At 43.3% G+C, this 53,335-nt stretch overlaps 4 protein-coding genes across 8 annotated transcripts; 3 read left to right on the top strand and 1 right to left on the bottom strand.

The window, feature by feature from the left end:
- The first annotated feature begins 3,767 nt into the window (after nt 1–3,767).
- SNX21 (sorting nexin family member 21) lies at nt 3,768–13,257 on the top strand. Of its 4 annotated transcripts, none has more exons than XM_075846203.1 (4): nt 3,768–3,976; nt 10,399–10,585; nt 11,182–11,336; nt 12,212–13,257. In XM_075846203.1, exons 2-4 carry the CDS (start codon nt 10,399–10,401, stop codon nt 12,887–12,889), a joined length of 1,020 nt encoding a protein of 339 aa, XP_075702318.1. In that variant the 5' UTR covers nt 3,768–3,976; the 3' UTR covers nt 12,890–13,257. The 4 variants fall into 4 exon arrangements, with proteins under 4 accessions (XP_075702318.1, XP_075702317.1, XP_075702321.1 ...); XM_075846202.1 differs by having other exon boundaries at nt 3,960–4,042; XM_075846206.1 differs by having other exon boundaries at nt 3,960–4,042; nt 11,185–11,336.
- A 41-nt stretch (nt 13,258–13,298) lies between these two features.
- On the bottom strand, nt 13,299–25,218 carry ACOT8 (acyl-CoA thioesterase 8). The gene is made up of 6 exons (XM_075846208.1): nt 25,003–25,218; nt 24,128–24,264; nt 21,426–21,651; nt 20,327–20,484; nt 14,921–15,112; nt 13,299–13,565 (listed from the first exon to the last, which is right to left on the bottom strand). Exons 1-6 carry the CDS (start codon nt 25,122–25,124, stop codon nt 13,447–13,449), a joined length of 954 nt encoding a protein of 317 aa, XP_075702323.1. The 5' UTR covers nt 25,125–25,218; the 3' UTR covers nt 13,299–13,446.
- A 6-nt stretch (nt 25,219–25,224) lies between these two features.
- Nucleotides 25,225–29,881, top strand: ZSWIM3 (zinc finger SWIM-type containing 3). The gene is made up of 2 exons (XM_075846207.1): nt 25,225–26,078; nt 27,249–29,881. Exons 1-2 carry the CDS (start codon nt 25,924–25,926, stop codon nt 29,323–29,325), a joined length of 2,232 nt encoding a protein of 743 aa, XP_075702322.1. The 5' UTR covers nt 25,225–25,923; the 3' UTR covers nt 29,326–29,881.
- A 10,568-nt stretch (nt 29,882–40,449) lies between these two features.
- ZSWIM1 (zinc finger SWIM-type containing 1) lies at nt 40,450–51,571 on the top strand. Of its 2 annotated transcripts, XM_075846815.1 has the most exons (3): nt 40,450–40,567; nt 45,614–45,931; nt 49,843–51,571. In XM_075846815.1, exon 3 carries the CDS (start codon nt 49,888–49,890, stop codon nt 51,304–51,306), a length of 1,419 nt encoding a protein of 472 aa, XP_075702930.1. In that variant the 5' UTR covers nt 40,450–40,567; nt 45,614–45,931; nt 49,843–49,887; the 3' UTR covers nt 51,307–51,571. The 2 variants fall into 2 exon arrangements, with proteins under 2 accessions (XP_075702930.1, XP_075702931.1); XM_075846816.1 differs by lacking the exons at nt 40,450–40,567; nt 45,614–45,931 and adding an exon at nt 45,939–46,083.
- The last annotated feature ends 1,764 nt before the right edge of the window (nt 51,572–53,335 follow it).

The raw sequence follows: 53,335 nt of genomic DNA on the forward strand, positions 1-53,335 counted from the left end.
ATTTTCCATTATACCTACATTTAGGTACATTATACCCCTTACATTCCCATTATACCTACATTTAGGTACATTATACCCCTCACATTCCCATTATACCTACATTTAGATACATTATACCCCTTACATTCCCATTATACCCCTCACATTCCCATTATACCTACATTTAGACACATTATACCCCTCACATTCCCATTATACCTACATTTAGATACATTATACCCCTCACATTCCCATTATACCTACATTTAGGCACATTATACCCCTCACATTCCCATTATACCTACATTTAGATACATTATACCCCTTACATTCCCATTATACCTACATTTAGATACATTATACCCCTCACATTCCCATTATACCTACATTTAGATACATTATACCCCTCACATTTTCCATTATACCTACATTTAGACACATTATACCCCTTACATTCCCATTATACCTACATTCAGATACATTATACCCCTCACATTTTCCATTATACCTACATTTAGGTACATTATACCCCTCACATTCCCATTATACCTACATTTAGACACATTATACCCCTCACATTTTCCATTATACCTACATTTAGGTACATTATACCCCTCACATTCCCATTATACCTACATTTAGACACATTATACCCCTCACATTTTCCATTATACCTACATTTAGACACATTATACCCCTCACATTTTCCATTATACCTACATTTAGGTACATTATACCCCTCACATTCCCATTATACCTAAATTTAGGTACATTATACCCCTCACATTCCCATTATACCTACATTTAGATACATTATACCCCTCACATTCCCATTATACCTACATTTAGACACATTATACCCCTCACATTCCCATTATACCTACATTTAGGTACATTATACCCCTTACATTCCCATTATACCTACATTTAGATACATTATACCCCTCACATTCCCATTATACCTACATTTAGATACATTATACCCCTCACATTCCCATTATACCTACATTTAGATACATTATACCCCTTACATTCCCATTATACCTACATTTAGATACATTATACCCCTTACATTCCCATTATACCTACATTTAGATACATTATACCCCTCACATTTTCCATTATACCTACATTCCCATTATACCTACATTTAGATACATTATACCCCTCACATTCCCATTATACCTACATTTAGATACATTATACCCCTCACATTCCCATTATACATACATTTAGGTACATTATACCCCTCACATTCCCATTATACCTACATTTAGATACATTATACCCCTCACATTCCCATTATACCTAAATTTAGATACATTATACCCCTCACATTCCCATTATACCTACATTTAGATACATTATACCCCTCACATTCCCATTATACCTACATTTAGATACATTATACCCCTTACATTCCCATTATACCTACATTTAGATACATTATACGCCTCACATTTTCCATTATACCTACATTTAGATACATTATACCCCTCACATTCCCATTATACCTACATTTAGATACATTATACCCCTCACATTTTCCATTATACCTACATTTAGATACATTATACCCCTTACATTCCCATTATACCTACATTTAGATACATTATACCCCTCACATTTTCCATTATACCTACATTTAGGTACATTATACCCCTTACATTCCCATTATACCTACATTTAGATACATTATACCCCTCACATTCCCATTATACCTAAATTTAGATACATTATACCCCTCACATTCCCATTATACCTACATTTAGATACATTATACCCCTCACATTCCCATTATACCTATATTTAGATACATTATACCCCTTACATTCCCATTATACCTACATTTAGATACATTATACCCCTCACATTTTCCATTATACCTACATTTAGGTACATTATACCCCTTACATTCCCATTATACCTACATTTAGATACATTATACCCCTCACATTCCCATTATACCTAAATTTAGATACATTATACCCCTCACATTCCCATTATACCTACATTTAGATACATTATACCCCTCACATTCCCATTATACCTACATTTAGATACATTATACCCCTTACATTCCCATTATACCTACATTTAGATACATTATACCCCTCACATTCCCATTATACCTACATTTAGGCACATTATACCCCTCACATTCCCATTATACCTACATTTAGGTACATTATACCCCTTACATTCCAATTATACCTACATTTAGATACATTATACCCCTCACATTCCCATTATACCTACATTTAGGCACATTATACCCCTCACATTCCCATTATACCTACATTTAGGCACATTATACCCCTCACATTGCCATTATACCTACATTTAGATACATTATACCCCTCACATTTTCCATTATACCTACATTTAGGTACATTATACCACTCACATTCCCATTATACCTACATTTAGATACATTATACCCCTTACATTCCCATTATACCTACATTTAGATACATTATACCCCTTACATTCCCATTATACCTACATTTAGATACATTATACCCCTCACATTCCCATTATACCTGCATTAAGACACATTGTACCCCTCACATTATCCATATACCCTAATTTAGATACATTATAATCGTCACATTTTCAGAGCTCCTGGAATGAGAATCAATGCATTCATAGTGATCACCTTAAAGAGGCTCTGTCACCACATTATAAGTGGCCTATATTGTACATAATGTGATTGGTGCTGTAATGTAGATTACAGCGGTGTTTTTTATTTAGAAAATCAATAATTTTTGACGGAGTTATGACCTATTTTAGCTTTATGCTAATGAGTTTCTCAATGGACAACTGGGCGTGTTTTACTTTTTGGCCAAGTGGACGTTGTGGAGAGAAGTGTATGACGCTGACCAATCAGCGTCATACACTCCTCTCCATTCATTTACTGTGCAAATAGCGATATAGCTATATCGCTATGTGCAGCTACATACACACTCTATAACATTACTGCAGTGTCCTGACATTGAATAGACATTACCTCCAGCCAGGACGGGATGTGTATTCAGAATCCAGAAACGTTATAGTGTGTGTATGTTACTGCAAATAGCGATATAGCTTTATCGCTATGTGCTGTGAAAATGAATGGAGAGAAGTGTATGACGCTGATTGGTCACTGATTTCATACCTGAATTTCATGTATATTCATCTTGGGGTTTCTACAGGCACACAGAAAACAGCCACCGCTAGGGGGAGCTCACTGCCTACTGACTTATTATTGAGTAAGCTCCCTCTAGTGGTGGATGCAGGCAGATAGAATTTGGTGGAGTGCAAGGAAATGGTGGATTTGGAGCTCTGAATCAGATAGGATATATTATTTCCCAACTGCATGGCACTGGATGTGTTATTTTGGTACATTATTTTAGGCATTGTATGGCGGTATCATTTGGGCACTGTATGACGGAATTTGGGCAGTCCCCTACTATAATACTCAGCTGCAACCACGTGACTAAACCACACCTATTTTCTGCTGCTGTGCCTGATGCTACTGTAAAACCCTATAGGCGACCCTATGACTAAATATATTTTGGGACTGCTGGTTTTGGCACCAAATGTGTGTATAAGAATTATCACTAAGGGCAATGTGATACAAGTTTTATACGAGTATGACCTGCTACTACGCATAGCAGCAGAACAGGCATTTCTGGTCAGGCTGATGTTTGGGAATGAGCACTTTTTAATCGCAATAAATTGCGTAACTGATACTGCAGTAATTACGGTAATTATGTATGTACCGAAACAGCCCAATCCGTTGCTCAATACTATGTGGGAGCGTTCCATTACAGAGGAGGAGGGGTGTTACACTCCGCTCAGATTCTTACACCCCCGCCTGCCTGACAGTTTCAGAGTCCCCAGCTCCGTCCTGGCCGTGGTTATATTTAGACACAGCATTGTCGCCCCCCGGAGGGGTTAGTGGACGGCGGAAGCGGAAGTGCTGCAGAAACCCCAGTCCCACGGGAGCGGAAGTGTAAGTACGGTATATACGGGATTCCCAGTCTCGTAGTCTGTATAGAGGGGCAGCGGGGAGCGGCAGGTAGGTGGCGCTGTGTCGTGATGTATAGTGCTGCGCTGATTAGTGGGGATTATAGGGATTACTGCGGTGATGTTATCCTCTTAAAGGGATAGATTCTGGTTTATGCTATAAAAGTGTTTGGAATATTGCAGGTTTAGTGATTTCATTCTGATTGATGGGTCATCTGTCCTGATAGCTGACGTCTATCATAACAACCCCGTCCACTCATCATACAGACGCTATGTCATTGACAGGGAGAGTGCGGGTCCTTTAAAGAAAACCTGCCATCTGTTTTTAAACCCCCTAAAGTGGTCCCACCACACTCTACATAATGTAAAGCCCTTGTCTGGTGGGATCGTTACAAGACACCGCTCTGATACACACACTGTAACGATCCCACCACTGTAAGTAAAGAATGAATATTTCTACTTAATAGCAACAAGCAGAGAAATTATATTGGAAAATTGTATAACTTTTAATTATACAAAAAATAATTTGATAAAACCGAACAACCCCTTTAATGTATGTCTGTCCCCAGTAGCGCAGCATACCCTACAAAAATACGTTTTAAAATGTCCTTTGCTGTATGTAAATTGGATGTAAATTCTCCGCTGGGCGTCTCCTCCGCTCAGATGCGTCCAGCCGTTTCATTTCTAACCCTGATTGATGCGGATGACGTTCCTGCGGTGATCCGACACATGTGCATTCCAAACTCCCTGTTGTGGGCCGAGGCTTCGATTCCCAGTTTTTGCGGCAGAATTGCTGCTTTTCTGCTGCAAGAAATGCAACATTTAATTCAATGGGGAAAACCCGCAACGCATAAGCAGAGATTACGCAAATACAATTGACATGCTGCTGTGAAGGACGGTTTATTTGCTTATATTCTCTGTATTAAATTACATTATGAATTATCTACATAGTTCTGCTCGAGTCTCATAGAAATGTGTTATGTTTATGTGTTTATCGTGTGGTCTTCATACAACCCATTGTAGCGGGTTGGCTGAACGCCCAGACATAAAGTGCAACTATTTATCGTTATCGCAACAAACTGCCTCGTGAAAGAACAGTTAACACCACCCCATTGTATGCTTGTCTCCAGGGTTTACCTGATGTCAGCATTTTAATGAAGAATTAGAATTATGTACTTTAAATATTCTCATGGTCTGCTATTGGCTGAATAAGAAATATTGTCACATTGCCTCTGATTGGTTAACCTCAAGCCTACACCCCTTTTGAATGATATTATTGTAATTGAGTTTGGCAATAAACCCCCAGAGGAGTATTTTGAGCATACCAGCAGAGTCGGTGTTTTTTCTTCTCTCTTGATATATATCGGTATGAAATCTCCTGATTAGGATGCTGGATAAAGTACCTGGCGTGAGTGTCTGTTGGAACATTCGTCTAAATTTCGGTCTAATATATGTTGAGCCATTGACTTCTACGACACTGCGGAATAATATAATTATTTCTGAGCGTCTTTTCCGCTCATCATTTATGCAGCGTGTGGATAAGATTTGCTCAAATCTCATCCACTTTGCTGCTACTGTATTATGCTGTGGATTTTCTGCAATAAAATCCATTGCGCAAAACCCGCAGTATTTACGCTACGGGTAAGTTTACACTTAGGGTATGAACACACAGCGTAAACACTGCAGATTTTTCACAAAAGATTAATTGCGGAAAATTCGCAGCGTATTACAGTAGCAGCAGTGTGGGTGAGATTTCAATAAATCTCGTGCCCACACTGACAAAATAATGCAGCCGAAAAAACACACATAAGATGACCTGCGGTGCGGTTTCCTCAACCACGGCATGTAAATTAATGCAGAATTGCAGTTCTGTTGCGGCTTTTCCCCATTGAATTCAATGGGGTGCTTTAATCCGCAACAATGTGTTGTGACGTGTGGTGGAATCACAGCGATTCCACAGCAAAAAAAATCGCAAGTAATTAAAAAAAAAAATAATAATAAAGTTATACTTACCCAGAGTTCCCTACTTCCTCTCCAGTCTGGCCTCCAGGGATGATGTTTCATCCCATGTGACTGCTGCAGCGGTCACATGGCCTGCAAAGTCAGCCCAGGAGGTCGGACTACGTGCAGAGAAGAGGAAGGGGGTAACGTAGATCATTGTAGAAAATTGGCTCCCAATTTAAAAAGTCACTTTTTTTCCTTTAAGAATTCCCTTATGCCGGATTCACGAACACAGAGCGATTTGCTCTGTTTTTAATGGCATTTTTGTGAGAATTTTGTGGTGCTTTTTCTTAGTGCAGCCGGATGTTACATTAAAGTCTATAGTAAAATATATAATGCACTACACGCATGCATCCGTTTTGGTTTGTGGAGTTTTTGAGCCAATATTGTGTTTTTTTTCCAAATGCAGGGTATGGTGTTTTTTCAGGTGTTTTCCCCATAAGCTTCTCTGTAGGACTTCAAAAACGACAGAAAAAAACGCATGTACAAAATTAGGCCCCATGCACACGACCGTAAAAAACTTCTGTTTTTGCGGACCGCAACTGCGGGCCGCAAAAATGGACCCATTCACTTTCATTGAACGTGGACACCTTTCCGTAGCGCTACGGATGGGTGTCCGTGCTGTAGCACCGTGCCGGGAATTATGGAGCATGTCCTATTTTTCGTATTTTACGGGCTGTGCTCCTATACTTTGTATGGGAGCACGGCCTGAAAATGCGGGTGGCAGTCGGCGGCCGGCTGTGCCCGTGATTGCGGGCATGGTCGTATGAATGGGGCCTTACACATTAAAAAAAATGCCACCAAAAACATAAGAAAAAAAGCATGTTACATTTTTATTAGGCTTTATTTAGACGAACGGGAAAAACGTCCGTGCAACGCGCGTGATTTGCACGCGCGTTGCACGGACCTATATTAGTCTATGGGGCCGTGCAGACATGTCCGTGATTTTTACTCAGCGTGAGTCCGCTGAAAAAAAGTCACGACATGTCCGTTCTTTCGCCGTTTTGCGCGAATCACGCACCCATTGAAGTCAATGGGTGCGTGAAAACCATGCATGCCGCACAGAAGCACTTCCGTGCGAACTGCGTGATTCACGCAACAGCTGTCAAAAGGATGAATGTAAACAGAAAAGCACCACGTGCTTTTCTGTTTACAAACATCCAAATGGAGTGTCATAATGATGGCGACTGCGGGAAAAGCACGCAGCCGCGCATCATATGATACTGTCACACGGAGCTGTTAAGTGGTTTTTGCGTGCGCAAAAACGCCACGTTCGTGTGAATCCAGCCTTAAGCTGGTGTTTTTAGAAGCGTTTTTTTGATGCAGTTAAAAAAAAAAATTAAAAATAATAATTCTGTGTGAGAAGGAGGCGTAAAGGGAAACTCCAGCATCCACTAGCGGTTTCACATTATAATTAGAGCCCTTCAGATTCCCTAATGAATAATCATTAGATCCTCCTCCTTATATAAAGATCCCAGTGATGATGATGATGATGATGATGATGATGAAGTTACTGGGATTTCCTGCACTTGTGGTTTCCATGAACAATGTGATGTATTAGTCACATTGTATCTGTCCGCTCTCCTTCACTGATTGGACGCTATGTACATGGGGAATTATAACACCCAGCTGTCAGTTTCTTCATCCATTTCCAGGAGGAATAACAAACAAATGGCACAGCCCAGAGTCAAGGCTCCCACGTTATTTCATGATTTACTGACACAACTTGCAGGTATTCTTTTAGCGCTGTGTGTGATGTTTGGAGATGGGTCACTCTTCTGTACTGACATACAAACTGTTATCCTTTTATTTGTAAATATGCAATGTATATTGTATCTGATTGTAACTAGATCTCACTGTAGTTTATTATACATCGCTGCAGAAAATGTTGACAATTTATAAGTAAACATTTTTTCAGCATTATTGATGCAAGTAAAAAGTCGTGTGACAAGCCTGTTTAAAGTGTAGCTAAACGTTTGACAAACTTCTGACATGTCCGAGCACGGAGACCCCCACCAATCGTGTGAGTGCTCAGCCGCTTCGTGTCTGTTCAGCTTTTTCCGGAAAGCCGATGTATTAGAGTACAGGCTCATAGACTTTCTATTGAGTCTGTACACGGATACATTTATTTCTGGAAACAAACGAACAGACGCGAAGCGGCTTCAGCTGCTTCGTTCTAGCGTTTGGTGAGGGTCTCAGTGCTCGGACCCCCACCAATCCAAACTTCTGACATGTCACTATGACGTGTCAGAAGTTTGTCAAAGGTTTAGCTACCCTTTAACAATACTATGTAGCCTTTTCTTGGTTATGTGTTCTTAGGAAAACTTGGTGCCAACCAATATGGCTACCATTACAGCGCACACCGGGGTTGTTTCCCCGTTTTTTAGCGGCACATCTGTCTAGTTATGCAGCAGTACGAGATGGAAGCAGATTTGCTGTTAAGTCTAGGAAAGCTGGGTGACCACCATGCATGATGGCATCTATAGTTAAGAAATGGCCGATGACTCTATAACTTTTATTTATTGGTGGACAGGTTTTCGGTGAAGGACCTTCATTTGCATACATCAGGCACTTGAACTAGACTAGGAGTTCGGGGCGCTGGTCAGTGAATGCAATAGCACCTGCTCATTTACATTTAGAAAGGCCATCTAATAGATGCTCCTTCTTAAAGGGTTCTGGTGACAGACTGACTTTAATTCTGATTTTCTTTACTTGAGCGCTCACATATGTAGTAAAGATGTGTCTTTAGGGTAAGGCCACACGGAGCCAACAACCGCGCTGGCGCTATGTAGGCACGGGAGCGCCGGAGATAGCCAAATGCAGTGTTCGGCTTTTTCCGGCGCTGCCATAGAGAATGAATAGAGGGGAACTTGTTGTAACCTGCAAAATTGTGCGGCCATAAAGGGTGTATTAATTCATGGGCGCACGATTTTGCAGATAAAGGGACGGTTTACCCGCATTAACGTGCGGCCACTAACAGGCTGTTTGACAGCCGTACCGCACATGGTACCAGCGCGGTTGTTAGCCTCGTTGCGACCGTGTCAGGGCCGCTCCGTGTTGCCTTACCCTAATAATGTTATAAAAGGCTTATTAAAGTTCAGTTTGGTTAATGCAGACACAAATATAAGTAAGAACTAGTTTTGGATGGTTCCCCAAGGAGGGGGTTAGGCCCCATGCACACGACCATAAATTTAGTCCATAACTACTGACTCATTCATTTCTATGGCCGACGGACACCTTCCTGTATGTTTACGGGAAGGTATCTGTGCCATAGAAATCTTCTGTAAAAAAAAAAAAAATAGGACATACCGATCTTTTTTTGATTTTATGGACTGTGCTCCCATACTTTATAATTGGAGCACAGCCGCAAATGCGGACTGTCCACAGCCGTTTGTGCCTGTGATTATGGGCACGGTTGTGTGCATGGGGCCTTAGGAGCACCTTGACCATTTCAGGGATGCATCTGGGGGTATCATTACTAATGAATGCATATTTTACTTATCTTTTAGTTATTTAATATTCTGATTGGTGACCAGCGCCCAACTGTTGATACAACTGAATGATAGGTGTTGTATCAAATGACGCTCTAAAATGCTCTCCTGAATGCTAAACAATACAAGAAGGGGCTGAGGGAATGTGCTTCAGACTCCATCAGACCTAGAACTCTGTCTTGTTGTAGCAGATGGCCGTCCGACTTTTACAATTGTGAACACGGGGTGATCGGATTTGATAGCATTTGTCTATCGCCTAAGGCTTCGTTTACATCTGTGTCAGGGCTCTGTTCCGTCTGAGCTTTCCGTTTGGAACGGAGCCCTGACTGACACAAACTGAAACCGTAAGTGTCCGTTTCCGTCACCATTGATTTCAATTGCGACGGAACCGGTGCCCATGGTTTCCGTTTGTCTCCGATGTGCAAGGGTTCCGTCGTTTTGACCGGATGAATACCATAGTCTACTACGCTATTGCTTCCGGAAAAACGACGGGTCTGGTGTACAACAGAGACAAACGGGAACCACGGGAAACTGATCAGTCACCATTGAAATCAATGGTGATGGAAACCTCTGGTTTCCGTTCGTGTCTGTTCAGGGTCGAGTTCTGACGGTAAGTTCCAACGGAATGTCAGAATGGAACCCCAACGCAGATGTGGTTTGTTACAATGTAAGGCTCTGTTCACAACTGTTTATACAGTACAGAACTGCCTCCGCCACTGAATGTAAACAATGAAAGTTTCCATTCACTGACAACAGCGGAGATCGTGACAAACAGAGAAATTGAAATGAAAAGTAAATAAGTTTTATAACTTTGTTAGGGTTTAATTTACAGAAGACCGAACAACCTACATTTTATCACGGATTTTATGTAAAGTGGAATTATCATTGTAATAACTTTTGAAATCTCCTTTTATAGATGGCATCAAAGCTTCTTCGCCGCTTCCGTCCCTCTACACTGAGAAAGCAGAGAGGTCCTGGACCTCCAGAAGAACCCCCAGAAATTGCAGAGTTGGTGGATGACACTGAAGGACTATCTGTGCATCTGAGTGGGACCCTTAGTTTGAGTGAAGACAGTCTAGGCTCCGAGGAGAGTGATGGAACTGGTACGAAAATAAATGGATTCTGGCATTTCAAGGGGTGAAAACGTAGCAGTGTGGGGTGTGACTATTTTTGTATATGTGTGTCATGTTTATAATGTGTGTGTAGAATATGCTTTCCAGGCTTAGGCCTCGTTCACATCTGCGTTGGAGTCCCGTTCTGACGTTCTGTTGGAGCTTTCCGTCAGAGCGGGACCGTGAACAGACACAAACCGACAGACTGAAACCAGAGGTTTCCGTTTCCATCACCATTGATTTCAATGGTGATGGATCCAGTGCCCATGGTTTCAGTTTGTCTCTGTTGTGCACTGGACCCGTAGTTTTTCCGGAAGTAATAGAGTAGTCGACTACGCTATAGCTTCTGGCAAAACTACGGGTCCGGTGCATAACAGAGACAAACTGAAACCATGGGCACTGGATCAGTCACCATTGAAATCAATGATGGAACCTCTGGTTTCCGTCTGTGTCAGTTCAGGGTCCGCTCTGACGGAAAGCTCCCACTGAACGTCAGAACAGGACCCCAGCGCAGATGTAAACGAGGCCTTACATTGCCACATTTATGCACATGCCATCTGCTACACTTTATTGTACTTTTCTTCTAGAAGGTAGATGCATAGAAGAACTGAATACGCATTCCCTCTTAACACAGCAACTTCGAGAGATGTGGGCCAACACACAAGATCATAGTCTGCCTATCAGGCTGACGTTTGAGGTGACGGAGGCGAATGTGGTGAGGGACATCAACGCCAAGTATGTTGTAAGTGTTCTTACCTGTATGAGTATTCTACAATACAGAAGAGATTAGATATTGGGACCACCTATGTATAGCTCTTAATTTTGAACTTTGATTCTGGCTTTGCACATACAACAGGAGAAACAGTCCAAGTTTGTGAATAGTATTCTACAAGGGTGTTGTCTGCTTTGGACAATTGCTTTTTATTAGAAGGGTCTCCTGATAAGCTGATCATAGGATCTACTGCAGGTGGTACTCGGTGGAGGAATCCGGCACCAAGTGTTTGATTTGCCTGCAGCGCCACCATGGGGAAATGGAAGCATAACACATTTATACACATGAAATTAATGGGCTGTCCATCTAATGCACGGACGTGCTGTGTCCTCCACGGAAAGACACACTTTGTAGCTAATGGGAGGTCCTGAATGGAGGAATACCCTCTTAACATGTCTGATTGCTGAGAAGTCTAACCATCATCCTTGTAGGCTATTGGGTATGTTACTATATTCTCGTTCCCTTTCTTATTTTGCAGTAATTTTATGCAGACTTTTGCTTTTTGTAGCTCAGTCGCCCACATGGCCGGCACACAGGTCTACTACGTCACCCAACAGCTGTAGTTTTAGAGCCCCAGTCTGAACCAAATGGCATAGTTTGTCATTACTACTATTGCCAGGGTAGTCATTGGTGGGGATGAAAATCTAGACCTTTACAGTACTAAAGTCAGACTGGTAAAGTACTTCTCATAAACCTCTATAATCAAACTTCTGGGTATTTATCTCAGGGCAATGCAGATAGTCGGAAAAACAGAAACTTCCATCCCTAAAGAGAAATGTTCTGAGTTTGTCTGTTTTTGTACACAAAGTGTTGATTGTGTCCTTTCTATTGTACTTCTCTGCTAGATGTACACCATTTACCTTCTGCATTCAGGGCAGTATGACCCTTCACCCGCCTTTATCACCTGCCGATACTCCGATCTCGAACGCTTGAGAAAAAGCCTGCGTTCCCACTATCCTAAAGAAATGAGTTCTGTCTCCTTCCCTCACAAGCGCCTGCACAAGAACTTCACGGCGGAGACCATAGCAAAACGTAGTCGTGCCTTCGAACAATTCCTATGCTATGTGTCATCCGTGCCCGCGCTGAGACAGTCTCCAGCGTTCCTGGGATTTTTCTATTTACGTGACATGCAAAAGGCACAGAATCTTACATGCACAGGCTTATTTCAATTGGCATTACCCTTATGGATGAACTGTTGGCGGCTGCAGGAAAAGCTTTGTCCACTGGGTCCCTCTACTCATCGTCTGCTTGTACTTGCCGGACTAGTGGTTTGCCACCAAGAGATGGATTCGCTGGCAGACGCACAAGCATTCAGTGAACTGGCGGTTGTGCTATTTCAGGGGGCACAAGAGCAGAATGTGCCTTTTCTTATTTCTTTCCTACAAGCCAACATACAGTTATCGTGGAGAGTGGGAGTAGACAAGAGACGTTCTGAAGCTGCACTGCTAAGGCTGCAAGAAGCCGGACATGCTCCACACAATGCTCCCACACTGAAGGAGATTCTGATCCGAGAGACCTCGTAGAGGTGGGAGAGCTGATGGCCATATTATCCTTGGCTGACACCTCCAGTGCTGCGTATAGCCAGGAAGCACAAAGGAGGACAGACTGAAAATAATCCAGCATGGCCAATCCTATTTATTGTCCTGAGAATGGACAAAGTCTGTAGATTCAGAAGATGGACAAGGACCGCTTTACCATAAAGCAACTGAGGTTTTTGCACTACAAGCCTTTTTATGGGTCATGGGGCCACTTTGCAAGCCCATTAACTGAAAATCCCAAGTAGAGCATTAAGAGAAATATATGAGAACTAACCCTAATGGTAGCAGTTGGGGGTTAACCTTCCTCTGTATGTCATGGTGCCTTATTGCTGCATAAAGTGCATTATTTCAAGTGTGAGGGGGAGGGGGGGGGGGGGAATCAGATTCCAAAACATTTTCAATAATTAGAGCAGATTTATTAAAATATACATTTATTTACAATTAGACTATTTTTATGACGGACCGGCAGATGAAGAAGTGGATTACAGGTTAGGAATTACTTTATTGAAGGAATTAGAAGTTTGTATGGGTCAGCGGTGTATTCACAGTTTGCTATTAGAAGGATCCTGCTTTACACGGAAGACCCCCTCCTGCGCACATGTGACCGCCAGTACTCCATCTCTTCTCCATAAGCGTCCATGTACCAGTCCCCGGGAGTTGCCTGTTACAAGAGACATGTAAACGAGAACATTACTTTACTCTTAGGGTATGTTCACACGGCGGGGGTCCGTAACGGCTGAAATTACGGGGATGTTTCAGCCTGAAAACATCCCCGTAATTTCAGCCGTACCGGCATGTGCAGGCGCTTGAACGCCGCGTCAATTACGGCCGTAATTAGCGCTGCTATTCATTGGAGTCAATGAATAGCGGCTCCAACTACGGCCAAAGAAGTGACAGGTCACTTCTACGCGGGCGTCTATTTACGCGCCGTCATTTGACAGCGGCGCGTAAATATACGCCTCGTGTGAACAGACAAACGTCTGCCCATTGCTTTCAATGGGCAGATGTTTGTCAGCGCTATTGAGGCGCTATTTTCAGACGTAATTCGGGGCAAAAACGCCCGAATTACGTCCGTAAATAGGCCGTATGAACATACCCTTAAAGGCATTCGATAAAACCATTCATATTCATGTCCGTATTTCAAAATACTTCTGTAAAAGAGTTCTACGTCTGTGTGCTGCACCAGGGGGAAGCTTTATGCAAAGGAAAATTGGAGCAGTTGCCCATAGCAACCTAGCAGTCATTTTACACAGGACCTTTAACCCCCTGCACGACAGCTGTTAAGCAGAAGTATGAAGCGAGCGCAGTTTGGGCACGCGCCATACTCAGCGGGTGATGGCAGTGTTATACAGCCGACACCTCGCTGCAATGGGTGAAATCAAAAATCAATTTGCTTCCGCCTGTTTAACACCTTAAATGCCGTGGTCAATCGCAACCACCACATTTAAAATTGATAGAATCAGGGGGGTGACCCCCCCCCCCCTCCATTGCACCCACCCCCATGATGTGATCGGGGTGTCTATGGTTGCCATGGCAGCCTGGAGGCCTAATAAAGGCCCCAGGTCTTAATAAAAAAAAAAGTTATGGCTTCTGGAAGGTGGGGAGGAAAAAAACGAATATAAAACTCAAATTGGCTTGTTTTATTAAGGGGTTAAAACTAAAGTTAGGATTCCCTTTCAACCAGTCTTGATAAACTTCCCCCAATGTTTTCACCGAACATCCCTTAAAGAATGCAGATCGCGGCACAATCGTTCTTGGTACTGCTTCTTCCCCTTGTGATTTTTAAGGCCACGCGCACAGGATGTGTAGAACGTGTGGATTTGCTGCAGGGATTTTCCGGTGGCGAGTCTGCAGCGTAATACAGTACCAGCAAACTAAACGAGATTTACCATTTTCAGCATATAAATTGACCTGTGGTGCAGATTTTAAAATATATAATATGCTTAGTAGTATAGTGTATATATACTATGGCGTTTTTTCTTTTATCTTCTACATAACCTTCTCTACCCCACTCACCTGCCCAGTGGCTTTCACACTCGTAAAGCATCCATTCATCCGCCCTGAACTGTGCATGGAACCACATGGAGTGGTCAAGGGAGGCCATAAATTTCATCCGAAGCTGAAGATGGGGAAGCATTGCGGTTCCCAGAAAAGAGTAGTCTGAAATATAGGCAGCTACGCAGCAGTGTAACGTCATGTCACCAGGACCTAAGAAAAGTGACGGGGGTGTATTAACTATGGTGTATTCAAAATGTTTACTAGAATTTTTTTATTTTTTTTATATTAAATGAAATTCCATTACTTTTTACTGCATTTAAATAAGACATATAACATGAATAAAGCTTTTTATACACCTGATTCTGAAAGCAAATTGTATTGTGTGAATTCAATCTGTCACAGCCTCAGGGAAGCTCCACAAGGAAGGCACGGGTTACCTTAAAATGATGAGTGTGGGACTTACCATGTACTGTAAAATATTTTGTGAAAGGAACAAGAAAAACTGACACTGGAAGGCCCCATGCACAGGACTGTAAAATCACCCGTAATTACGTGCCCATTCATTTCAATGACCGACAGACACCTTGCCGTATGTCTACGGGAGGGTGTGCGTGCCGTAGAAACCTGCCCAAAAAAAAATAGGACATGTCCTATTTTATTTTACGGACCGTGTTCCTATACTTTATAATGGGAGCGCGGCCCGTAAAAACGGCCGGCCGTGCCCATAATTACAGGTCGTAACTATGGGCACGGTCGTGTGCATGAAGCCTTATACCTAGAGCATGGCCTGATGAGGGAGGGGGCCGGGGCGATGCAGGACTCATGGATTCTTTCATTTCCCCTTCAGCCCTGCACTAGGTATAATACAATCTTATTTTTGTGCCGCTGTTTCAGTCGGAGGATTAAATGCTCCATACCCTCACCATGTTAATGAGTGCCAGTGCTCCCTAATGTTGGGGGTGAGGGAGATTTACTAGTTTTATTTTGTGGTCCACAAAGCGTTACAGTAAAGTTCCATACATTGCTATTGGCAGTAGCAGTTGGCTCGCTTTCCCATCACTAGTCCTACGGTTACCACTGAGCCTTTCTGATAGCAGACAAGAAGTGTAACAAAGAAAACTTTGATTTGGCACTGCTTCATTAAAAAGAAAAAAAAAATCCAGGTGTGTGGTACTACAGCCCTTTAACCCCTTGAGGATGCAGCCTGTTTTAGCTTTAAAGGACCAGGTAGATTTCTTCAAATGTGACGTGTCACTTTATGTGGTAATAACTATGGAAAGCTTTTATTTATCCAAGTAATTCTACGATTGTTTTCTCGTCCCACATGGTTTCATTTTCACAATGGTTAAGAGAAAAAGATCCCCAAAATTTGTAAAGCAACTTCTCCCGAGTACGGCAATACCCCACATGTGCTCAAAAACGGCTGTTTGGGCACACGGCAGGGCTCAGAATGGCAGGAGCGCGGTTTGGCATGCAGATTTTGCTGGATTGTTTTTTGGGCGCCATGTCACATTTGCAGAGCCCCTGAGGTACAAGTACAGTAGAAGCCCCTGAGAAGTGACTCCAATAAGAAAATACATACCTCAGGGCATTTATTTAGGGGGTAGTGAACATTTGGTAGGTGAAAATGAAAAATTTAAACGATTTCCAAAACTATGTTGTATTAGCGTCCAATTTTTCACTTTTACAAGGGGTAACAGGAGAAAGGAAAACAATTTGTTACTCAATTTCTCCCGAGTACAGAAATACCCCATGTGTGGCCTTAACTGCTGTTTTGGCACAAGGCAGACCTCAGAAGTGAAGGAGCGCCATTTGGCGCACAGATTTTGCTGGATTGGTGTTCGGGTACAATGTCGGATTTGTAAAGCCCCTGAGGTACCAGAGTACAGTGGAAAACCCAGATGTGTCACCCCATTTTGGAAACTACAGCCCTCAAGGCATTTATTGTTTGCCTGGAAATATGGCAGGGCTCAGGAGTGAAAGGTCTAATTGGTGATTTTCACAGCATTGGCCCACAATTGCAAGGCTCTGAGGTCAAATAGCAATATAAACCTCCAAGAAGTGACCCCCATTTTGGAAACTCTACCCCCTCAAGGCATTTAAGGGGTGCAGTGAGTATTTTCACTCAATACTATTTTACTAGAAAATAATGCGCAGTGGATTTTCCACGGATATGCCATTTTAGTGTACAATATGTTGTGCCCAGCTTGCGCCACTGAAGACAAATACCTTATAAACTGTGAAGCGGTTTCTCCCTTGTATGGTGATGTCATATGTGGATGTAAACTGCTGTTTGGGTACGCTGTAGGGTTCAGAAGGAAGGGAGCGTCATTTGGCTTTTAGAGCGCTGATTTAGCTTGGTAATTCTGTTTGGCATTTTGCTGGTATTTCAGTTTATAATGAGGGGGCATGTGTAATCTGTGCGGAGTACATCAGGGTATAAGCGGGTATAATAATGGGGTAAATAAATAATTCATAGACATGTGACCAGCGTCGCACTGATAAATAGCACCTAATCTTGTCCCCCTTTTGAAACACACTGCATATTTTATGTCGCCATATTCTCAGACCAAACTTTTTTTTTTTTCGTTTTGTGATGGAGTGGTGTAAGGGCTTGTATTTTACGGGACAATCTGTCATATTTATTGGTACCATCTTGGGGTACACAAGTTTTTTTTCATTTTGTACTCTGAGTCGGTGACCAAAAAACAGCAATTCTGCTATTTTTTTTTTTTTTTTTCCAGGGTTCACCGTGCACTATAAATGACATTTAATTCTGCGGTAACAGATGTATGACTTTTTTTTTGTGTTTTAATGTATTTGCGCAATAAAATCACTTTTTTTTAAAAAAAAATTAAAAAAAACAAAACATTTAGTTTACCATATTCTAACTTTTTTATTTTTCCATCAAGAAAGCCATGGGATGGCTTGTTTTTTGTGGAACGAAGTGTAGTTTTTATTGGTACCATTTCGGTGTACATTTTTTGGAAGGTGAAGTGACTAAAAAAGTGATTCTGGTATTGTTTTTTTATTTTTACATCGTTCGCCGCTCGGGATAAATAATGTATCTTTATAGTTCAGGCCGTTACGGACGCGGCGACACTAATTATGCATAGTTTATTTTTTTTCTACTAATAAAGGACTTAATAAGGGAAAGGGAAGACTTCTTTTTTTTTTTTTTTATTACTTGAAACTTTTACTTTTATTCTTTTACAACAATTTTTGTAAGTTTTTTTTTTAGTCCCACTAGGGACTTGAAGGTTTAATTGTCCGATCGTTGGTATAATACACTGCAATACTTATGTATTGCAGGGTATTATATCTGTCAGTTTTACACTGCAGGACCTAATCGCCTTCCATAGATGGCACATACGGAGGCCTTTGTTAGGCACTTGGTTGCCATAGCAACCATCGGTGCGTCGCAGGGGTGCCTGTGGTGTTGTAACCTCTTCGATGTGGCGATCCCTATTGACTTTTTGATCACTTTTTATTTCATTTTTTTGGAGCGCTAAGGTGACAAAACCAGCAATTTGCGTGTTTTATATATATTTTTTTTTACGGCATTCACTGAGCGGGTTAAACAATGCTATATTCATATAGTTCAGACTTTTACGGACGCGGCGATACCAGTTATGTTAACTTATTTTTTTTAACATTCAATTAGGGCAAAAATGTGAAAAGGGTTGTTTTTTTTTAACTCTTAATACTTTCTTTTTTTGGAACATAAAAAAAACCACAACCTTATTTAACTGTTTTTCAGTCCCCCTATGAGACTTGAAGCAGCGATCGTTGGATCGCTTGCATGATGTACTGCAATACTAATGTATTGCAGTATATTGTCATTCTGACAGCCTCCTCTGAAGCCCTGCCGGAGGCAAAGTTTCAAAGGAGTACAAAGATGGCAGACCTGGGGGCCTTTATTATGCCCCCAGGCTGCCATAACAACCGTTAACAGCCGATCGTGCCGTGTGGGGGGGGGGGGGGTTATGGCTTTTTTCAGGGGTTGCCCCCCCCTGATTAAAACAATTTAATTGCCGTGGTCGCAATTGACCGCGGCATTTAAGGTGATCTTTGATTCCGCCCGTTGCAACGAGGTGTAACACAGCCGTCACCCGCTGCGAATGCAGTGAGCTCAGCCCGTGAGCTCGCTAAATACTTCCCCTTAACCCTTATACAGTTGCGTGATATTGCGTGAAGGGGTTAATCGTAATTAAGGTTACACGTTCAATTAAAAGTGATTTTGATTTAGGTCATAAGCGCCTAGTCCTACAACCAAGCCGCCCGAGAATATTTAGGGAACGGATATAAATCTCTGCCTATTACAGTAAAAAAAAACTTAAAAAACAAGGTCTGCACCATGGAGTTTTAAGTTTGTCTACTTCTTGGCACTTGCGAATGGTTATTGATTACTAGACGTGCTCTTAAGTGAAACACACTGTGCCAACTAAAAGGCTGGACGTGCAAAGTGCAGCTGTAATAAAATGCCAGCGTCCTACTGACCAACCTGCGAATTCTAAAACCTATAATTACACAAGTCCACAATCTGCCATGACCTCATATATACCGATTATCGGATTCCATCGCTGCACAAGGGTTCAAAGTCCCATCAGCAAAGACAAAGGCGGTTATTCCACTATTGTAATCTAATAGGTTATCTATGCAATGTCCTAATATACAAAATAATAGATCACATATGTACAATGGATGTTCCCGCACACCACACCCCAATGCTGGAGGGGTTGTGGCTCTAAAGCCACGCTGTTCCACATATTATGGGACTGCCCTCTTATTAGTGATTACTGGAAACACATATTTGACCTCCTTAAACTTTTTAAACTTCGGATCCCAATATCTCATTTAGCTTTACTTTTCCTTCAGATTGAGGTTGTCCCTCCGCAATGTAGAATATTAGTGTGTACAATTTTAGTTATGGCTAAACTAGTACTAACGAGATATCTGAGAAATACTAAGGCTCCACCAATAGATGAGCGGATATCACTGATGGATATGTCTTATGTATATGACAAGATTATTGCTTATGGTAATTTTACATATGATGCCTTTGCTTGGGTTCATAGCCCTTACTGCACTTCTACATGATAACGGTCTGTCTCCCCTGTATATTTTATGCCTTGACCTTTTATTCTTAACCACCTTGTCAACTAGACGTGTAGCGCTGGCTTCTGCTTTAGTTTTGTTTAGGTTTATACTACAGTTCATGTAGGTTTTCTTATATCCACAAGAACGATGCATCTAGGGTCATACTATGCGCACATTGTAACTGGAAAACACGTCAATACTTGATATATGGCTTGTACATACTTAGGACTATCTACGCTTTCTATTGTATGTTCATATTTTCTGTAAAAATTCAATAAAAATCATTGAAACAATAAGAGGCGACATATGGCCTGCTGACATTACCTATAAGTCCCTTAGCTCGCACCCAAAACATCTGCCGTGGCTCCTGTGGCATACGATGGAACATGTCCGGTGGGTTGATTGGTTTGATCTCAATGGGGACGTCCTGAGCCAAGATTTTATTCAGGCCTAGCCTGTGCTTCTCCACCAGTGAGGGGTCCCTATAGGAAGAGGAGATTGGACTGCTTAATAATTGTGCCCCATGTTAAATGACAATGAACATAAATGGAATTTAAGGCCTAATTCAGACACATTTTAAGTCCTGGATTCTAAGGTCTGTTGGTAGAGGAGGAGAGAGTCATCAATCTTTACCTTCGCAAGCGATGGTGTGGCTGTAAGCGCTCTCTACCACTCTCCTCCCCGTGTGTGCAGAGTGGATCTTGTGACGGTCTAGTCAAATGTATAGTGGCAGCACAGGTAACCATACATATATATATATATATATATATATATATATATATATATATATATATACATACACACGGGATTCCGACAAATTGTATGCCAAAAACCCTTTTGCATTATGTTTGCCTATTAAAATCTATGGACACGTCAGATTTTGTGACTGGTGTGGGGTTTACAAGGATTTCACTGCTGTGTCGATCCTGCACTCTTACATGTGATCTACAAAATTAGAGAGGCAGGAGAGACACAGCTCTGCCAGGTTTCCTTGTGAAAATGTAGGCCTCACATATCAAAGCTGTGATCCTCAATCATCAAAATTAAAACAAAATGTCCCCTACGTCATGCTGTCCTCGATGAGCTGCATGAATTAGTGACAGACACCTGATTTCTGTCACGTATGTGTAGAATTCGTCATGTAAACATGGAGCCTGGCGTATTCATGAGCTGCGGGACGCCCTGTCATTTGCAGCTGATTGACAGCTTTCTCCCGACTACTTTTTATATGGAGAAAGCCATCAATCAGCTGTGGTAGGTGGTTCATGAATATGCCGGACTCGCAACAAACTGTAATGTTAACCAAACGACACCATTATCCGCACAGAAATGTCGTATGGCAGAAATCAGAAAGAATAAAGTAGGCGACAGATTCGCTTCAAACATCCGATCCAACAGAGAGAAGAAAGAAAAGCCGGCTTACTTCAAGTATTTGTATATAAGCTCGTCACGGGTAAGGAGCTCTTCTGGGAGGGGAACTGTTGGCATAGTGAACTGGTGCTGTAGGGGGCTCTCCTGGGAGAGATGGAAGGAAGCTTGACATGTGAGGATTGGTACTCCATGTTGTATCGCCTTCACAGACCGCACACTGAAGCTTCGCCCATCTCGTGTCCTCTCCACTTGGTACAACACTGGAACCTTGGGGTCCCCTGGTGGTGGATATAATAAGAAATCTCAGTATTGTAGACCGAGGCATAGAAAAAAGGCACATGGCGGACTGGCTATGGATGTGAGGAGCAGCCGAAACAGAATATAAAAAGATGGCTGCGCCCTGGAACCATTTAGGTTGGCGTGGTACCATCTGTACATAACTGAAGAGCAGAGGTATCTGAGCATTCAGCAACATAGGAAACGTGGACCGGTTCATTTAACAACTTGGGTTTATATGACTTTTTGATTACTTTTTCTTTTTTGGAACGAACAAGGAACTGACATTTTGGCATGGTTTTCTAGGTATTTTTATGCCATTTACCATGCGGAATAAATGTCATAATTTTACAGGTCATTACAGATGTGGCGTTACCAATTTTGTATCGTTTTTTTTTTTATTATTTCATCTTTCCCATAATAAGGCATTTTGCAAGGATAAAAAAAAATTGTTTTTTTTATTTTTTACTTGGGTTTACTTTATATAAACTTTGGAAGTATTTTTTGGCCCACTATGTGACTTGAACATCCAATCCTTTGATCTGTAAAAGCTCTTTGGTGCTGCAGTCACTGTTGACATGTAAGCGGGACCTAAGGGTCAGTTCACACAGTGTTTGTTTTAGGCTGATTTTGAGCCAGAAACCGCATCTGATTCAGCGTCAAAAAACACTCCAAATCTCCCCCCATGGATTTCAATAGGAGGCAGAAGAGGTTTTTTTCCCCCCCTGGCAGCTTCTCACCGCTAGTGGGAAAAAAAGCATTATGCCCTCTCTTGGAGCAGTTTCCGCCTACGCAGCTCGATTCATTAGAAAAAAAACGAATAATAGTCGTGACAAAAAGTCCAAAAATTCTGTCGTTTTAAAATCTACCTCAAATCTTGAAGGAATTTTGAGGCAGGTTTTGTTTCTGCCTGACAAAAACCTCCATGTGAACTTACCCTAAAGTGTTAAACGGCCGCCAATGGCACAAAATCAACTACTCAGCCTTTGCCATGGCCGCACTTTTATAGCGCTGTGCAGGAAATACCCCCGCCGTGAAGTGCTTACGTTTTCTTAACACAGAGAAACAGAAAAATAGAATTTAGATTTGTGTCTGCTATTGCCTAACATTTATTTTGATTTATAAAATGGCCTATTTAGGGGAATCACGTTGAGACTAGCGATACAGTGGCGGACCTTGATAACATGAATATTGTCAGTTGCTGCAGAATAAAAAATAAAAAACACGTATGGGTGGTCATTAAGGGGTTACACAGGGACATACATGATGCCCTTGAAAAGTTACACCAGCAGGCGATGTCTCAGCTATCCTGATTAATTCAATGGCAAGTCTAAGGCCTCATGCACACAAACGTATTTTTTTTCCTCCCGTAAATACGGGTCCTTTGTCACACGTATTCGACCAGTATTTACGGACCAGTTTTCTCTGCACTAATCGGCAGCCCCTTCTCTCTATCAATGCTGGATAGAGAGAAAGGGCAGCCCTTTCGGGCAGAGTTTCCGCAGCGGAACGCAGCGATTGTAAGTAAAAGAAGTTCATACGTACCCCGGCCGTTGTCTTGGCGACGCGTCCCTCTTGACATCCAGTCCGACCTCCCTGGATGACGCGGCAGTCCATGTGACTGCTGCAGCCTGTGATTGGCTGCAGCGGTCACATGGGCTGAAACGTTATCCCAGGAGGAAGAAGCAGGCAGTTCTGGGTAAGTATTAACTTTTTTTTGTTACAGGCTTTTGAAGTAACTTAAGACATCTATATTGTGAGCGCCGCGCATGGTACTCACTGTCCAGGGTGCTGAAAGAGTTACTGCCGATCAGTGCAGCCCCTTCTCTCTGTCCCGCACTGATCGTTTAACTCTTTCAGCACCCTGGACAGTGACTATCTCCTGACGTCGCCTAGCAACGCTCCCGTAATTACGGGTGCACGCACGTAGCCAATTGCGGGAGCCCCATAGACTTCTATGGGCCTGCCTGTGCCGTAATTACAGCCTGAAATAGGACATGTTCTATATTTTTCAACGGCCCGGGTACCTTCCCGTAAGCAAACGGGAAGGTACCCGTGGCCAATAGAAGTCTATGGGCCCGTAATTACGGACGTTTTTACGTTCGTGTGCAGTCAGAGATGCTGCTGACATACAGGGCTCATCTCCTGCTGTACAGCCCCGTGTCCCATACATACATTTGGGAACTGTGGTTTAGGGGTCTGTACAGCAGGCATCAGAGGTGCCCCTATTTAAAGAAAATCTCCGTTACCAGCCTACATTGCAAGACAGGATAATAAATTAAAAGATCATATTACCAGCGAACCCTCTCTAAAAGAACACCTCTTTACCTAGAGGAGATTTTCTGTGACAGATGTTATGTTCCATCATACACTATGTATATTTGCCTTCTTTGAGAGGACCACCCAACTAGAAGACAATTCTTCAATGCAATGGTCGTCAGAGGTTTCACTGTATTACTAACAAGCTAAACGTCTTACCTGCTCGCACAAAGTAGCAGTGCAGGGAGTGAACGTACTCTCCATCACCCACAGAGCTAGAAGCGGCCACTAAAGCCTGCCCAACAATCTGACCACCAAATAGTCTCTGCGTGGTAGGCACCCAGTGATGAGAACCTCTGCAAAGAAACAAAAAAAAAAGTTTATTTTCACCCCAGAGACCTAAACATGAAAACTTTGAACTCAGCCTGCTAGTCCTAGCACAATATCCCCCCCCCCCCCCCCACCCGCGCTCAAACGTGAATGAACAACTTGTTCCAGAATTTTTAAGCTTGGCCATTCTCAGAACATGGTACAATTCCTTTAGAAGCATGGCACATCAAGTTCATCCGATTATCCTGCAATGATGATCCAGAGGAAGGCAGAGGCCAATTTTCCTTGTTTTAGGAAAAAAATTCCTTCCCGACTCCAATATGACAATCAGAATAAATCCCTGGATCAACAATCCATCTCCATTAACACATTCAGGACACAGCCTGTTTTGGCCTTAGGGACACAGCCAATTTTTTCAAATCTTACATGTACCCAAAACTGTACACAATATTCCAGGTTCTGGTCATGTGCATCTATGCCCCTTCTGATGCACTCCATGATCTTATTGGTGTACTATCTTTACACTACATTCTTGGTAGTCAGGACTTCTAGAACATGGCGCACACATCTGATACATCTAGCCTGTCACCTATCTACACTGTGTTGTCTCTATTAAAATGGCGTATAATGGAGCACTACAAGTCAAAAGCTAGACAGAAGACAAATGTCAGTGCGGATAATGCCTCACTCATTGACTGATACATGCTAGGAGTTGTACTGACTTTACCCACTACAGGTTGTGTCGCAGCTAATATGAGACGTACCTGTAAAGATCTTTATCCAACGGCTCCAAATTCAGGACGCTGGTGACCAACACACTCCTCAAATCCTGTTGCCCTTTCTCCTCTGGCTCCGGCATGTCATCCGGCTGTAGGGAAGCGGCCATCTTCCAAGTCACGTGATATAAGGATCACATGATAACGCGACAGTTTGGAAGCACAGCCTCCGAAACATCCCCGAGCTCATTCGCGATACAATAACCGGAAATGACGTAAGGCAGCAAAGAAAATTGACCAACGCTATTGGTTAGGACCCGCTGGATCGTTATTATTGGTTGCCTAGCGTGACTTTACACTTCCGCCTTGTAAACGAGCAAAGTAATTGCGACGTCGGATTTAATCGTTCTCTGATCACGTGCACACATTTTCCTTTTCGATTGGTTAAACTTTTAGCGACCTTTGTAACCGTGTGACTAATTGGTTAAGCTGAGTGGGCGGTGGCTGTGTCCCAGTATAAAAATGTTGTAAAATAGTACGCTAGTGGTCAAAATCGGTTCAGGGGAATAGACTGAGGATATAAGAGTCAGTGCAAGTGGCATGCGAACCACAGTTGCTCGCCCAAGGACGATACAAGTGGCAGGAACTTACTAGTCCACCCAGAGAAGACCCCGGAGCCAATGAGAGGTTCTTCCTCGTCAATTCCTGCGTGCTATATTCAGCATAGTGATGCAGCTGAAGTCAAGGAGTCCATAGAGCTCAAAGGCCAATTAAAAAAAATCGGACAGGCTATTTCCAGATGTATGGAAGGCATTAATAGAAGGCATCAAGGAACTAACTGGACGAATGAAGCCTGCTCAGGATACATATACTTATATTTAGTGCATCAATGACCATCTGACCTTGATCATTTATAAGGCGAAACCATAACCCTGAACAAACCCAGTACTACCGATCACTCCGATCACCATGCAGCGGGGAACGTGCTTCATCAACTATGAGGATTTCAAGGAGTGCCTTCGTGCACACAGAAAAGAAACCAAATCCATCTACAGCATCCATAGCAGTGTGTCTGTCCGGCACCACAATAGCAAGTTCAGCAGCGATATACGCCCAGACATCATGTAAGGACATTGATAGAAGCTTTTTTTTCCCCCCCTCAAATCCAAATGATTTTGTTACCTTTTGGGTATTCTGAATGGCTGAATAAATAAGCAGATTAATATAGCCATGTTTATTACCACCTAGCTTTCCCGGAAACAGGTCCAACGGAAAAAATGCTAAATAGGACCGGTGATGTCTTTTTCTTTATTTAGCACTTAAAGGGTTTGTCCCACCGTAGGTCCGTTTTCTAAAATCACCAGTAATCTGCCCTATGTTTAAAAATCATAAATTGCATTATACTATTATATTACCGTTCTAAAATGGCTCTTTCGCCGGCCTCCGTGTGTTCCTAACGCAGCACCTTATATATTCCGTCTTGTGACCACTGCATCCATACTGATGTAATAGTCCCTATGGATGTCATTAGTACGTGTGGAAGCCAGCTGCACGGGACCGCTGCAAAGTTTTAAAGGCATGCATACTGTAGATGTGCATGAGGCAGCTTTATGGAGTTTTACCTGTGTGCTCTCTCAGCCAATCACAAGAACAGACAGAACTTGGGTTGCGGCGCCCAGCTGCACAGACTCATTTACTAAAAGTGTAGCTAAACGTTCGACAAACTTCTGACATGTCAGAAGTTTGTATTGGTGGGGGTCCGAAGACTGAGACCCCCACTAATCACTAGAACGAAGCAGCTGAAGCACTCGTGTGAGCGTTCAGCCGCTTTGTGTCTGTTCGGCTTTTTCTGGAAATGAATGTATCGGTGTACGGGCTCAATACAAAGTCTACAGGCCTGTACTCCGATACATTTAATAAAGCCGAACAGAAACGAAGCAGCGGAGTTCTCACACGAGGGCTTCAGCTGCTTAGTTCTAGCAATTGGTGGGGGTCTCCGTGCTCGGGACCCCACAAATACAAACTTCTGACATGTCAGAAGTTTGTCGAACATTTAGCTACACTTGAAGCAGTCTATGCAGATGTAAGGAACCAACTCCAGTCTTCTCTTTGCTTCATATAAGCTGAGTGTTAAATGAAGGACGATAACTGGCACGTGTTCACAGTCTTCAACACCGCCAATTGGTGGGCCAATATTATTGGGTATAGATGACCCCTTCTCCCACTAGCTTTTTTTTATGTAAGGACAACTTTATATTCTGCATTGTAGTTATGTATTTATTTCTGATTTTCAGATTCACAGAGGTGAAGTTTTGTTGTTCCAAGCTTAAAGAAAACAATTGTAAAAGAAAGGCGCTAGATGGTGTCTGTCCAGCCTATTTCTTACTGGAATACGATATGGAACTAGATCGTTTGGTGGTTAAAGAAGAATGTTCAACTCACGTTCATTCTAAAGACACAAACCCACCTCAAGCATCTCTCGATCATCTACCTGAAAAGGGAGAACACTTGTCACCTGACTTGGAAGTACCATATAAGAAAGTTTGCAACAAAAGTCCAACTGTGTCTTCCGTGATAAAGAATGACCAGGAGAAAGTTCAACAAGACACCCCATCCTTATGCACGCCCCAGAGTAATTTGCCTTTAACAATGCCGGATATTGGTGAAGGCCATAGCAAACCTACAACTGCTATTAAAGACTACACACCTGAGGTATTATCCGTACATCCCGTTTCACGCCTGCACGATTTCATTAAAAACTTTCAAAAAGGAGACGTTGGCTCCAAATCGTCACTGACCGTTGGAGGTCAAAATCAACTGGAGCAGCTCTGTTTTCAAACAAGTAACATGAGTATCTGGTTCCTAAAGTTCCCAGAGAGCCTTTTGCTTCACAGGGTTTCCAGCAAAGATGGGTACGTTCTGTATGCTTTCCTAGTGGAAACCAAAGAACGCATGGCTAAAATCGTTCACTTTTCTTTTGTAAAAGAAGATAATGCAAAGAACATCTCCAAAATGCTGGAAATGCATAAACACTTTAATTCTGAATGGCCAAAGCTAAAAGTCATCTATACAGATATAGCTTTTGGACATATTGATATTCTAAAGGAAGCCTTTCCATCTGCGCAGATCTTACTTTCGGTATATCACACGGTGCGTCACATTGAAAAGAAAACCAAAGGATCTGCTGACTTTAAGCACTGGGTCCATAAATGGATGGACGATGCAATCTATCACACAACCCCTCAGAAGTTAAACTTCTTAGCGGAGAAACTTGAACACAAATTAGACCAAGACCTGTATGCTAAACTTTACACCGACTGGTTCTCAAGTGAGCTTCTGTGGTACATGCATGTAAAGAAAGGCATTCACGCTTGTAACACTTACATGGACAGCGTAGGACAGATTGATGAAACCATCTATAGTTGCCTTTCGAAGCAGGGGTCAATGGAAAATGCGATCCAAGAGTTTCTTAAATCTGCAGACTGTTTCAACAACCAAGGGCTGGAGAAGCAGAATGCTGGTGCTTCAGGCTTTTCCAGGAATGTGTTTAGAGCAAAACCCAAAAATACTACCAAAAAATTACACCCTATCCTACCGGCACTTTATTCTCCTCCATCTGCTTCAGAGGTCTCCGTTAAACCCAAGAAGATGAAAGCCACCTGCCAACCAAATAAGTCCATTCTGAACAATGATTTCTTTCTCGGCCCTAAGATGGGTGTCTGGAGAACAATTAAACTACCAAATAAAATGTTACTGTCCCTTAAAGAGTTCTGCAATGATGTTGGCTTTCAGCTGTGTTCAAAAGAGTGGGAAGTAGTTCGGAGATCCACTCATCTGATCAATAAGAGACCTAACTTCACTGCTGTCCAAATCCTAGAAGAGACCCACAGCGTGTCTTTAAGTGGCCACTCGTGTACCTGCTACTTTAACACAAACTATAAATTGCCTTGTCGTCATATTTTGAGCATGCTTTATGTATACAGAAAGCCAGTGGAAGAGAACATGGTCAGTCTCCAATGGAGTAAGAAATATGTGAAACCCATATCAAACTCGAGGGTTTATGGTAAGGTCATGCACTATACAAAAAATGGGGCAGAAACTATGGCAAGGATTGGCATGATCAAGAGTCTGGCTAAGGAATTTTATAACCTCCTCATGCAGTGTGATGGACCCGAAATGCAAGTGAGGGTTTCTATGTTACAAATGATGGTTGATAGGTGGCGCAATGAGTCAAGTGGCAAGATGCCGTATCTGGCACAAGATGAGGTAAATGAACTCCCTTACAGGTGGGTGAAGAAAGAGCCACTAGAAGGAGAAAACAACTCTTGCCATGAGCTGTGTAGGATGGACCCTAACCCGCCTCTGAGTTGAAAAAAACTTGTCCGGATCAAAATAAGATATTTGGTGTTACTCAGGTTTCTTTCTATAACTGTAAATTTAGTTTAAAATTACCTCAAAGCAAATCGAGAGCGTAAAGATCTCAAACAGTACAGATTCCAGGACCAGAGTTTGGGAGATTTTTATACTGTGCCCGGTATCCAGCTGAAAAGGACATTGTGAGCTGCTGTCAGGGAGCTGGTCTCGGGCAATCCGCATTATTGGGAGTTAGGGTAGCCTGGGATTAGAAAAAAAAATTTATTTATTTTTTTTCCCTTGAAACAGCGCCACTCTTGTCCAGGGGAATAGCTGCAATTCCAGTTACAACCCGTGAACATGAAGAAAAAAAAAAAAAACAGAACTTTTTTCTAATCTCAGAAAACCCCTTTAAGTATAGGTGGCCAAAATAACACTCCAATGCTCCCAAATGTCTTTTTCAGCTGGATGCCAACCCTTCCAAACTCCAATTTCTGAGGATTGTTAAAGAGGCTCTGTCACCAGATTTTGCAGCCCCTATCTGCTATTGCAGCAGATCGGCGCTGCAATGTAGATTACAGTAACGTTTTTATTTTTAAAAAACGAGCATTTTTGGCCAAGTTATGACCATTTTCGTATTTATGCAAATGAGGCTTGCAAAAGTACAACTGGGCGTGTTGAAAAGTAAAAGTACAACTGGGCGTGTATTATGTGTGTACATCGGGGCGTGTTTACTACTATTACTAGCTGGGCGTTGTGTATAGAAGTATCATCCACTTCTCTTCACAACGCCCAGCTTCTGGCAGTGCAGCACTGTGACGTCACTCACAGGTCCTGCATCGTGTCGGCACCAGAGGCTACACTTGATTCTGCAGCAGCATCAGCATTTGCAGGTAAGTAGCTACATCGACTTACCTGCAAACGCCGATGCTGCTGCAGAATCATCTGTAGCCTCTGGTGCCGACACGATGCAGGACCTGTGAGTGACGTCACAGTGCTGTACTGCCAGAAGCTGGGCGTTGTGAAGAGAAGTGGATGACACTTCTATACACAACGCCCAGCTAGTAAAAGTAGTAAACACGCCCCGATGTACGCACATAATACACGCCCAGTTGTACTTTTACTTTTCAACACGCCCAGTTGTACTTTTGCAAGCCTCATTTGCATAAATACGAAAATGGTCATAACTTGGCCAAAAATGCTCGTTTTTTAAAAATAAAAACGTTACTGTAATCTACATTGCAGCACCTATCTGCTGCAATAGCAGATAGGGGTTGCAAAATCTGGTGACAGAGCCTCTTTAAGCTCTTAACACCCACTTGATGCCCCGTGTTGAGGGTCTCCTGACAGAGGAGCTTTAGGCCCCATGCACACGACCGTAAACAATCTCCGTAATTGTGGACCGTAATACGGTCCGCAATTACGGACCCGTCCGGTTCTATTGGTCGCGGACACTTTTCCGTACCGCTACAGATAGGTGTCCGTGCCATAGAACCGTGTCGGGAATTATGGAGCATGTCCTACTTTTCGGTTTTTACGGGCCGTGTGCCCATACTTTGTATGGGGCACGGCCCGAATTGGCGGCTGTCGACAGCCGGCCGTGCCCGCAATCGCGGGCCATGATTACGGGCAAAGCCGTGTGCATGAGGCCTTAGTGTGTAATTCCATTTTCAACATTTCATAGTTTGAAACAAAATAAAAAGTTGAGTAACATTGCATATTTGTTTGCCTTTGAAACACAGCTGTGACTGAACAGCTTAGCACCAACTGAGTAAATATCATGAGAACGCAGCATCCCTTTACTGAGGTTTATTGGAACCAGTGGAGACTTTTCCCATTAGGGTCAGAGCTTTAGAAAAATGATAGCACAATTGTGGTTGCTAGGAGCAACTTCTCCAATTTCTACTAGTTTTTATCTCCACTGTAGCTTAAAATCTGTATAAGTAAATACAAATATGTAGTTACTCATCATTTTATATAGATTTTCACTGAAATGTGGTAAAAAAATGTGTTCATCCTAGAAAATGTTATATTAAGAAATGTTCATTTGAATACAGTTCTACTGTACTTAATTAAAATATAGTTGTGTACAGTTTGACATTTGTTGTACCACACGACAGATAAAGTTCTTTGTTTCTTCTACACTGACCAGGCAATCTGTTGTTTAGAGGGCATTATGTATGATCATCAATACGATGTTCTAATGTTCTGCTTCAGTGTATTGCAAGTCGTTTTTGTACAGATGGGCACATGGTGCACCACTAAAATGTTTTAGTTTAAAAATTGTGTCGTCCTGTATTATTATAGTTGTCTTCTCACAGGTTGTACCCTTCATTGAAATGAATAGAAACCCTAAAATGAAGAAACCCTAGTGCCGAGGGTGGTTGTGAGCTGTCATGTATCAGACTTACATCGAAAAGGGAGGGGAAGTGTAGAAGACTGGTTGACCAGAAGACATAGATCCATAACTGACAAAATAGCAAAGCGGCATCGGTGACGGATTACCATATAGGGGGTCAATGGCCTTGATTAGATGCACATTGCGGTTTTGTTGTGTTTTTTTCCTGCAAATCACATTAAAACCGTGACCAAAGTGATGTGTGCAGAATCTGCAAAAAGGACCTTCAGAGATAAGGTAATATGACCAGATGTTTGCAGGTCCTGAAGCCAGAGAGCTTCTATGTAAGTGCATGGAGTCTGGTGTCTGTATTAGTTTGGGTGGTCTGGTATCTGTGTTTAGGGGTTCTCGGGTCTGTACTAGTTTATGTGGTCTGGGGTATTGGTTTAAGGGGTCTGTATTTAGGACGTCTGGTCAGGGATATTTATTTGTTTAGTTGCTTTATTCTGGAGTCAGTATTTAGGTAGTCTGGGTCTATTTATTTAGATTGTCCATTTGTTTAACCTGTTGCGAACCTGCTACGCAATAGTCCGGCACACGCCGCTTATTGAAGCAGATCTGCACCGTACTATTGCGGAGCAGGAATAAACGGTCACTATGTGAAATCACATAGTGATAACACAGCGACGGCAGCTGTCATTGACAGCTGACCGTCTCTGTTACCGGGCTGGGGACCAATCCACATGACCCCATGCCGGCGATTGCTGTGATTGGTCAGTCTTCAGAGACTGGCCAATCACAGCTGTCTGTGACATCGTCTACAAGTGGATGAAGCGGGCATAGGAGCTGTACTCTGTCACGTTAGGCACGTAGACCCACTGGGCCGTACCGCCTTGACGGTATGGCAGCTGGCCAACAGGACGCAGGTCACAGTCTATAGTTCGTATAGTGTACCTGTGGCAGCTCGGACAGTAGCGAGACAGGCTCGGCTGGGACTAGGCAGCAGTCAGGCGTGGTGTAGCAGGACAGGCGTGGTATACAGCACAGCATGACTTCAGCTCAGCACGGCACTTAACCAGGATAGCACAGGATACAGGAACGGGGAACTGGGAAACACTAGGAGACCATTTGCTTAGACAAACTTTAGGTACGACAACGCTCAGGCATGGGAGGAAGGGGCTGAGCCCTTCTTATAGTCCAGGGTACCCATGGGCTAATTTTGACATTAACTTCAGGTGTGCGCTGGCCCCTTTTAAGAGCAGGCACAAGCGTAAGCGTGCGCGCCCTACGGGACCCGCCCGAAGTAAGCGGAAGTGTGCGCTGGCGTCTCCTCAGGAGGAGACTGGGGCCAGCGCTCGCAGACTCATGGCTGCAGCCGTCAGGAGGTGAGTGAGCCTGGCGTGCATGGAAAAGACAGTATCCCCCCTCTTACGCCCCCTCCTCTTGGGACCAGAGCGAGAGAGAAACTCCTACAGAAGGGTAGGAGCATTGAGGTTCTCATCTGGCTCCCAGGACCTCTCTTCAGGACCAAACCCCCTAATCCATCAAATAAAAAGTTTTCCCTCTTACTCTCTTGGTGTCCAAGATCTCCTTAATCTCGAAGATGTCCGAAGGACCGCTGGAGGCAACCGCAGGGCTAGGAGTCTTGGTATAGCGGTTCAGAACTACCGGCTTCAGGAGGGAGACATGGAAGGAGTTTTGGATCTTGAGGGTAGGAGATGTCAGTGAGGAGAAGTTTGGAATGAACGGTCTATAAAAATTGTCGAATCCCAGAAAGCACTGTATGGCCCTCAAGCCTTGAGGGCATGGCCATTCCAGGACGGACTTTACCTTTTCAGGATCCATCTTGAGACCTCGATTCGAGACAATGTAGCCCAGGAAGGGTAGCGCATCTCCCTCAAACACGCACTTCTCCACCTTGGCGTACAGGCGATTCTCCGTTAACCGCAGCAAAACTTGACAGACATGTCTCTGATGAGTCATAGGATCTGGAGAAAAAAATCAAGATGTCATCAAGATAGACCACAACACAAACATAGAGGAGGTCACAGAAGATGTAATTAACGAACTCCTGGATGACCGTGGGAGCATTACACAGGACGAATGGCATTACTAGATATTCATAGTGTCTGTCACGGGTGTTAAATGCAGTCTTCCATTCGTCACCCTGGCGAATCCGGATTAGGTTGTAAGCCCCACGCAGGTCTAGTTTGGAAAAAATCTTGGCACCACGTATACAGTTCTGAGATCAATGGCAACGGATAGTTATTTTTCACCGTGATCTGGTTAAGACCCTGGTAGTCAATACAAGGACGCAGGGAACCATCTTTTTTTTTGACGAAGAAGAACCCGGCTCCTGCCGGGGAGGAAGACTTCCGTATGAAGCCACTCTCCAAGTTCTCCTTAACATAGGCGGACATGGACAGAGTCTCTGGCAAGGAAAGAGGGTATACCCTACAACGGGGAAGGGATGCACCAGGAATCCGCTCGATAGGACAGTCATACGCCCGGTGTGGGGGCAGCGTCTCCGCCTCTCTTGCTGAAGACGTCCCAAAAAGCAGCATAATAACCAGGCAATCCTGACTGGGTCTTGTAGTCAACGCCAAGGCAGGCCCAGCAGCACAGGGTTAACGGCCTTGGACAAGACAAAGAACAAGAGAAGCTCGGAATGGAGAGCTCCCACTTGGAGCCTCAGTGGCTTGGTCACAGCTACAACTGGGTCTGACAGAGGTAGTACATTTACAGATGCAACCATCAATGGCCTCTCCAGAGGGGTAGTGGTTAATTGGAGAAGATCCACCAGGTCTCTATGAATGAAATTAACCGCAGATCCAGATACGCAGAGACCCAATGTGTTTTTTCGCCAGACATTATGGTGACAGGAATGGACAATTTAGATGAAAGTCCTTCTTTATCCAAGGTTGTCTCTCCTACCAACCCTATGCTTTGGGGCTTTTGGGGACACAGACGCACAAGATGGCCTCTGAGGCCACAATATAGACAAAGTCCCGAGGTGCGTCTGCGTTGTCTATCCTGGGTAGATAGCTTAAACTGGTCCATCCTCACAGACTCCTTAGGAGGATCGGCATCTGAGGACAGCACGGGTTGTTGCAAAGTAGGAACTGGACTAGTGAGACCTCCCGAAGAGCTTCTTGGAGCCGTTCTCGGATCTTTATATCAATCCGGGCGGCAAGAAGGATGAGGTCATCCAGGGTAGACGGTAGATCTCGAGTGGCAAGCTCGTCCTTAATCTTAGGAGACAGTCCCTGCCAGAATGTAGCCAGCAGAGCCTCATTTTTCCATAACAGTTCTCCCACCAGGGTGCAGGAGTGGATGGCGTACTCGCCCACAGAGGTGTCTCCTTGGCGTGGGTTCAGCAAGGAGGCGGCTGCAGACGAGACTCGTCCAGGCTCCTCAAACACCGTGCGAAATGTCCGGAGGAACCCCTTGAAGTCTCTGGTCCTTGTCTCTCCCAGATAGGATTCGCCCATGCAAGGGCCCTGCCAGTGAGGAGAGAGATGATGAAAGCAACCCTTGCGCCATCAGGCGAAAATGCCCTTGCATACAGGCTGAAGTGGATCTGGCACTGATTCAAAAATCCACGACAGGTCCTTGCGTCTCCATCATAGTGGTCAGGAAATGGCAAAGAAAATCGGGGATCAACACTGCCAGTAGGTGTAGTCAGAGGATCAACACTGCCAGGAGGTGTAGTAGGAGGAACGGCAGCTTGCAACTCCTGCCGACGTGCGATAATGTTCAAGGCCTGGAGGAGTTGGTCCTGTCGAGACCGGAGGTCTAGCATATCCGTCCGCATCTCCTGGGACATCATCTTGGTCTTGGCTCGACCAGCGGGGTCCAGGTCTGAGCGTACTGTCACATTGGGTACGTGGACCCACTCGGCCGTACCGCCTTGACGGTATGGAAGCTGGCCAACAGGACACAGGTCACAGTCTATAGTTTGTATAGTGTCCCTGTGGCAGCTCGGACAGTAGCGAGACAAGCTCGCCTGGGACTAGGCAGCAGGCAGACGTCAGGCGTGGTGTAGCAGGACAGGCGTGTTATACAGCACAGCACGACTTCAGCTCAGCACGGCACTTAACCAGGATAGCACTGGATACAGGAACGGGGAACACTGGGAACAGGGAAACACTAGGAGACCATTTGCTTAAACAAACTTTGGGTATGACAACAACGCTCAGGCATGGGAGGAAGGGGCTGAGCCCTTCTTATAGTTCAGGGTACTCATGGGCTAATTTTGACATAAAATTCAGGTGCGCGCGCAGGCCCTAGGGGACCCGGCCGAGGTAAGCGAAAGTGAGCACTGGCGTCTCCTGAGGAGGACACTGGGGCCAGCGCTCGCAGACCCATGGCTGCGGCCGTCGGGAGGTGAGTGAGCCTGACAGCCCGCGGCCATGGACATGACAGGCTCGCTTCATTTTCAGCGGGTGTCGGCTATAATATACAGCTGACATCCCACTGCAAGGGTGGCGATCAGAGTTATCTCTGAGCGCCATCGTTTAACCCCTTAAAATGCTGCTGTCAATAGCGACAGCGGCATTTTAAGTGATTGACACAAAACTTTTACGAAAGATAAATAAAAGTTTTAGCTAATAAAAAACAATAATCGCCCTGTTTCCCTGATCAATGAAGTCCTTTATAATTGGAAAAACATAAAAAACTATACATAATAGGTATCGCCGCTTTCGTATCGGGCTGAACTATAAAAATATATTATTTATCCCGCGAGGTGAACACCGTAAAAATATAACATAAAAAACGATGGCAGAAATTCCTTTTTTGGTCACCTTGTTTCCAAAAAATGGAATGAAAAGTGATCAAAAAGTCGCAAGTACCCCAAAATGGTACCAATAAAAACTACAGTTTGTTACGCAAAAATCAGGCCCTCACTTAGCTCCGTGGACAAAAAAATAAAAAAGTTATGGCTCTCAGGATATGGTGACACTAAGACATTATTTTATTTAGTAAAAAGTGTTATTATTGTGTAAATGTAGTAAAAATGGAAAAACGTTATATATTTGGTATTGCCATATGTAATGCCCATGGCCGCACCTCCTGACGGCCGCAGCCATGGATCAGTGAGCGCTGGCCCGCATCTCCTCAGGAGACGCCAGCGCTCACTTGCGCTTCACTCGGCCGGGTCCCGTAGGGTTCGCGCACACGCTCGTGCCCGCTCTTAAAGGGCCAGCGTGCACACCTGAGTTAAAGTGCCAAATTAGCCCATGAGCACCTCGGACTATAAGAAGGGCCCGGCCCTTCCTGCATTGCCTGAGCGTTGTTGTCATTACCCTAGTTTGTCTCTGCAAATGGTCTCCTAAGTGTCTTCCAGTTCCCAGTGTTTCCCGTTCCTGCTACCTGTAACTTGTATCTTGTGCTATCCTAGTCCAAGTGCTGTATTGAGTTGGAGTCCTGCTACGGTGTGCACCACGCCTGATGCCTGCCTGCTGCCTAGTCCTATCTGAGCCTGTCTTGCTACCGTCTGAAGCTGCCACAGGTACACCTATACGAACTATAGACTTTGACCTGTGTCCTGTTGGCTAGCTGCCATACCGTTAAGGCGGTACGGCCCGGTGGGTCCACGCACCCTACAGGACACCATAATCGTGTCGAACCGCAGATTAAAGTAAACATGTTGTTTATACTGCACAGAGAATGGCGTTAAAAATTTATAAAAAACAGTGAGAGAATTTCAGTTTTTTGGTCTCCTCACCTCTCCAAAAATGTAATAAAAACTGATCAAAATTATCGCATGTACTCCAAAATGATACTAATAAAAACTACAGCTCGTCCCATGAAAATCAAGCACTCACACAGACCATTAACGGAAAAATAAAAAGTTATGACTCTCGGAACACAATAATGCAAAATGACGGCCCAGACTAAAGAAGAAGTCAAAGATTAGGCAATGCTGGAGTGCGGATATTTTGTACAATACCACGGACGCCCTTTAGAAGTGCAACTGCTGCACCCAAAAAACTGGCCTGTGCATAAAGGATTGGTTCAAAGCATACGTCACTATCCATGGATAATTAATTTTATTATTCATTTACCCCATTATTACATCATCCTATTATGACCTGATGCACTCCGCCCATCTTACATATACCCTGATGTACTCCGCACAGCTTACATATACCCTGATGTACTCCGCACAGCTTACATATACCCGGATGTACTCCGCACAGCTTACATATACCCTGATGCACTCTGCCCAGTTTACATATACCCTGATGCACTCCGCCCAGTTTACATATACCCTGATGTACTCCGCCCAGCTTACATATACCCTGATGTACTCCGCCCAGTTTATATATACCCTGATGCACTCCGCCCAGTTTACATATACCCTGATGTACTCCGCCCAGTTTACATATACCCTGATATACTCCTCATAGTTTACATATACCCTGATGTATTGCGCACAGCTTACATATACCCTGATGTACTCCGTACAGCTTACATATACCCTGATGTACTCCACACAGTTTACATATACCCTGATGTACTCCGCCCAGCTTACATATACCCTGATGTACTCTGCACAGATTACATATACCCTGATGTACTCTGCACAGATTACATATACCCTGATGTACTCCGCACAGTTTACATATACCCTGATGTACTCCGCCCAGCTTACATATACCCTGATGTACTCTGTCCAGCTTACATATACCCTGATGTACTCTGCACAGCTCACATATGCCCTGATGTACTCCGCCCAGCTTACATATAGCCTGATGTACTCCGGACAGATTACATATACCCTGATGTACTCCGCACATCTTACGTATACCCTGATGCACTCTGCCCAGCTTATATATGCCCCGTCATTATAAACTGAAACACCAGTAAACCACTAAACAAAACTACTACCAAGCAAAATCTGCTCTCCAAAAGCCAAATGGCGCTCCTTCTAGGCCTAGCAGTGTGCCCAAACAGCAGTATATGATCACATATTTGGTATTACTGTACTCTGGATAATCTGCTTAACAATTTATGGGTTGTGTGTCTCCAGTGGTACAAGCTGGGCACAACACATTGGGCACTGAAATAGTATATCAGTGGAAAAATGGCAATTTGTGTACTAATTTCTGCAAAACCTGTGGGGTCAAAATGCTCACTACACCTCATGATAAAGTTCCTTAAAGAGGTGTAGTTTCCTAAATGGGGTCACTTCTCTGGGGTTTTCACTGCATTGGTACCTCCGCGCAATGCAACATGGCGTAAAGAAACAATTATGTAAAATCTCCACTCCAAAAACTAAATTGTCCTTTTTCCCTTTAGACCCTTGCCGTGTGTCCATATAGCAGTTTACAACCACATATGGGGTATTTCCTTACTCAGGAGAAATTGTGTAATACATTTTGGGGTGTCTTTTCTCCTGTATTCCTTGTAGAAATGAAAAATTATAAGCTAAAATGGGGTCACTTTTGGGGGGTTTCCACTGTTTAGGTCCCTCCAGTGCGTTGCAAACGTGACATGGCACCGAAAACCATTCCAGCAAAAACTGCTCTCCAAAATCCAAATGGCGCTCCTTCTATTCTGAGCTCTGCCATGGGTCCAAACAGCAGTTTATTACCGCATATGGGGTATTTCCATAATCGGGAGAAATTGCTTTACAAATGTTGGGGTGCTTTTCTCCTTTATTCCTTGCACATATTTGAAAAATCGATGTTTTCCAGAAAACAAAAGTAGATTTGCATTTTCACATACTAATTCAAATAAATTTAGCAAAAATCCTGTTGGGTCAAAATGCTAACTATACCCCTAGATAAATTTCCTGAGAGGTTTAGTTTCCAAAATGGGGTCACTTTTGGGGGGTTTCAACTGTTTTGCCGCCACAAGACCTCTTCAAACCTGACATGGTGCCTAAAATATATTCTAAAAAAAGACGCTAGGTGCTCCTTTGCTTCTGAGGCCTGTGTTTCAGTTCATTAGTGCACTAGGGCCACATGTGGGATATTTATAAAAACTGCAGAATCTGGGCAATAAATATTGAGATGCATTTCTTGGTGAAAAACCTTCTGTTACAGAAAAAAAATGTTTTACAAATTAATTTTGGCAAAAAAAAAAGAAATTTGTAAATTTCACTTCTAATTTGCTTCGAAACGCCTAAAGGGTTAAAACACTTTCTGAATGCTGTTTTGAATACTTTAAGGGGTGCAGTTTTCAAAATGGGGTTTCTAATATATGGGCTCCTCAAAGCCACATCAGAACTGAACTCGTCCCCGAAAATAAAGCCTTTTGAAATTTTCTTAAATGTGAGAAGTTCTAAGCCTTGTAACGTCCTAGAAAAATAAAAGGGCGTTGAACAATGATGGCAACATAAAGTAGACATATGGAATATGTGAAATAGTAATACCACACAAAAAAAGTACTATCTGTTTTACAAGCAGAAAGATTTAAAATGAGAAAAATCATAATTTTTGCACATTTTCTAAAAATGTTGGTGCTTTTCACAAATAAGCAATGAATTTATCGACCAAATTTTTCCACTAACATAAAGTACAATATGTCACGAAAAACAATCTCAGAATTGCTTGGATAGGTAAAAGCATTCCCAAGTTATTACCACATAAACTGACACATGTCAGATTTGAAAAAATGTGGCTCGTCCTGAAGGCCAAAATGAGCTTCGGTCCTGAAGGGGTTGAGGATCTAGGGTCTGTATGTACTCCTGGGTATTTAGGGTATCCTGGGGTCGGTATTTATTTTGGGTCTCAATTAATTTTGGGATCTGGTCTTGCCTGAATTTATTTTTGTTGCTATAGGTTTTGGGGGTGGCTGAAGAAGCGAGGGACCAAAGATGTCTGGGCAGCAAACTCTGCAGTTGACTTGAGAAGTCGTCATGGCGGTCCAGTCAAGATGGAGAAGAAAGGGAAAGAGAAAATCTACAATCAGGTAAGTTGCCTCCTGCAAGTCACTAGATTTATGGAGGAGCTGTCAGATAACCTAACTTGTCTAAAATAGCAAATCCTTGTATTCCACAACAAGACTGTGTAGCCCAGAACAAATAGACAACTGGGTGTTACCATTCCCCTTGTCAAGATGTGTCCCTACACAGTGTGTAGGGAGAATAATAACACCCCAGATGTTAATGCTATCACAGAAACGCTCTGTTGACTATAGCCACAGCGTGGCAGGATGGGGGGGGGGGGGCAATTTTGGGGAACAGCTCAGGGCCTAAGGTCTACTTAACTTCTTAATACCAAAGGTATTTTAAACCTTAATGACCAAGCAATTTTTTAAGTTTTTCCATTGTCTCATTCAAAGAGCTATAACTGTTTTCGTTTTCCGTTGATGAATCTGTATAAGGACTTGTTTTTTTGTGGGACAAGTTGTATTTTTTAATAGCATTATTTTTTATTAATTTGATAAACTTTTATTAACTTTTTTTGGGGTAATGAAAATAACCCTGAAATTTCGCAATTCTTTTTTGCATCATAAATTTAAGTAGTTTACGTGTGGTATAAAACACATAATAACTTTAATCAGCGGATCTTTACGATTGCGGCGGTACCAAATTGAAATCGTTTTTTTATGTTTTACTACTTTTACCAGTAAAACACTTTTTTTCAAAATTGTTTGTTTTTGTGTCACCATATTTTAAGAGCCATACATTTTTTATTTTTCTGCTGACATAGCTGTATGAGGGCATTTTTTGCGAGACGATTTGTACCATTTTGGAGTACATGCAACTTTTTTTATCAGTTTTTTTTTATGGCAGGATGAACAGAAAATAGCAATTCTGGCGTTGTGTTTTATATCATTTTTTTATGGGTTTCCCTGTGGGAGTTAAATAATGTAATAATTTTATAGTTGGGGTCGTTATGGACGCGGCGATACCAAATATGTGTAACTTTTTTTGTTTTTTAATAATAAAGCATTTTGTAAAGGAAAAAAGTGGGTTTTTCATTTTTTTTACTTGCGATTTTTATTTATTCATTATAGACATTATTAAACTTTTTATTTTTAGTCCCACTAGGGGACTTTACACTATGCGGTTGTAAAGGATCTGCCAGGCACAACTTCTGTGTATACGCCCATAGGTAATCAGTCTGCACCTGAGTCTAGGTCTCTGAGACTTCCACCACTCAGGATGGCAGGCTTAGGAGTGGGAGAGCCTATTGCAGCCTGGCCAGACGGAGCTAGCTCCCGCCCTCTGTCTATTTATACCTGCCTTTCCTGTTCCTCCAGTGATTGTGATTCTTCTCGTGTGGTTTCCTGGCCCAGCTACAGCCTCTGACTATTTGATCCTGCTCCATACTGACCCTGGCTTACTGACTACTCTCCTGCTCTGCGTTTGGTACCTCGTTCACTCCTGGTTTGACTCGGCTCGTTCACCACTCTTGTTGCTCACGGTGTTGCCGTGGGCAACTTCCCCATTTCCCTTAGCTTTGTGTACCCTTGTCTGTTTGTCTCGTGCACTTACTGAGCGTAGGGACCGCCGCCCAGTTGTACCCCATCGCCTAGGGCGGGTCGTTGCAAGTAGGCAGGGACAGAGTGGCAGATTAGGGCTCACTTGTCCGTTTCCCTACCCCCATCATTACATACTATCCCACTCCTAAGCCTGCCATCCTGAGTGGTGGAAGATGGAGTCAGTCTTAGAGACCTAGACTCAGGTGCAGACTGATTACCTATGGGCGTATACACAGAAGTTGTGCCTGGCAGATCCTTTACAGCGGTCATTTGATTGCTTTTATAATACACTGTAATACTTCTGTATTGCAGTGTAATATTGCCTGCCAGTATAAAACTGACATGGCCTAACAGGCATTCACTAGAGACCCTTTGTTAGGCCCCCGGCTGCCATAAAAACCATCGGCAACCCACGATCGCATCACGGGGTGCCGATGGGGTGAGAGAGGATGTTCTCTCCCTCTAAAACCACTCAGATGTGGTGGTCGTTATTGACCGCCGCATGTGATGCGTTAAACGGGCTCACATGACCGGAGACCACGGCTATTGGTCTCCGATCGTTGCCCTGAAGCTCGAGGCTGCTAGCAACAGCCTGGGCTTCTGAAATGCCGCAGTGAAAAGGCGAGGCTTCAGAACTATCCTGAGCGGCCGCCATAAAAACACTATACTGCGGTAGTTAAAGGGTTAAACTGTAACTGTGAGGCATGAAAAACAAAACTATATGCCTTTAAAAAATATGTTGCATTTTTCCGCCAGCTAAATTTCCACTTTAAATTACCTCCCCTTTTACCAAGCTCCGACTTTTTAGAAAAGTGTCGAGTGGCATAAACGGCCCAAAAGTAGCAATTTCTCCTGCAAATTGTGACTTTTGAGTAGTTTTGCGACTTTTCTACACCAGAAAAGTAGCGTGGATAAATTCCCCCATTATATGATCGCGAGCCAAGGTTTGCATAGACACTGGACACTGCAGGTTGAGTCAGAGCAGAGTTGTATCCATGAAGTTCAAGTGTGGCCACCAACACATGCAGCCAACATTGTGATTAAGCTGCTGACTGGATAGTACTTACCTCGGGTTCCCACGTAGCGTAAACGCTGCAGAATTTCCGCAATGAAATTCTGTGCCGAAATTATGCAGAATTTACAGTAGCAGCAAAGTCTATGAGATTTAGGAAATACCATGCTCACGCTGCCGAAATAAAAAGCGTTAACGTTAATAAATTGATCTGCGGTGCGAAATTTAATTCCGCAGCATGTCAATTTATGCTGCGTTTTTGTTGATTTTCCTTTGCGGGCTTTCCCTATTGAATTCAATGGGGATGCAAAACCCGCAACAGCAAGCCAAGTGTTGCGACTTTTGCGGCATAATCACAGCGTTTACGCCGCAAAAATCGCAACTCTCAAAAAAATACATACTTACCCACAACGCTCTCCTCCTTCCTGCAGTCCGGCCTTCTGGGATGACGTTGCATCCCATGTGACCCTGCGATTGGCTGCAGTATAAGCCAAGGAGGCCGGAGCGGGCTGCACAGGAGGAATGCGTCACCATAACAATGGGTTGCGTAAGTATTAGCGTTAGTTTACTGCTGCTTTTCCGCAAGAACACATCACAATGTGGTGCGGTTTTCGGACAGAATGTACTGTGGATTCCAGGTCGGATACGCTGCGTGGTTTTTACGCAGCGTATCCGTCTGGTGGGAACCCGGCCTTAAAGGGGTTATTTGGGGACTGACAAATATTAGCAATGTACTCAATGCAGTATCTGAGTACACCGCTATTATACATTCCGGTGACCCGTCGCGCTGATTCTGATTATATTTTAATAGTGATTACATAGCGTACAGCGGGTCCGATCACATGAATACGAGTCGTGTCGTCATGAAGGAAGACTGTGCCACTGGACTTCCGGACCTCCGGCAGCGCTGTAAAAATCTATTAAAATCTAATCAGCGCGACGTTGTTTTAAACAACTTTTTAATTCATTTTTATTAAAACATTTTTTTACTTTTTGATATGTTTCTTCTATGTATCCAGGATACCTAGGAGCTGTATCGTGCATTCAAACCTGAATCTGTCAGGTCAGCGGGACTGACGGCTCCGCTGTCATCGAAGAAGTCAGTCACGCTGGCCTGACGGATTCAGGTTTGAACGCAAGATACAGTCTTATAACCTGAATCCGTCCATCCATCAATGGGAGGCAGAAAAATCCTGCGGCGCTTGTTTGAAGCGTTTTTTTGGAAAAAAATGCTGCAAAAAAAAAAAAGCGTCAAATAACACTGGCAATTCAAAATCTGACACAAAATTCCTTTCGGCATTTTAGGCTGGGTTTCCATATGTCGGATTCGCTGTGTAAAAACTGCGCAGGTTATCCGACCTGGAACTGCAGCACCTTCCGACCAAAAAATCGCACATTGTGGTGCGGTTTTTTTAGACGGAATTTCCACTGCGGAAAGCAGCGCTGTGAAAAAAGAAAAAGTCGTTCATACTTACCCCCCTCCCTCTTCTCTGTGTATTGTCTGGCCCCCCGGGATGACGTTGCAGGCCATGTGATGTCACAAAACGTCATCCCAGGAGGCCAGACTGCAGGAAGAAGGGCGTTCTAGGTAAGTATGTTTTTTTTACGGAGTTGCGATTTTGTCCGGCGTAAAAGTCACAGCACCTGGCTTTCTGTTGCGGGTTTTGCCTCCCCCTTAAATTCAATGAGGAAAATCAACAAAAACACAGCGTAATTTGACATGCTGCAGATTTAAATTCTGCACCGCGGGTCAATTTATTAACGTTTACACTGTGTGGTTTTTTTCTGCAGCGTGGCCATGAGATTTTCTAAATCTCATCCACTTTGCTGCTGCTGTAAATGCTGCGGAATTTCCACACAGAATTCCGTTGCGAAAATTCCGCAGCGTTTATGCTTCGTGGGAACCCAGCCTTAAGGGTCAATTCACACACAGTTTTTTGGTACTGATTTTGACGCGGAAATCGCATTGGAATTTGCGCCAAAAGAACGGCTGAATTCGCCCCCTATTGATTCCAATGGGAGGCAGCAGTGTTTTTTGCACCTGGGCGGCTCTTAGCCAATTGCGGGTAAAAAAAAAAAAGAAAAAGCGGCTTGTCCTGCCTTCCTCATTTCGGAGCGTTTTTTGCCTGCGGTTCATGCATTAGCTTCAACGGCTGCGAAAAACGCTGCAAAAATAGCAGAAAAACCATAGAAAAAAAGTGCAGGAAGGTCAAAATCTGCCCCAAAATTCCTGAAGGAATTCTGAGGCAGGTTTTTTCTGCCTGCAAAAAAACTCTGTGCGAACAGGGCCTTTGGAGGGCAGCTCGCACCCGCTGGTTTTTCTTCATTATAATTAGATGATGCGTGTAATAGATACTGTGATCATAATCTGGATTATATTTTGTACAGTAGCTCCAGACCGGAATAATCTGATAAATGTAGAGGTTGTGCTATGTGGTCACTGACAATTGAATGGGATGGTCGCGTTTATATCTTGTCACACTGCAAATTGGTAACAGCTATCCAATCTGATGCAGGTGCAGGAGTACTGAATGAAACGCTGGGTGAACTGCAGTGATACACTACAACCTGCTCATCCTCAACCTTCCTGACATCCATCAAGCTCCACCCCCTTCATCAACCCGGTCACATGACTAAGACAGGCGGTCCCCATACACCTGTCCTCCGGTTTCTGCTAAGCCCCACCTCCATCAGCATCATCCCGGTCACATGACGAAGATGTCACTCGTCCCTCACGCCGCACCGTTCTGTTGACGTGCCCGGAGATTGATTCAGCGTGTGCCGGAAGTGCGGCGCTCCCTGTTTACCTGCTGTGGCGCTGACCACAAGGGGAGGTAAAGACCTTCAGCTTCAGTGTGTGGACTGTCCTGCCCAATACAAGACGGTTTTATATGAATGTGACCTGTAGTGTACTGTCTATACATCCCAGGTCCTGTCCCGAGAGTGTGACGTCTGTATCTACCGGTATACTATTGTTTTGGTGCAGGTAACTTGTGGTATTGTGGCTACTTACACAGTAAAGCAAACCTGCAGCTGACAACATTGCATAGACATAAGGATATGTTCACACGGCAACGCCAAATACGTCTGAAATTACGGAGCTGTTTTCAGGAGAAAGCCGCTCCAGAAATTCAGACATTTTTACAAGTGCATGCGTTTTTCGCGGCGTCTTTTACGGACGTAAATGGAGCTGTTCTTCATTGGAGTCAATGAAAAACTGCTCCAATTACGTCCCAAGAAGTGTCCTGCACTTCTTTGCCGAGGCTGTAATTTTACGCGCCGTCTTCTGACAGCGACGCGTAAAATGACAGCTCGTCTGCACAGAACATCGTAAGACCCATTGCAAGCAATGGGCAGATGTTTGCCGACGTATTAGAGCCGTCTTTTCAGGCGTAATTCGAGGTGTAAAACGCCTCCATGACTTCTGAAAAGAGGTTGTGTGCACATACCCTTACGGCACCATACAGTACTGTGCAAAAGTTTTCGGTACCTGTGTGAAGAATGCTGCAATGTGAGGATGCTTTCAAAAATAGAAGCGTTAATAGTTGTTGTTTTTTTTTATCAATGTACAAAGTGAATGAACAGAAGGGAAATCTAAATCAAAACAATATTTGGTGTGACCACCTTTGCCATTAAAACAGCATCAATTCTTCTAGGTGCACTTGCACAAAGTCATGGATTTTGTAGGATTATAGTCCGGTGTATGATTAACCGATTATACCGAACAGGTGATGATCATTTTTATATGTAGGTAGAAAGCAAGTCATTAACTATCAGAGACAGCTGTGTAGTCATATTAAAGGGGTTTTCCCACGAGGGACGTTTATGACATATCCACAGGATATGTCATAAATGTCGGATAGATGCGTGTCCCACATGTGGGACCATATCTCTAGAACGTGACCTCCTAAACCCCGTTCTAGCTTTGTCTGCTATCGCTGACTCGCGGCCACTTCCTGAGTTTATGGTCGTGAGTTACGTAAACAGCGTAGCTCAGCGAGTTACGCAGTTTTCACCTTCATGGTCGGAAATCAGCCGACACACACAGGTAGAACGGGGTTTAGGGGTCCCGTTCTAGAGATAGGTGCGGGTCCCAGAGGTGGGACCCGCATCTATCTGACATTTATGACATATCCTGTGGATATGTCATAAATGTCCCTCATGGGAAAACCCCTTTATAACTGGGTGAAGAATAGCCAATCTCAAGATGTGCTGTTCAAGCTCTTTTGAAGAAGCACAAAGAAACGGGCAACATTAAGGACCGTAGACGCAGTGGTCAGTCAAGGAAACTTAGTTCAACAGCTCAATGACACGTCATGCTTTCCTTCTAAATCGGAAGATGTCCAGCAGTGCCATCAGCTCAGGACTGGCAGAAACCAGTGGGACCCAGGTATACATCTACTGTTCGGAGAAGTCTGGCCAGATGTGGTATTCAAGGAAGAATTGTGGCCAAAAAGCCTTACCTTCGACGTCCATACAAGGCCAAGCAACTTAACCCCTTTACGACAAAGGACGGATATGTCCATCCTGTGCAGGTGTTAGTTCCCGCAAAAAGACAGATATATCCGTCCTCTAATCGCGTAGGTATTGCGAGTGTACCCACGCGATCATCGGCAGGAGCACGGCTGTTATACAAAGCATGGGTCCTGCCGGAATCGAAGTGCGCTCCGATTCCGGCAGTTTAACCCATTAGATGCCGCTGTCAATAGCGACAGCGGCATCTAATGTGTTTGACAGAGGGAGGGAGCTCCCTCTGGCGCAAAGAAATCGCGGGGCGTTGTCGGGTTTCCATGGCAGCCGGGGGCCTAACAAAGGCCCCCAGGTCTGCCTTCAGCAAATGCCTGTTACACTGACAGGCAATAATGCTTTGGTGTACTAAGTATACCAAAGCATTATATATGCGATCAGCAGATCCCATAGTGAAGTCCCCTGGTGGCACAAAAAAAGAAAATGTAAAGCAGTTAAATAAAGTTTATGAAAAGAAACAAAACACTATTACAGCCCAAAAAGTGGTTTTATTTAGTAAAAGTGTCAAAACAAATAACACATACACATATATGGTATCCCCGCGATCATAACAACTTGAACAATAAAATTAACACAATAATTAAGCCGCCAGATGAACGGCGTCCAAAAAAAAACGCAAAAAAACAACGGCAAAATTCTCTTTTCTCCCATTCCCCCCATATGTACCCAAAATTAATACTAATGAAAACTACACCTTGGCCCGCAACAATCTGTGGTTAGTTCTCCAAGATGTTTAGAACAACCTCCATGCCGAGTTCCTTCAAAAACTCTGTGCAAGTGTATCTAGAAGAATTGATGCTATTTTGAAGGCAAAGAGTGGTCACACCAAATACTGATTTAGATTTCTCTTCTGTTAATTCACTTTGTATTTTGTTAATTGATAAAAAAAAACTATTAACACTTCTATTTTTGAAAGCCTTTTTACTGTGCAGCATTTTTCCACATCTAAAACTATGCACAGTGCTGTAGGTTACAGTGATAAATATGACAATTTTTCCCAGCGTTATTCTGCCATGTTTCTGGTATACATTGAGATGTTAGCCCAGGTGTGTTCATATATGATCTTGTGGGCTGCAGCCATAGTGGAGGTTACACATATCTACGTAGACAATCCCATTTATATAGGATACATCCATAGAGATGGTCTGTCCATAAGGCTATGGCTACACGCCGACTTTGGCCACAACTTAGGTCACGCGGGCAAAGATTTCTGTGTTGCCCCGACCTGCATCGAAAATGAATGTGGCATCGCAAAATAATCCAACAGGTGCGGATTCCTTGGGACTGTTGTGTTGCGGCAACCTGCAGGTCGCAACGGGGCCACGTTGGCGTTCATTACCTACGATGCCTTACAAAGTAACTGTACTTTACAAAAACTTTTGATATGCCAAATAGACATATCAGAAGCTTTGATCGGTGGGGGTCGGGGTGCTGAGACCCCCACCGTTGCTAAAATGAAGGTGCAGAAGCACTCAGCAGAGCGCTCTGCATCTTCAGCTGTGAGCAGCGCTCCTTGCTAGGCTGAAGAAGGCTCTCCTAGAACTTGTATGAGCCCATCCTCAGCTGAGCGCTTTATCAACGACGGTGGGGGGTCCCAGCACCCGGACCCCCACCGATCAAAATTTCTGATATGTCTCTTTGACTTATCAAAATTCTATGGATAGTAATGTTAATTGTTAAGTCATCGCAGGTAAGCTCTCAGCCTTATGGACAAATGATGTAGACAAACAATTGCAATAAGCTGATTAAAGCACGGTTTTTACAGGTAAACCATGTCACTTGTAAAAAAAAACAAAAAAAAACGTGTGGCCGATATCCGCATCACAAAACCGCAGCAATTTGCAGTAAAAGGTGTGCGGTTTTTGGCCGCATGGCACACCACTGCAAGGTGTGAACACAGCCTTACTTTCATAATTGGGACTACATTCCTAAAACCCCACTGGTGCCAAGTCCTTTTTTTTTTTTTTTTACTGCAGTACAAAATGACATTAGGTGACAAAACATCGTCATAGATGTGACATCATTGTAGTGGGCCTTGATTAACTGCCGCAGTAACCAGATTTTACACCACGGAAAAACAAAACCGGTGACATGGAAGTGGCGTAGACTCAATATCATAAATATATTATATTTTGGACATTTTATGTATGTTTAAACTTTGTTTTTTTTGTCCTTCTAAATTTACCATTTGTCTTTTATTTTGTTTTTTTACCTGTAGGATTTGTAAGCGCTGGAAAGTGGACTTTATTGTAACACTGTGAAAATGAATCCTGAGTTTTTGCAAAAGCTTTTGTCCGAAGACACCAATTCAAAAGTAGTTTGTCAACTCAGCAAAACCTTAAGTATAGATTATGTCAACCTGCAGACCACCATGATGGGTGAAGTCTTTAGCAAGTTCCCTGAAGTTTTATTGATGATCCGCTCCCAGAACTCTAAACAAAGAAGAGCCCTTTACACTTTTTTGGCAGATGGACCACGTATTGGCGCACCATATGAGCTAACAAGAATGGTCCATGCAGCTGTACCCGCTAATGAGACCGCGGTGGGACTTGCACACATGTTTCACGTTATGAAAGAATTAAACGCCTGTTGGCCTTCAATTCAAGTACTTTTGGTGGATCCTGACTTTACAGAAATTAATACTGTCCATGAGGCATTTCCATCTGCCCAAGTAGTGGTTTCCGCCTCCCATTCCTACACGTACATCCAACAACGTATCCGTGAGCTCTCCTTACCATACAAGGCAGAGAACATCCTGCTTGATGCTCTCAAAAATACTGCATGTTCAGCCACAGATAGAAATTTAAAGAACATGCACAAGATTCTGCAACAGTTTGTGGATCCTGCTCTGTTAACGCAGATGAAACCAGACTGGCTTTTAACTGGTAGGACCTGGGCACTGCACCGCTGGAGAAGTTGGAATGATTGCTCTCAGTATTTTGGAATGGTGGAAACCTTGAGCCGTGGGTTGAATGGGGCCTTCAAAATATCACCTAGTTTGACAAACGCTATGAGTGCTTTAATTTCCTTTATCTTGGAACAGACTGCAGGGAAAAGCCAACCAGAACCTCGGAGCTGTAGTCCTGAAGAATTAGAATTAATAAACATCAAAGGCGAGACGTGTGAAAGAGTGGCGGTGGAGCCCAAGATGGAACCGGAAGCCGCAGCTTTGATGTGTGAATCACTAAACAAGATCTGTAAACCTGCAGCCTTTGGGCTCTGTCAGAACGAACTAGGAGTTATCCAGAAGTCAATAGAACTTGTAGGGACCAGTGGAAACAAAGTTAGTGTTCAGATTCTTGAAAACCCAAGTGAAGTTAGTAGTGGAAACTGTAAGACATGTAGCTGTGGCTTTTATCAAAGCACAGAGCTGCCCTGTCGCCACATCCTATCTGTTCTCAATGCCAGTGAGCAAATCCTAAAGCCAGATATGCTTCACACACTCTGGCGGAAGCAGACGAATGGACTAGACCCCGTGCTGCCTGTTTCAACAGACACCCTGGAAATCATGAAGACCGAAGGAAAGAAAGTTTCAGAAAAACATCTACTTGTTAATTCCTTGACCAGCCAGATATCTGCATTGTTAGCAGAGTGCAGCGATGAGATGTTTCAGCACCGCTATAGTTCTCTAAGAGAACTGGCAGATGCATGGATTGGGCCCTATGAAGAAGTGAAGCTTTAGGATAAGACCTGCTCTGTAACAATCGTATTCTGTCATACTTCTGCAACACGTGTAAAAAATACAATCTAGATAAGTTACAGGTTATAGAAACCAGCGGAACTACAGAATACGTACATTTGTAAGGACATGTGGGCATGTAATGGCCTTATGGTGCTTTTACCTATTACAATGTTTGCTAAAACCCAGATGAAAATGAATGAGTGCATAGTTATTTCTGTATGTAAATCACCAAAATGATTGTACCTGTTAAAAATATTTTCTCAAACCTTGGGCATTATCGCTAATTCTTTCATGATGATCTCAGATCCCCTTGTTATTGGTTTATTTTGCTACAATGGGAATAATTGTTCTCATGTCAGTGCAGACACTCTGGGGTGTAGTGGAAACACTTAATGTGTTAATTCAGCTTTAAGCTGTCCTAATCGCTGCATTTAAGGTGTTTGCAGCTCATCGGCACCCCAGCAATAAAATCGCCGGGGTGTCGGTGGCTGCAATGGCAACCGGAGGCCTAATAGTGGCCTCCCGGTCTGCCTAGAATGGAAAACTTCCAGCCCCCGCCCGGAGGCGGTGACTAAAATGCTGCCGGCAAGAGGGCGCCAGCTGAGGACATGAGCCGGCGTTATCAGCGGTGGATGTCAGCTGTATGTTACAGCTGACATCCACCTGTAATGGCAGGAACTGGAGCTAGCTTCGATACCTGCCATTAACCCCTTAGATGCAGAAAGCGAAAGCTCTGCCCTGCAATCGCAGGGCTGTCGACTGCTACTATGGCAACAGGAGACCTAACGATGGCCTCTTGCTCTGTTATTACAGAAGCTGATTAGGCCCCGCCCGGAGGCGAGGCCTGATCGGCTTGCTGTCAGTGAATGACTAACAGATCTAATACATTGCACTACATAGGTAGTGCAATGTATTAGAAAAAAAATGTGGTAAAATTTTGTGTTACAAAAAAAATGGATTAAAAATAAATTTCTGCAAAAAAACAACAACTTTGGTTTAATTCCTGTGAAACGTCTAAAGGGTTAATAAACTTTCGAAATGCTGTTTTGAATGCTTTGAGTGCTGAAGTTTTAAAATGGGTTGACTTATTGGTGGTTTCTAATATATAAGGCCCTAAAAGCCACTTCACACCTGAACTGGTCCCTGAAAAAAATAGCCTTTTGAAATTTTCTTGAAAATTCGAGGTTTTGCTGCTAAAGTTCTAAGCCGTGTAACGTCCTAGAAAAATAAAAGGATGTTCATAAAATGCCAAGATGCCAATCTAAAGTAGACATATGGGGGATGTTAATTGGCAACACGTTTGTGTGGTATAACTGCCTAACTTACAAGCAGATACATTTAAATTTCGAAAAATGCAAATGTTTGAAATTTTTCCCTAAATTTTGCTGGTTTTCACAATTAAATACTAAATGTACCGAACAAATTATAGCAATAACATAAAGTTCAATGTTTCACGAGAAAACAATTTCAGAATCGCTTGGATAGGTGGAAGCATTCCGGAGTTATTACCACATAAAGTGAAACATGTCAGATTTGAAAAATGAGGCTCTGTCAGGCAGGTCAAAAGTGGCCAAAGTGGGAAGGGGTTAATACAGAAAGTATATTGGAAAATGGTATGACTTACAATTATACAAAAAATAACATTAATTTTTCTGAAATCCGAGAACCCCTTGAAGTAGTAGCCAATGTTTGGTAATTGTTTTATCTACTTGCCCTTTTTCTGCTTTCTTGTGGCGGCAGGAAAGCAGAAATGGTTAGGACAGGAATTGCAGCCATGTCCATTATCGCCTTTCAGATGGTCATTTTATCAGTATGTTCTATTAATAACTGACCGTTTCACCCTGATGCATGTAAAATTGTACCTTATTTTAGTTTGTATTACTTTTTTGCAGTGTCAAAAGTGCTTAATGGGGTTTTCTCGTGAAAATAACCGCTTTTTACGGTGAATGTAAAGCCGTCCAGGTCGATCAGATGTTCACCATCAGCTCAGCTTCTTTAATCCCCGGCGATCAGCGGTTTTCGATAGGGG

This window comes from Rhinoderma darwinii, chromosome 13 (assembly GCF_050947455.1).
Source record: "Rhinoderma darwinii isolate aRhiDar2 chromosome 13, aRhiDar2.hap1, whole genome shotgun sequence".
Taxonomy (NCBI): domain Eukaryota; kingdom Metazoa; phylum Chordata; class Amphibia; order Anura; family Rhinodermatidae; genus Rhinoderma; species Rhinoderma darwinii.

What these genes read in the sequence shown, in the direction of transcription:
- SNX21 (XM_075846203.1), top strand. Translation starts at nt 10,399, where the DNA reads ATGGCATCAAAGCTTCTTCGCCGCTTCCGTCCCTCTACACTGAGAAAG. An exon ending in CGAGGAGAGTGATGGAACTG is followed by an intron (nt 10,586 to 11,181) that starts GTACGAAAATAA and finishes CTTTTCTTCTAG; the next exon opens with AAGGTAGATGCATAGAAGAA. An exon ending in ACATCAACGCCAAGTATGTT is followed by an intron (nt 11,337 to 12,211) that starts GTAAGTGTTCTT and finishes CTTCTCTGCTAG; the next exon opens with ATGTACACCATTTACCTTCT.
- ACOT8 (XM_075846208.1), bottom strand. Translation starts at nt 25,124, where the DNA reads ATGGCCGCTTCCCTACAGCCGGATGACATGCCGGAGCCAGAGGAGAAA. An exon ending in CTTATATACAAATACTTGAA is followed by an intron (nt 20,485 to 21,425) that starts GTAAGCCGGCTT and finishes CTCTTCCTATAG; the next exon opens with GGACCCCTCACTGGTGGAGA. An exon ending in GCGAGCTAAGGGACTTATAG is followed by an intron (nt 15,113 to 20,326) that starts GTAATGTCAGCA and finishes CACTTTTCTTAG; the next exon opens with GTCCTGGTGACATGACGTTA.
- ZSWIM3 (XM_075846207.1), top strand. Translation starts at nt 25,924, where the DNA reads ATGCAGCGGGGAACGTGCTTCATCAACTATGAGGATTTCAAGGAGTGC. An exon ending in GATATACGCCCAGACATCAT is followed by an intron (nt 26,079 to 27,248) that starts GTAAGGACATTG and finishes TCTGATTTTCAG; the next exon opens with ATTCACAGAGGTGAAGTTTT.
- ZSWIM1 (XM_075846815.1), top strand. Translation starts at nt 49,888, where the DNA reads ATGAATCCTGAGTTTTTGCAAAAGCTTTTGTCCGAAGACACCAATTCA.